Below are 72,089 nucleotides of genomic sequence, written 5' to 3'. Positions count from 1 at the left end.
AGAGCACAGAGAGCATAGGGATCAGGCAGAGCGCAGGACCGGAGCGTAGTGGGTGAGGGTGGCTGGAGGCTGCAAAAGGAGACACAAAAAGTGGAAGGATGTGAGGAGCAGGGCCGAGTAGGAGCAACTGAGGAACACAGTACAGCACGGGAGCAGAGGAGGGGCAGACAGAGGCAGAGAAGGTAGAGGCAAGAGTAAGGGTGCAAGGAGCAAGAGCACAAACAGAGGCAGGATAATAGGGCCTGGGACACGGAGCGTGCTGCAAAGACAGCAAAACCGTGTTAGAAGAACAAGCGTCTTACCTGTCCAGACGCCGGACATAAGTAGCGCTGGGCGCCGCCATGTTGGAGTCACCACCATCTTTCAGAAGGGCATGCAAGTGATTGGCTTGCTTTGGTGGGCGTCACAGGGGGTATAAAAGGGCGTGCACGCCGACCGCCATCTTACTTCTGCCGATCTTAGTATAGGGAGAGGTTGCTGCTGATTCTGTAGGGAGAGCGTTAGGCAGGGAAGAAGACAAAAAAACTGCTTCTGCTGCTAGCGATTTGGCCTGCACAACACACAAGTCACTGTGTGTGCAGTGCAAGGGGAGGCTATATAGTGGTGTATCAGTGGTGTTGGTTGTTGGGCTGCCTTTTAAGGCTTCCTGACACGCTGGCATTGCTGTTTACCCACTGCTCCGCAAACTGCTTTTTTAAAAGCAATCCAATCTCCCTTATCCTCTAGTCACTTTTGTCACAGCTGTGCCATCGAGCGTGTCACATAGCGCTCAGATATCAGTGGGCCTCACACAATCCACAAGTGTCCAGTTTCCAAAAGTGTGCGCAGAGATTCAAAATCTCCATTATCCTCTCGTCACTTTGGTCACAGGCAGCTGTGCCATCGAGCGTGTCACATAGCGCTCAGATATCAGTGGGCCTCACACAATCCACAAGTGTCCAGTGTCCAAAAGTGTGCGCAGAGATTCAAAATCTCCATTATCCTCTCGTCACTTTGGTCACAGGCAGCTGTGCCATCAAGCGTGTCACATAGCGCTCAGATATCAGTGGGCCTCACACAATCCACAAGTGTCCAGTGTCCAAAAGTGTGCGCAGAGATTCAAAATCTCCATTATCCTCTCGTCACTTTGGTCACAGGCAGCTGTGCCATCGAGCCTGTCACATAGCGCTCAGATATCAGTGGGCCTCACACAATCCACAAGTGTCCAGTGTCCAAAAGTGTTCGCAGAGATTCAAAATCTCCATTATCCTCTCGTCACTTTGGTCACAGGCAGCTGTGCCATCGAGCGTGTCACATAGCACTCAGATATCAGTGGGCCTCACACAATCCACAAGTGTCCAGTGTCCAAAAGTGTGCGCAGAGATTCAAAATCTCCATTATCCTCTCGTCACTTTGGTCACAGGCAGCTGTGCCATCGAGTGTGTCACATAGCGCTCAGATATCAGTGGGCCTCACACAATCCACAAGTGTCCAGTGTCCAAAAGTGTGCGCAGAGATTCAAAATCTCCATTATCCTCTCGTCACTTTGGTCACAGGCAGCTGTGCCATCGAGCGTGTCACATAGCGCTCAGATATCAGTGGGCCTCACACAATCCACAAGTGTCCAGTGTCCAAAAGTTTGCGCAGAGATTCAAAATCTCCATTATCCTCTCGTCACTTTGGTCACAGGCAGCTGTGCCATCGAGCGTGTCACATAGCGCTCAGATATCAGTGGGCAACACACAATCCACAAGTGTCCAGTGTCCAAAAGTGTGCGCAGAGATTCAAAATCTCCATTATCCTCTCGTCACTTTGGTCACAGGCAGCTGTGCCATCGAGCGTGTCACATAGCGCTCAGATATCAGTGGGCCTCACACAATCCACAAGTGTCCAGTGTCCAAAAGTGCGCGCAGAGATTCAAAATATCCATTATCCTCTCGTCACTTTGGTCACAGGCAGCTGTGCCATCGAGCGTGTCACATAGCGCTCAGATATCAGTGGGCCTCACACAATCCACAAGTGACCAGTGTCCAAAAGTGTGCGCAGAGATTCAAAATCTCCATTATCCTCTCGTCACTTTGGTCACAGGCAGCTGTGCCATCGAGCGTGTCACATAGCGCTCAGATATCAGTGGGCCTCACACAATCCACAAGTGTCCAGTGTCCAAAAGTGTGCGCAGAGATTCAAAATCTCCATTATCCTCTCGTCACTTTGGTCACAGGCAGCTGTGCCATCGAGCCTGTCACATAGCGCTCAGATATCAGTGGGCCTCACACAATCCACAAGTGTCCAGTGTCCAAAAGTGTGCGCAGAGATTCAAAATCTCCATTATCCTCTCGTCACTTTGGTCAGAGGCAGCTGTGCCATCGAGCGTGTCACATAGCGCTCAGATATCAGTGGGCCTCACACAATCCACAAGTGTCCAGTGTCCAAAAGTGTGCGCAGAGATTCAAAATCTCCATTATCCTCTCGTCACTTTGGTCACAGGCAGCTGTGCCATCGAGCCTGTCACATAGCGCTCAGATATCAGTGGGCCTCACACAATCCACAAGTGTCCAGTGTCCAAAAGTGTGCACAGAGATTCAAAATCTCCATTATCCTCTCGTCACTTTGGTCACAGGCAGCTGTGCCATCGAGCGTGTCACATAGCGCTCAGATATCAGTGGGCCTCACACAATCCACAAGTGTCCAGTGTCCAAAAGTGTGCGCAGAGATTCAAAATCTCCATTATCCTCTCGTCACTTTGGTCACAGGCAGCTGTGCCATCGAGCCTGTCACATAGCGCTCAGATATCAGTGGGCCTCACACAATCCACAAGTGTCCAGTGTCCAAAAGTGTGCGCAGAGATTCAAAATCTCCATTATCCTCTCGTCACTTTGGTCACAGGCAGCTGTGCCATCGAGCGTGTCACATAGCGCTCAGATATCAGTGGGCCTCACACAATCCAAAAGTGTCCACTGTCCACAAGTGTGTGCAGAAATTCTAAATCTCCCCTGTCCTATAGACACCTTGTACCTTGTTTTACATTACTATATAGTTTGTTGGATTTTGTCTACATTTCTACCAAAAATGAGGAAGGCTGGTGGAAGAGGCCGTGGAATTGGGCGGGGGTTGGCAGCTGGTAATGATGGTGTTGGTGGTGGATCTGATGGTAGTGGCAAGAGCAAAATAGGACCGAATGCAGGAGGTGCTGACCCAGCGTCATCGTCTGTCTACATAAGGCCTCGAACGCTTAGCTTTCTAGGAGTTGGCAAACCGCTTTTAAAGGCAGAGCATCAGGAAAAAGTTTTGTCTTACATTGCTGACTCAGCCTCCAGCTCTATCGCCTCCTCTTCTTCAGTTGTAAAAAGTAAAAGCACTGAGTCCTCATTGGAGGCTCATGTTCATGAACCACACCTTTCCTTGTGTCCTTCACCCCAACCAAGATTGAAGGATGATGCAGGCCATACTACTGATTACTCCATGGAGCTGTTTTCACATACCATGCCTGGATTATCAAGTCAAATGGTGAATTACCCAGGCCAAGATGAATCTGACATGGAGTGCACTGATGCACAGCCGCTGATGGATGATTCTGCTGGTACATTCACTCAGAGCACTACATTGTCCTCGCAGTGTACAGAGCCAGATTTTGACCCTGATGAGACTCAGGTGCCCCTTCCCGCACACTATACCACCATACACGGTGACACAGAGAAAGGTGCACATGACATAGAAGAGGAGGTGATGGATGACCCAGTTGTTGACCCAGATTGGCATCCATTGGGGGAAGATGGTGCTGCTTCCAATAGCTCAGATGAGGAGCATCCACAGCAGACATCGACATCGCAACAGCTGTTATCTGGCAGGCCCGGAGCACTCCAAAGACAGGTTCCAAACATCAAAAGAGTTGCTGGACAGCTTGTCCAGAGGGTCAAAAGATCACAGCGTGCTAGGCCGCAAAATGTCTGCCAAAGTAGGAAGAGTGCAGTGTGGCACTTTTTTGAACAAAATCCTCATGATCAGGCCAAGGTTATCTGTAAGAAGTGCGCAAAGACCTTTAGCCGAGGGAAAAATCTGAAAAATTTGAATACCAGTTGCATGCTTAGACATTTAACCAGCATGCACTTGCAAGCGTGGACACAACACCAAACCTCAAGTGCCACATGTGCAACTGATCACAACGAAGGTAGTCAGCAACGCTATATTGTTTCCCCCACTGTAAGCCCACCGGTTAGCACAGCAGCAAATGTTGAGGTGTCGTTGCAAGGCCACAGCAGTCAGGGAATCCCACTGTTATATCAACGAAAGACTGATTCTAGGCCATCAGAAAGAACACCAACTCCATCACCATCATCAACCCTCTCTCAGTCCGCCCTGTCCACCGCTACTTCCACCATATGCAGCTCTCAAGTCCAGCTCACCCTCCCAGACACTATGAGTAGGTCAAGAAAGTACTCAGTCTCTCATCCGCGTACACTGGGTTTGAATGCCCACATTGCCAAACTAATCTCGTTTGAGATGATGCCCTTTCGGTTGGTGGAAAGCACAGCTTTCCGCGAACTCATGGCCTATGCAGTACCACGCTATGACCTACCCAGTCGCCACTTCTTCTCTCGCAAAGCCATCCCAGCCCTCCACCATCATGTGAAAGACCGCATTGTCCATGCACTCAAGCAGTCAGTGAGCGGAAAGGTGCACCTCACAACTGATGCATGGTCCAGTCGGCATGGCCAGGGCCGTTACGTGTCCATCACTGCGCACTGGGTTAATGTGGTGGATGCAGGGTCCACAGGGGACAGCGGTGGTGGGACAGTGCTGCCTAGCCCACGGTATAGGAAACAGTTGGCTGTAGGCGTTCGACCCTCCTCCTCCTCCTCCTCCTCCAGAAGCGAAAGCTCGTCCACAGAGCGCAGTCGTACGAGCACTCCATCTGCACCTGCCACTGTTGCACACAATGTGTCCCCCTATCGAGCAGCTAGTGGAAAGCGTCAGCAGGCTGTGTTGCAGATGATGTGTTTGGGCGACAGACACACCGCCGAGGTGCTGGCCGAGTACTTGAAGCGACAAACTGAGTCATGGCTGGGCAGTGTACATCTTGAGGCAGGCAAGGTAGTTAGTGATAACGGGCGTAATTTTGTGGCAGCCATAGCCCTTTCAAAACTCAGCCACATACCTTGCTTGGCTCACACCTTGAACCTGGTGGTGCACTGCTTCCTCAAAAATTCTCCGGAGTTAACAGCCCTGCTCCAGAAGGTGCGAAGAATGTGCGCGCACATCCGCCGGTCGCCTGTACACTCCGTTCGTATGCAGAAGCTGCAGCGATTGCTCCACCTTCCCAACCACCGCCTCATTATCGACATTGCAACAAGGTGGAACTCCACCCTGCACATGGTGGAGTGGCTGTGCGAGCAGAGGCAGGCCATAATGCATTTGTGGGAGGATACACGGCCAGGCACTTTGAGAGCAGACATGGAGTTGACAGGCGTGCAGTGGTCGAAGCTGAAAGACCTTTGTAAAGTCCTTCAGTGTTTTGAGGAATGCACACGGCTGGTAAGCGCAGACGACGCCATCCTAAGCATGAGCATCCCACTTATGCGTCTGCTCATGCAAACTTTGACGCACCTTAAGGAGCAGGCGTCTGCAGCCAATGTTGATGAGGAGGAAGAGGAGGAGGGAATCCTTGATGACATTCAGCCATTGTCTGCTCAGGGACCTCTCCTGGACGAGGTGGAGGAAGAAGAGGAGGAGGAGGAGGATGATGGGGATGATTACTTAGGGGAGGAGGATGCATCTCGTGGGGCAAGTGAAAATGTTGGCGTGGCAAGGTCTGGTACAGGGTTTGTGCGTGACTGGAGGGATGTGGATTTGCCAGAAAGTGCTCCTCCACCCAGCACTCGCAGGGCATCATTGACACCGGGAACATTGGCCCACATGTCAGATTATGCCTTGCGGATCCTAAAAAGGGACCCCCGCATTGCCAAAATGATGAACGATGACGACTACTGGTTGGCCAGCATCCTGGATCCACGCTATAAAGGCAAATTACAAAACATCATGCCACAGGAGAACCTTGACCTAATATTGGCTAATAAACAAGCAACTCTGGTAAATCGGTTGCTTGAGGCATTCCCAGCACACAGCAGCGGTGATGGTTCTCACACGAGCCGTACGGGCCGGGGGCAGCTTGGCAGAGGTGTTCGTGGTGCACACAGCAGAAGTGGCGTTGGAGACAGGGCTTTCATGACAATGTTGTGGACTGATTTTTCAAATACCGCTCACACAACTGGTAATACTGCATCGATGGAAAGTGACAGGAGACAGCAGTTGTCAACTATGGTTACAAACTACTTTTCCTCCCATATCGATGTTCTCCCACACAGGTCATTCCCCTTTGACTATTGGGCCGCTAAACTGGACACCTGGCCTGAATTGGCCCAATATGCCTTACAGGAGCTCGCTTGCCCAGCTGCAAGTGTGCTATCGGAAAGAGTCTTCAGTGCAGCTGGATCAATCCTGACAGAAAAAAGGACCCGTCTGTCAACCCAAAATGTGGATGATCTAACCTTCATTAAAATGAACCACGCATGGGTTTCCAAGGATTTTGTCCCACCTTCCCCTGATGACACATAGGGTGACAGAAAAATGGCTTGCTTTGGTCCACCTCTTCCTGGTACTTCACCTATTTCGCCTTTTGCATCAGCTGAATGTCCAACATCAACATATGCCACTTTCTAAAACTCCCTAACTGTGCTGCCTCCCCCCCCATGGCCGGGGTCACCACCTAGCGCACGACACCGTGCGAGTGCCGTTGCCCTGGACAGGTGGGTAGGCCGACTCTTGGGCGCGGGCACTGGCACAGGGTCCCTCATAGTGCAATCAAGTGTCTCTGACGGTGGTGGTGCACACCCGCCGTCAGACACACCGCTGTACTATGAGGGGCCCAGTGCCAGTACCGACGCCCACGAGTGGGCCCCCCTTGCTTGGGCAGGGCCCCAGCATTTGCAATCTTTACCTCTCCCTGCTCCTCCGCTGTGTAATCTGGGCCGTCAAATCCATACTGTGCCTGACACCGTCTGAACCTGCCTCCTGAGACATATATTTTGAATGTGTACGCTATCCATACATGTTATCCGGGGATACGGTACCCTTTCTAACCTTTGTGCAATCACGTGCAATCCATACTGGGCCTAACACCGTCTGAGCCTGCCTCCTGAGACATATATTTTGAATGTGTACGGTATCCATACATGTTATCTGGGGATACGGTACCCTTTCTAACCTTTGTGCAATCACGTGCAATCCATACTGTGCCTGACACCGTCTGAGCCTGCCTCCTGATACATATATTTTAAATGTGTACGCTATCCATATATGTTATCCGGGGATACGGTACCCTTTCTAACCTTTGTGCAATCACGTGCAATCCATACTGGGCCTAACACCGTCTGAGCCTGCCTCCTGAGACATATATTTTGAATGTGTACGCTATCCATACATGTTATCCGGTGATACAGTACCCTTTCTAACCTTTGTGCAATCACTTGCAATCCATACTGGGCCTAACACCGTCTGAGCCTGCCTCCTGAGACATATATTTTGAATGTGTACGCTATCCATACATGTTATCCGGGGATACGGTACCCTTTCTAACCTTTGTGCAATCACGTGCAATCCATACTGGGCCTAACACCGTCTGAGCCTGCCTCCTGAGACATATATTTTGAATGTGTACGCTATTCATACATGTTATCCGGGGATACGGTACCCTTTCTAACCTTTGTGCAATCACGTGCAATCCATACTGGGCCTAACACCGTCTGAGCCTGCCTCCTGAGACATATATTTTGAATGTGTATGCTATCCATACATGTTATCCGGGGATACGGTACCCTTTCTAACCTTTGTGCAATCACGTGCAATCCATACTGTGCCTGACACCGTCTGAGCCTGCCTCCTGAGACATATATTTTGAATGTGTACGCTATCCATACATGTTATCCGGGGATACGGTACCCTTTCTAACCTTTGTGCAATCACGTGCAATCCATACTGGGCCTAACACCATCTGAGCCTGCCTCTTGAGACATATATTTTGAATGTGTACGCTATCCATACATGTTATCCGGGGATACGGTACCCTTTCTAACCTTTGTGCAATCACGTACAATCCATACTGGGTCTAACACCGTCTGAACCTGCCTCCTGAGACATATATTTTGAATGTGTACGCTATCCATACATGTTATCCGGGGATACGGTACCCTTTCTAACCTTTGTGCAATCACGTGCAATCCATACTGTGCCTGACACCATCTGAGCCTGCCTCCTGAGACATATATTTTGAATGTGTACGCTATCCATACATGTTATCCGGGGATACGGTACCCTTTCTAACCTTTGTGCAATCACGTGCAATCCATACTGGGCCTATCACCGTCTGAGCCTGCCTCCTGAGACATATATTTTGAATGTGTACGCTATCCATACATGTTATCCGGAGATACGGTACCCTTTCTAACCTTTGTGCAATCACGTGCAATCCATACTGGGCCTAACACCGTCTGAGCCTGCCTCCTGAGACATATATTTTGAATGTGTACGCTATCCATACATGTTATCCGGGGATATGGTACCCTCTCTAACCTTTGTGCAATCACGTGCAATCCATACTGGGCCTAACACCGTCTGAGCCTGCCTCCTGAGACATATATTTTGAATGTGTACGCTATCCATACATGTTATCCGGGGATACGGTACCCTTTCTAACCTTTGTGCAATCACGTGCAATCCATAATGGGCCTAACACCGTCTGAGCCTGCCTCCTGAGACATATATTTTGAATGTGTACGCTATCCATACATGTTATCCGGGGATACGGTACCCTTTCTAACCTTTGTGCAATCACGTGCAATCCATACTGGGCCTGACACCGTCTGAGCCTGCCTCCTGAGACATATATTTTGAATGTGTACGCTATCCATACATGTTATCCGGGGATACGGTACCCTTTCTAACCTTTGTGCAATCACGTGCAATCCATACTGGGCCTGACACCGTCTGAGCCTGCCTCCTGAGACATATATTTTGAATGTGTACGCTATCCATACATGTTATCCGGGGATACGGTACCCTTTCTAACATTTGTGCAATCACGTGCAATCCATACTGTGCCTGACACCGTCTGAGCCTGCCTCCTGAGACATATATTTTGAATGTGTACGCTATCCATACATGTTATCTGGGGATACGGTACCCTTTCTAACCTTTGTGCAATCACGTGCAATCCATACTGGGCCTAACACCGTCTGAGCCTGCCTCCTGAGACATATATTTTGAATGTGTACGCTATCCATACATGTTATCCGGGGATACGGTACCCTTTCTAACCTTTGTGCAATCACGTGCAATCCATACTGTGCCTGACACCATCTGAGCCTGCCTCCTGAGACATATATTTTGAATGTGTACGCTATCCATACATGTTATCCGGGGATACGGTACCCTTTCTAACCTTTGTGCAATCACGTGCAATCCATACTGGGCCTAACACCGTCTGAGCCTGCCTCCTGAGACATATATTTTGAATGTGTACGCTATCCATACATGTTATCCGGGGATACGGTACCCTTTCTAACCTTTGTGCAATCACGTGCAATCCATACTGGGCCTAACACCGTCTGAGCCTGCCTCCTGAGACATATATTTTGAATGTGTACGCTATCCATACATGTTATCCGGGGATATGGTACCCTCTCTAACCTTTGTGCAATCACGTGCAATCCATACTGGGCCTAACACCGTCTGAGCCTGCCTCCTGAGACATATATTTTGAATGTGTACGCTATCCATACATGTTATCCGGGGATACGGTACCCTTTCTAACCTTTGTGCAATCACGTGCAATCCATACTGGGCCTAACACCGTCTGAGCCTGCCTCCTGAGACATATATTTTGAATGTGTACGCTATCCATACATGTTATCCGGGGATACGGTACCCTTTCTAACCTTTGTGCAATCACGTGCAATCCATACTGTGCCCGACACCGTCTGAGCCTGCCTCCTGAGACATATATTTTGAATGTGTACGCTATCCATACATGTTATCCGGGGATACGGTACCCTTTCTAACCTTTGTGCAATCACGTGCAATCCATACTGGGCCTAACACCGTCTGAGCCTGCCTCCTGAGACATATATTTTGAATGTGTACGCTATCCATACATGTTATCCGGGGATACGGTACCCTTTCTAACCTTTGTGCAATCACGTGCAATCCATACTGGGCCTAACACCGTCTGAGCCTGCCTCCTGAGACATATATTTTGAATGTGTACGCTATCCATACATGTTATCCGGGGATACGGTACCCTTTCTAACCTTTGTGCAATCACGTGCAATCCATACTGTGCCTGACACCGTCTGAGCCTGCCTCCTGAGACATATATTTTGAATGTGTACGCTATCCATACATGTTATCCGGGGATACGGTACCCTTTCTAACCTTTGTGCAATCACGTGCAATCCATACTGGGCCTAACACCATCTGAGCCTGCCTCTTGAGACATATATTTTGAATGTGTACGCTATCCATACATGTTATCCGGGGATACGGTACCCTTTCTAACCTTTGTGCAATCACGTACAATCCATACTGGGCCTAACACCGTCTGAACCTGCCTCCTGAGACATATATTTTGAATGTGTACGCTATCCATACATGTTATCTGGGGATACGGTACCCTTTCTAACTTTTGTGCAATCACGTGCAATCCATACTGTGCCTGACACCATCTGAGCCTGCCTCCTGAGACATATATTTTGAATGTGTACGCTATCCATACATGTTATCCGGGGATACGGTACCCTTTCTAACCTTTGTGCAATCACGTGCAATCCATACTGGGCCTAACACCGTCTGAGCCTGCCTCCTGAGACATATATTTTGAATGTGTACGCTATCCATACATGTTATCCGGGGATACGGTACCCTTTCTAACCTTTGTGCAATCACGTGCAATCCATACTGGGCCTAACACCGTCTGAGCCTGCCTCCTGAGACATATATTTTGAATGTGTACGCTATCCATACATGTTATCCGGGGATATGGTACCCTCTCTAACCTTTGTGCAATCACGTGCAATCCATACTGGGCCTAACACCGTCTGAGCCTGCCTCCTGAGACATATATTTTGAATGTGTACGCTATCCATACATGTTATCCGGGGATACGGTACCCTTTCTAACCTTTGTGCAATCACGTGCAATCCATAATGGGCCTAACACCGTCTGAGCCTGCCTCCTGAGACATATATTTTGAATGTGTACGATATCCATACATGTTATCCGGGGATACGGTACCCTTTCTAACCTTTGTGCAATCACGTGCAATCCATACTGGGCCTAACACCGTCTGAGCCTGCCTCCTGAGACATATATTTTGAATGTGTACGCTATCCATACATGTTATCCGGGGATATGGTACCCTCTCTAACCTTTGTGCAATCACGTGCAATCCATACTGGGCCTAACACCGTCTGAGCCTGCCTCCTGAGACATATATTTTGAATGTGTACGCTATCCATACATGTTATCCGGGGATACGGTACCCTTTCTAACCTTTGTGCAATCACGTGCAATCCATAATGGGCCTAACACCGTCTGAGCCTGCCTCCTGAGACATATATTTTGAATGTGTACGATATCCATACATGTTATCCGGGGATACGGTACCCTTTCTAACCTTTGTGCAATCACGTGCAATCCATACTGTGCCTGACACCGTCTGAGCCTGCCTCCTGAGACATATATTTTGAATGTGTACGCTATCCATACATGTTATCCGGGGATACGGTACCCTTTCTAACCTTTGTGCAATCACGTGCAATCCATACTGGGCCTAACACCGTCTGAGCCTGCCTCCTGAGACATATATTTTGAATGTGTACGCTATCCATACATGTTATCCGGGGATACGGTACCCTTTCTAACCTTTGTGCAATCACGTGCAATCCATACTGTGCCTGACACCATCTGAGCCTGCCTCCTGAGACATATATTTTGAATGTGTACGCTATCCATACATGTTATCCGGGGATACGGTACCCTTTCTAACCTTTGTGCAATCACGTGCAATCCATACTGGGCCTAACACCGTCTGAGCCTGCCTCCTGAGACATATATTTTGAATGTGTACGCTATCCATACATGTTATCCGGGGATACGGTACCCTTTCTAACATTTGTGCAATCACGTGCAATCCATACTGGGCCTAACACCGTCTGAGCCTGCCTCCTGAGACATATATTTTGAATGTGTACGCTATCCATACATGTTATCCGGGGATATGGTACCCTCTCTAACCTTTGTGCAATCACGTGTAATCCATACTGGGCCTAACACCGTCTGAGCCTGCCTCCTGAGACATATATTTTGAATGTGTACGCTATCCATACATGTTATCCGGGGATACGGTACCCTTTCTAACCTTTGTGCAATCACGTGCAATCCATACTGGGCCTAACACCGTCTGAGCCTGCCTCCTGAGACATATATTTTGAATGTGTACGCTATCCATACATGTTATCTGGGGATACGGTACCCTTTCTAACCTTTGTGCAATCACGTGCAATCCATACTGTGCCTGACACCGTCTGAGCCTGCCTCCTGATACATATATTTTAAATGTGTACGCTATCCATATATGTTATCCGGGGATACGGTACCCTTTCTAACCTTTGTGCAATCACGTGCAATCCATACTGGGCCTAACACCGTCTGAGCCTGCCTCCTGAGACATATATTTTGAATGTGTACGCTATCCATACATGTTATCCGGTGATACAGTACCCTTTCTAACCTTTGTGCAATCACTTGCAATCCATACTGGGCCTAACACCGTCTGAGCCTGCCTCCTGAGACATATATTTTGAATGTGTACGCTATCCATACATGTTATCCGGGGATACGGTACCCTTTCTAACCTTTGTGCAATCACGTGCAATCCATACTGGGCCTAACACCGTCTGAGCCTGCCTCCTGAGACATATATTTTGAATGTGTACGCTATCCATACATGTTATCCGGGGATACGGTACCCTTTCTAACCTTTGTGCAATCACGTGCAATCCATACTGGGCCTAACACCGTCTGAGCCTGCCTCCTGAGACATATATTTTGAATGTGTACGCTATCCATACATGTTATCCGGGGATACGGTACCCTTTCTAACCTTTGTGCAATCACGTGCAATCCATACTGTGCCTGACACCGTCTGAGCCTGCCTCCTGAGACATATATTTTGAATGTGTACGCTATCCATACATGTTATCCGGGGATACGGTACCCTTTCTAACCTTTGTGCAATCACGTGCAATCCATACTGGGCCTAACACCATCTGAGCCTGCCTCTTGAGACATATATTTTGAATGTGTACGCTATCCATACATGTTATCCGGGGATACGGTACCCTTTCTAACCTTTGTGCAATCACGTACAATCCATACTGGGCCTAACACCGTCTGAACCTGCCTCCTGAGACATATATTTTGAATGTGTACGCTATCCATACATGTTATCCGGGGATACGGTACCCTTTCTAACCTTTGTGCAATCACGTGCAATCCATACTGTGCCTGACACCATCTGAGCCTGCCTCCTGAGACATATATTTTGAATGTGTACGCTATCCATACATGTTATCCGGGGATACAGTACCCTTTCTAACCTTTGTGCAATCACGTGCAATCCATACTGGGCCTAACACCGTCTGAGCCTGCCTCCTGAGACATATATTTTGAATGTGTACGCTATCCATACATGTTATCCGGGGTACGGTACCCTTTCTAACCTTTGTGCAATCACGTGCAATCCATACTGGGCCTAACACCGTCTGAGCCTGCCTCCTGAGACATATATTTTGAATGTGTACGCTATCCATACATGTTATCCGGGGATATGGTACCCTCTCTAACCTTTGTGCAATCACGTGCAATCCATACTGGGCCTAACACCGTCTGAGCCTGCCTCCTGAGACATATATTTTGAATGTGTACGCTATCCATACATGTTATCCGGGGATACGGTACCCTTTCTAACCTTTGTGCAATCACGTGCAATCCATAATGGGCCTAACACCGTCTGAGCCTGCCTCCTGAGACATATATTTTGAATGTGTACGCTATCCATACATGTTATCCGGGGATACGGTACCCTTTCTAACCTTTGTGCAATCACGTGCAATCCATACTGTGCCTGACACCGTCTGAGCCTGCCTCCTGAGACATATATTTTGAATGTGTACGCTATCCATACATGTTATCCGGGGATACGGTACCCTTTCTAACCTTTGTGCAATCACGTGCAATCCATACTGGGCCTGACACCGTCTGAGCCTGCCTCCTGAGACATATATTTTGAATGTGTACGCTATCCATACATGTTATCCGGGGATACGGTACCCTTTCTAACCTTTGTGCAATCACGTGCAATCCATACTGTGCCTGACACCGTCTGAGCCTGCCTCCTGAGACATATATTTTGAATGTGTACGCTATCCATACATGTTATCTGGGGATACGGTACCCTTTCTAACCTTTGTGCAATCACGTGCAATCCATACTGGGCCTAACACCGTCTGAGCCTGCCTCCTGAGACATATATTTTGAATGTGTACGCTATCCATACATGTTATCCGGGGATACGGTACCCTTTCTAACCTTTGTGCAATCACGTGCAATCCATACTGTGCCTTACACCATCTGAGCCTGCCTCCTGAGACATATATTTTGAATGTGTACGCTATCCATACATGTTATCCGGGGATACGGTACCCTTTCTAACCTTTGTGCAATCACGTGCAATCCATACTGGGCCTAACACCGTCTGAGCCTGCCTCCTGAGACATATATTTTGAATGTGTACGCTATCCATACATGTTATCCGGGGATACGGTACCCTTTCTAACCTTTGTGCAATCACGTGCAATCCATACTGGGCCTAACACCGTCTGAGCCTGCCTCCTGAGACATATATTTTGAATGTGTACGCTATCCATACATGTTATCCGGGGATATGGTACCCTCTCTAACCTTTGTGCAATCACGTGCAATCCATACTGGGCCTAACACCGTCTGAGCCTGCCTCCTGAGACATATATTTTGAATGTGTACGCTATCCATACATGTTATCCGGGGATACGGTACCCTTTCTAACCTTTGTGCAATCACGTGCAATCCATACTGGGCCTAACACCGTCTGAGCCTGCCTCCTGAGACATATATTTTGAATGTGTACGCTATCCATACATGTTATCCGGGGATACGGTACCCTTTCTAACCTTTGTGCAATCACGTGCAATCCATACTGTGCCCGACACCGTCTGAGCCTGCCTCCTGAGACATATATTTTGAATGTGTACGCTATCCATACATGTTATCCGGGGATACGGTACCCTTTCTAACCTTTGTGCAATCACGTGCAATCCATACTGGGCCTAACACCGTCTGAGCCTGCCTCCTGAGACATATATTTTGAATGTGTACGCTATCCATACATGTTATCCGGGGATACGGTACCCTTTCTAACCTTTGTGCAATCACGTGCAATCCATACTGGGCCTAACACCGTCTGAGCCTGCCTCCTGAGACATATATTTTGAATGTGTACGCTATCCATACATGTTATCCGGGGATACGGTACCCTTTCTAACCTTTGTGCAATCACGTGCAATCCATACTGTGCCTGACACCGTCTGAGCCTGCCTCCTGAGACATATATTTTGAATGTGTACGCTATCCATACATGTTATCCGGATATACGGTACCCTTTCTAACCTTTGTGCAATCACGTGCAATCCATACTGGGCCTAACACCATCTGAGCCTGCCTCTTGAGACATATATTTTGAATGTGTACGCTATCCATACATGTTATCCGGGGATACGGTACCCTTTCTAACCTTTGTGCAATCACGTACAATCCATACTGGGCCTAACACCGTCTGAACCTGCCTCCTGAGACATATATTTTGAATGTGTACGCTATCCATACATGTTATCCGGGGATACGGTACCCTTTCTAACCTTTGTGCAATCACGTGCAATCCATACTGTGCCTGACACCATCTGAGCCTGCCTCCTGAGACATATATTTTGAATGTGTACGCTATCCATACATGTTATCCGGGGATACGGTACCCTTTCTAACCTTTGTGCAATCACGTGCAATCCATACTGGGCCTAACACCGTCTGAGCCTGCCTCCTGAGACATATATTTTGAATGTGTACGCTATCCATACATGTTATCCGGGGATACGGTACCCTTTCTAACCTTTGTGCAATCACGTGCAATCCATACTGGGCCTAACACCGTCTGAGCCTGCCTCCTGAGACATATATTTTGAATGTGTACGCTATCCATACATGTTATCCGGGGATACGGTACCCTTTCTAACCTTTGTGCAATCACGTGCAATCCATACTGGGCCTAACACCGTCTGAGCCTGCCTCCTGAGACATATATTTTGAATGTGTACGCTATCCATACATGTTATCCGGGGATACGGTACCCTTTCTAACCTTTGTGCAATCACGTGCAATCCATACTGGGCCTAACACCGTCTGAGCCTGCCTCCTGAGACATATATTTTGAATGTGTACGCTATCCATACATGTTATCCGGGGATACGGTACCCTTTCTAACCTTTGTGCAATCACGTGCAATCCATACTGGGCCTAACACCGTCTGAGCCTGCCTCCTGAGACATATATTTTGAATGTGTACGCTATCCATACATGTTATCCGGGGATACGGTACCCTTTCTAACCTTTGTGCAATCACGTGCAATCCATACTGTGCCTGACACCGTCTGAGCCTGCCTCCTGAGACATATATTTTGAATGTGTACGCTATCCATACATGTTATCCGGGGATACGGTACCCTTTCTAACCTTTGTGCAATCACGTGCAATCCATACTGGGCCTAACACCATCTGAGCCTGCCTCTTGAGACATATATTTTGAATGTGTACGCTATCCATACATGTTATCCGGGGATACGGTACCCTTTCTAACCTTTGTGCAATCACGTACAATCCATACTGGGCCTAACACCGTCTGAACCTGCCTCCTGAGACATATATTTTGAATGTGTACGCTATCCATACATGTTATCCGGGGATACGGTACCCTTTCTAACCTTTGTGCAATCACGTGCAATCCATACTGTGCCTGACACCATCTGAGCCTGCCTCCTGAGACATATATTTTGAATGTGTACGCTATCCATACATGTTATCCGGGGATACGGTACCCTTTCTAACCTTTGTGCAATCACGTGCAATCCATACTGGGCCTAACACCGTCTGAGCCTGCCTCCTGAGACATATATTTTGAATGTGTACGCTATCCATACATGTTATCCGGGGATACGGTACCCTTTCTAACCTTTGTGCAATCACGTGCAATCCATACTGGGCCTAACACCGTCTGAGCCTGCCTCCTGAGACATATATTTTGAATGTGTACGCTATCCATACATGTTATCCGGGGATATGGTACCCTCTCTTACCTTTGTGCAATCACGTGCAATCCATACTGGGCCTAACACCGTCTGAGCCTGCCTCCTGAGACATATATTTTGAATGTGTACGCTATCCATACATGTTATCCGGGGATACGGTACCCTTTCTAACCTTTGTGCAATCACGTGCAATCCATAATGGGCCTAACACCGTCTGAGCCTGCCTCCTGAGACATATATTTTGAATGTGTACGCTATCCATACATGTTATCCGGGGATACGGTACCCTTTCTAACCTTTGTGCAATCACGTGCAATCCATACTGTGCCTGACACCGTCTGAGCCTGCCTCCTGAGACATATATTTTGAATGTGTACGCTATCCATACATGTTATCCGGGGATACGGTACCCTTTCTAACCTTTGTGCAATCACGTGCAATCCATACTGGGCCTAACACCGTCTGAGCCTGCCTCCTGAGACATATATTTTGAATGTGTACGCTATCCATACATGTTATCCGGGGATACGGTACCCTTTCTAACCTTTGTGCAATCACGTGCAATCCATACTGTGCCTGACACCGTCTGAGCCTGCCTCCTGAGACATATATTTTGAATGTGTACGCTATCCATACATGTTATCCGGGGATACGGTACCCTTTCTAACCTTTGTGCAATCACGTGCAATCCATACTGGGCCTAACACCGTCTGAGCCTGCCTCCTGAGACATATAGTTTGAATGTGTACGCTATCCATACATGTTATCCGGGGATACGGTACCCTTTCTAACCTTTGTGCAATCACGTGCAATCCATACTGTGCCTGACACCATCTGAGCCTGCCTCCTGAGACATATATTTTGAATGTGTACGCTATCCATACATGTTATCCGGGGATACGGTACCCTTTCTAACCTTTGTGCAATCACGTGCAATCCATACTGGGCCTAACACCGTCTGAGCCTGCCTCCTGAGACATATATTTTGAATGTGTACGCTATCCATACATGTTATCCGGGGATACGGTACCCTTTCTAACATTTGTGCAATCACGTGCAATCCATACTGGGCCTAACACCGTCTGAGCCTGCCTCCTGAGACATATATTTTGAATGTGTACGCTATCCATACATGTTATCCGGGGATATGGTACCCTCTCTAACCTTTGTGCAATCACGTGCAATCCATACTGGGCCTAACACCGTCTGAGCCTGCCTCCTGAGACATATATTTTGAATGTGTACGCTATCCATACATGTTATCCGGGGATACGGTACCCTTTCTAACCTTTGTGCAATCACGTGCAATCCATACTGGGCCTAACACCGTCTGAGCCTGCCTCCTGAGACATATATTTTGAATGTGTACGCTATCCATACATGTTATCCGGGGATACGGTACCCTTTCTAACCTTTGTGCAATCACGTGCAATCCATACTGTGCCCGACACCGTCTGAGCCTGCCTCCTGAGACATATATTTTGAATGTGTACGCTATCCATACATGTTATCCGGGGATACGGTACCCTTTCTAACCTTTGTGCAATCACGTGCAATCCATACTGGGCCTAACACCGTCTGAGCCTGCCTCCTGAGACATATATTTTGAATGTGTACGCTATCCATACATGTTATCCGGGGATACGGTACCCTTTCTAACCTTTGTGCAATCACGTGCAATCCATACTGGGCCTAACACCGTCTGAGCCTGCCTCCTGAGACATATATTTTGAATGTGTACGCTATCCATACATGTTATCCGGGGATACGGTACCCTTTCTAACCTTTGTGCAATCACGTGCAATCCATACTGTGCCTGACACCGTCTGAGCCTGCCTCCTGAGACATATATTTTGAATGTGTACGCTATCCATACATGTTATCCGGGGATACGGTACCCTTTCTAACCTTTGTGCAATCACGTGCAATCCATACTGGGCCTAACACCATCTGAGCCTGCCTCTTGAGACATATATTTTGAATGTGTACGCTATCCATACATGTTATCCGGGGATACGGTACCCTTTCTAACCTTTGTGCAATCACGTACAATCCATACTGGGCCTAACACCGTCTGAACCTGCCTCCTGAGACATATATTTTGAATGTGTACGCTATCCATACATGTTATCCGGGGATACGGTACCCTTTCTAACCTTTGTGCAATCACGTGCAATCCATACTGTGCCTGACACCATCTGAGCCTGCCTCCTGAGACATATATTTTGAATGTGTACGCTATCCATACATGTTATCCGGGGATACGGTACCCTTTCTAACCTTTGTGCAATCACGTGCAATCCATACTGGGCCTAACACCGTCTGAGCCTGCCTCCTGAGACATATATTTTGAATGTGTACGCTATCCATACATGTTATCCGGGGATACGGTACCCTTTCTAACCTTTGTGCAATCACGTGCAATCCATACTGGGCCTAACACCGTCTGAGCCTGCCTCCTGAGACATATATTTTGAATGTGTACGCTATCCATACATGTTATCCGGGGATATGGTACCCTCTCTTACCTTTGTGCAATCACGTGCAATCCATACTGGGCCTAACACCGTCTGAGCCTGCCTCCTGAGACATATATTTTGAATGTGTACGCTATCCATACATGTTATCCGGGGATACGGTACCCTTTCTAACCTTTGTGCAATCACGTGCAATCCATAATGGGCCTAACACCGTCTGAGCCTGCCTCCTGAGACATATATTTTGAATGTGTACGCTATCCATACATGTTATCCGGGGATACGGTACCCTTTCTAACCTTTGTGCAATCACGTGCAATCCATACTGTGCCTGACACCGTCTGAGCCTGCCTCCTGAGACATATATTTTGAATGTGTACGCTATCCATACATGTTTTCCGGGGATACGGTACCCTTTCTAACCTTTGTGCAATCACGTGCAATCCATACTGGGCCTATCACCGTCTGAGCCTGCCTCCTGAGACATATATTTTGAATGTGTACGCTATCCATACATGTTATCCGGGGATACGGTACCCTTTCTAACCTTTGTGCAATCACGTGCAATCCATACTGTGCCTGACACCGTCTGAGCCTGCCTCCTGAGACATATATTTTGAATGTGTACGCTATCCATACATGTTATCCGGGGATACGGTACCCTTTCTAACCTTTGTGCAATCACGTGCAATCCATACTGGGCCTAACACCGTCTGAGCCTGCCTCCTGAGACATATATTTTGAATGTGTACGCTATCCATACATGTTATCCGGGGATACGGTACCCTTTCTAACCTTTGTGCAATCACGTGCAATCCATACTGTGCCTGACACCATCTGAGCCTGCCTCCTGAGACATATATTTTGAATGTGTACGCTATCCATACATGTTATCCGGGGATACGGTACCCTTTCTAACCTTTGTGCAATCACGTGCAATCCATACTGGGCCTAACACCGTCTGAGCCTGCCTCCTGAGACATATATTTTGAATGTGTACGCTATCCATACATGTTATCCGGGGATACGGTACCCTTTCTAACATTTGTGCAATCACGTGCAATCCATACTGGGCCTAACACCGTCTGAGCCTGCCTCCTGAGACATATATTTTGAATGTGTACGCTATCCATACATGTTATCCGGGGATATGGTACCCTCTCTAACCTTTGTGCAATCACGTGCAATCCATACTGGGCCTAACACCGTCTGAGCCTGCCTCCTGAGACATATATTTTGAATGTGTACGCTATCCATACATGTTATCCGGGGATACGGTACCCTTTCTAACCTTTGTGCAATCACGTGCAATCCATACTGGGCCTAACACCGTCTGAGCCTGCCTCCTGAGACATATATTTTGAATGTGTACGCTATCCATACATGTTATCCGGGGATACGGTACCCTTTCTAACCTTTGTGCAATCACGTGCAATCCATACTGTGCCCGACACCGTCTGAGCCTGCCTCCTGAGACTTATATTTTGAATGTGTACGCTATCCATACATGTTATCCGGGGATACGGTACCCTTTCTAACCTTTGTGCAATCACGTGCAATCCATACTGGGCCTAACACCGTCTGAGCCTGCCTCCTGAGACATATATTTTGAATGTGTATGCTATCCATACATGTTATCCGGGGATACGGTACCCTTTCTAACCTTTGTGCAATCACGTGCAATCCATACTGGGCCTAACACCGTCTGAGCCTGCCTCCTGAGACATATATTTTGAATGTGTACGCTATCCATACTTGTTATCCGGAGATACGGTACCCTTTCTAACCTTTGTGCAATCACGTGCAATCCATACTGTGCCTGACACCGTCTGAGCCTGCCTCCTGAGACATATATTTTGAATGTGTGCGCTATCCATACATGTTATCCAGGGATACGGTACCCTTTCTAACCTTTGTGCAATCACGTGCAATCCATACTGGGCCTGACACCGTCTGAGCCTGCCTCCTGAGACATATATTTTGAATGTGTACGCTATCCATTCATGTTATCCAGGGATACGGTACCCTTTCTAACCTTTGTGCAATCACGTGCAATCCATACTGGGCGTGAGAACGGCTGGAGAGCTGTTAAGCAAGCTACAGCACCTGTCCAGACAAGTACAGGGATTTCCTAGCGAGGAGACTTATTTGATTGTTTTCAATGTTGGGACAGCAATTTTTGGGGAGCACTATACTCTGGAGAATGATAGATGGGGCCCACCATACACTGGAACATTCCAAAGGTGGACATCAGACACTGGAGCAGCATTTACAGGGCCCATTATACACTAGAGCATTAGAAATGGGGCCCATTATGTTTGGAGCATTATTTGGGCCCATAAGACAGTGGAGCTTCATCCATGGGGACCAACATATACTGTAGCATTATGTGGAGCTCATTATATACTGTTTCAAACATTATATGGGACCAATGATTCTGTATGGAGAAATAGATGGGCCTCGTCATGAGATGTAAAAAGTGAGGTATTTTTCATTGTACTATACCGCTATTTATCTGCCGTATCGGAGCATGATGAGTTGTGGTATGTGTTAAAGGGGCGCTCTTTCGCCCTGGGCACATGAAAACCTGCAGCCAGCCCTCCCCCCCCACAACTTTAGCCAAATAACCCCCATTTTTCAGTGCGTAACTTATATTATGAAGTTAATTAAGGTTGACAAGCTTAAGTAAGAAGAATTGATGCTTTTGGCATTCAAATGGGCACTGTAGGTGTGTTTCCTGTCCTCCTCTCACTGCCGACTTTTATTCCCCATTGACTTACATTGGGTTTCGTGTTTCGGGACGACCCCGACTTTTCCCTATAATCGGACGATCTTGCTCGACCCGACTTTTGGAAAAGTCGGGTTTCACGAAACGAAACGCGACCCTAAAAAACCAAAAGTCGCTCAACTCTACCCCTAAGCCTTCGATTCTCCAAACTAAATAACCCCAAGTGTAATAACCTGTCTTGGTATTGCAGACCCCCTAGTTCCCTAATAACCTTGGTCGCTCTTCTCTGCACCCGCTCCAGTTCAGCTATGTCTTTCTTATACACCGGAGACCAGAACTGTACACAATATTCTAAGTGTGGTCGCACTAGTGACTTATAGAGGTAAAATTATGTTCTCCTCATGAGCATCTATGCCTCTTTTAATGCATCCCATTATTTTATTTGCCTTTGCAGCAGCTGCCTGACACTGGCCGCTAAATGTGAGTTTGTCGTCCACCCATACACCCAGGTCTTTTTCAGTGACTGTTTTGCCCAGTGTTTTACAATTAAGCACATAATTATACATCTTGTTCGTTCTACCCAAGTGCATGACCTTACATTTATCCCCATTAAAGCTCATTTGCCATTTATCAGCCCAAGCTTCTAGTTTACATAAATCCTCCTGTAATATAAAATTGTCCTCCTCTGTATTGATTACCCTGCAGAGTTTAGTGTCATCTGCAAATATTGAAATTCTACTCTCTATGCCCCCTACAAGGTCATTAATAAATGTTAAAAAGAAGCGGGCCCAAAACTGACCCCTGTGGTACCCCACTGCTAACTGTGACCCAGTCCGAGTGTGCTCCATTAATAACCACCCTTTGTTTCCTATCCCTGAGCCAGCTCTTAACCCACCTACACATATTTTCCCCTATCCCCATTGTTCTCATTTTATGTATCAACCTTTTGTGTGGAACCGTATCAAAAGCTTTTGAAAAGTCCATGTACACCACGTCCACTGCATTCCCTTGGTCCAGTCCGGAACTTACCCCTTCATAAAAGCTTATCAGATTAGTCTGACAGGAACGGTCCCTTGTAAACCCATGTTGATATTGGGTAAATAAGGTTATTCTTCTCCAGATACTCCAGTATAGTATCTCTTAGAAAACCCTCCAGGATTTTACCCACAGTTGAGGTTAAACTTACTGGCCTATAATTTCCAAGTTCAGTTTTTGTCCCCTTTTTAAATATTGGCACCACATTTGCTATACGCCAGTCCTGTGATACAGACCCTGTTATTATGGAATCTTTAAAGATTAAAAATAATGGTCTATCTATGACTGTGCTTAATTCCTGCAGTACTCGGGGGTGTATCCCATCCGGGCCCGGGGATTTGTCAATTTTAGTGATTTTTAGACGCCGCCGTACTTCCTGCTAGGTTAAGCAGGTGACATTTAACGGAGAATTTTTATCCCTGATCACGTTATCCATCATGGGATTTTCTTGTGTAAATACTGTTGAAAAAAAGTCATTTAGCATATACCTGCAACTCTATCTCATGAGTGACATGAGTAACTGTCTCTAGCAGGGGTCGACCATCTCCAGAAGCAAGGCTTAGGGGGTTCACTAAGGGTTTCACAGGAACCGAAAATTTGTTGACCTCCTCAAGCCTAATAAAATTTCCGGCGGCACCCGAGTCCACATAGGCCACCAGAGAAGCCCGCTTCCCTTCAACATGCAGAAGGACAGACAAAGTGAGGGGTTGAGAGGTATCAAAAATGTCCAGGAAAGCCTCTCTTTCCTGGCCTAGGCGGAGAAGTTTTCCGGACGGTCAGGACAGGTTCAGAGCAAATGGGAGCTGCTGCCGCAGTAGAAACAAAGGCCTTGCAGGGTTCTCTCCCTGCGACGCTGGTCAGAGAGCTTCAGGCGGTCCACCTGCATAGGTTCAGGGGCGGAGGCTGAGGAGAGAATCCTGGGTCTGGGACTGGGTGGTCTGCGAAGAGAAGATAAAGGACGAGAGGCCCTCCTCTCCCTGGCCCCTTCCTGAAACTGGAGATCCATCCGTGTGGCCAGGGAAATCAAGTCTTCCAGAGCTGTAGGGGTATCTCGACCAGCGAGCTCATCTTTAATACGACTCGAGAGACCTCGCCAGAAAGCGCCCACCAACGCCTCGTTATTCCAACCTAAGTCAGTGGACAGGGTCCTGAACTGTATGGCGTACTGGCCCATGGTTAATGAACCTTGGCAGAGGCTAAATAGAGCCTCGGTGGTGGAAGCTAACCGACCTGGTTCGTCAAAAACCCGACGAAAAGTGTCCATAAAAATGGATAACTGGGTAACCACCGGGTCATCACGCTCCCAGAGGGGATTAACCCAAGCCAGAGCATCTCCCTCAAGGTGCGAGATGTTGAAGGCCACTTTGGCTCGGTCAGTGGGGTACTGCTGGGGCATTAATTCAAAATGGAGGCGGCACTGATTTAAAAAACCCCAACACAATTTGGCATCACCGCTATACCGGGGTGGTTTGGCCAGCCATGGAGGAGGATGGGAACCCGCAGCGGGAGAGGCAAAGGCGGCCGAGTGCAAAGCGAGCAACCGACCGTCCACCGAAGCCATATAGCTGAGCATATGGGACTGGGTATCACGCTGCTGCGCCAATTCTTGTTGTAAACCAGCCAACTGAGCAGCGTTACCAGGGTCAGAGGATTGGAGAGCGGAAAGACGTGAGTCCAAGGTTTTCATAAAGGACATCATGCGCGTCTGGTTCTCCCCAAGGAAAACCAACTCCTTTTGGGCAGCCGTGGCTCCAATGGGGTCCATGACCTGTTCTTACTGTTACGGTTGCTGTAACGGGAAGGTATGGAGATGCAACCCGGAAGTGGACCCTCTGGGTCACGGCTCCAGAGCCCCCGAGTGCGAGCGCCCAGGTGAGGACCACCCCCTATACAGGGAGTGTTAGGGGCACACCCCAGGGGATTGAACCGTGACAGCCGGAACCAAAAGGGCGACTAGGGCTAGACAGGAGTGGAGGCACAGGTGTATCCGTACAGAGAGCACAGGAGAGCACAGAGAGCGTAGGGATCAGGCAGAGCGCAGGACAGGAGCGTAGCGGGTGCGGGTGGCTGGAGGCTGCAAAAGAAGACACAAAAAGCGGAAGGATGTGAGGAGCAGGGCCGAGTAGGAGCAACTGAGGAACACAGTACAGCAGGGGAGCAGAGGAGGGACAGACGGAGGCAGAGAAGGTAGAGGCAAGAGTAAGGGTGCAAGGAGCAAGAGCACATACAGAGGCAGGATAATAGGGCCTGGGACACTGAGCGTGCTGCAAAGACAGCGAAACCGTGTTAGAAGAACAGTCGTCTTACCTGTCCAGACGCCGGACATAAGTAGCGCTGGGCGCCACCATGTTGGAGGCGGGGCCAGCGCGTCATGTTACCCAGGGGGCTGCGCACCTGGAGGTAGGCAGTGCGCAGACTCCTGCCACTGGGGGAGCCGGAGGCAGGGCACGGGGACACGCTGGAGAGCAGGGGCGCGCAGGGAAGAGCGCGTCACCAGGTAAGTGAAGCCTGGGGGCGTAACAGTAGCAGAGTCATGTGCCAGGCGCAGGAGAAAGATGACAGACACAGTCGTGCAGTTCCTTTACCTGTACTTGGTAAGTGCCATCCAGAACCTAGAGTACAGATGGAGAAGGAGTTGGTGAGCCTGGAAGCAAATTAGGAATTCTCTCTCTGCAGATAGGTAGTGTGGCCTCCGTTCTAGCGCTTCTCTGAGGTACTCGCAGTACTGAGTTCACTGAAGTTCCCCCTATTGACTCTCTTTTGGAACTTACTCGTATGGCAGGCAGTCATAGCCTTTTCCTTTTGGCTCACACACATCGCTGCTGGGGCCTCCGAGCCTTAGTTGGGAACAGAGCATTTACAGCTGCTACTTCCTCCGGTTTCTGCTGCAGGACCATCAGTGTCCCTGCAAACTCAGAGACTGGAATTCGGACCATGCGCTCCAGCTAGGAGTGAGCCTTAACTCTGCTCATCCTCCAGCTCCCCTTCTCATGTCCACACACTTCCCCTTCCCTTCACAGACTGCCCTAACTTCCCTCTTCCTGACCACAGAGAGCAGTTCCTCAGCAGTCAGGTTCAGAGCTCTCCCTGCTGGCCTGGAGTGGGAACTGTGTTGTGTGTTGGTTTAATTGCTAGAGAGATCCTGTGTTGCTCCCAAGCCTGACAGCACACTCCTTAGGAGGAAGGTAATGCCAATGTGGCGACCGTACTCCTGGGGGTGCCACAAGTGCACTGATGCCCAGCCACTGCTAGATGATTCTACTGGCACATTGACCCAGACCACTACATTCCCCTCGCACTCAACACTGCCAGAATCTGACCCAGAGGAAACTCAGGTTCCCCTTCCCGCATACTATACCACCTTACACGGTGACAAAGAGGAAGGTGCAGATGAAAGTGCAGGTTCCTTGAGCAGGTGGGGGGAATACTCATGGGCGACGGCACTGGCACAGGGCCCCTCATAGTACACAAAAGTGTTTCTGCCGGTGGGAGGGCCCATCCCCACCCACCCCCACCCACCCCCACCCGCCATCAGACACACCGCCGTACTATGAGGGGCCCCGTGCCAGTGCCATCGCCAACGAGTGGGCCCCCCTGCTTGCTCAGGATCACAGCACTTGAAAAGTTGAAATACTTAAATACTTACCTCTCCCTGCTCCATCGCCGTGACATCTTCCGCGTTTCCTGACAGTGACATTCTGGTCAGAGAGCGCGATGACATCATGTCTGTGCGCCCTCTGCCTAAACAGTTCAAGTGCAGAGAGATGGAAGATGGGGACGACGAGGAGTCCAGAGTACAGGGATTCCCTAGCGAGGAGACTTATTTAATTGTTTTAAAGGTTGGGAGTAATTTTTGGGGAGCACTATACTCTGGAGAATGATACATGAGGCCCACCATACACTGGAGCATTCCAAAGGTGGACATCAGACACTGGAGCAGCATTTACAGGGACCATTATACACTGGAGCATTAGAAATGGGGCCCATTGTATATGGAGCATTATTTGGGCCCATAACACAGTGGAGCTTCATCCATGGGGACCAACATATACTGTAGCATTATGTGGAGCTCATCATATACTGTATCGAACATTATATGGGACCAATGACTCTGTATGGAGAAATATATGGGTCTCATTACTCTGTATAGCGCATTATGCGGTGGCCATAATACTGTAAGGAGGAATATACTGTCCGTTCTTGGAGCTATTGGAGAATTTAAAATGGATATCAGTCATAAGATGTAAGAAGTGAAGTATTTTTCATTGTACTATACCGCTATTTCTCTGCCGTATCAGAGGATCATGAATTGTGGCATGTGTTAAAAGAGCCCATTGACGCTCTTTTAACTCTGCTCTTTCGTTGGCCCAGGGCCCACGAAAATCTGGAGCCAGCCATACCCCCCCACAACTTTAGCCAAATAACACCCAGTTTTCTATGCCTAACTATTATTATAAAGTAAATTAAGGTTGACAAGCTTAAGTAATAAGAATTGCTGATTTTGTAAGTTTGCCCACTGACAAAGACATGAACAGTCTATAATTTCAAGGGTAGGTAAATTTTAACATTGAGTGATAGAATAACAAAAATAAAATCCAGAAAATCAAAAAGTATATATTATATACATGCAAAAGTTATTGAGGGTGGGAGGCAGTTTACATCAAAACAGCAGCTTTGGGAGGCTGTTGTGACATCCTGCAAAGAAATGTAACCAGAAACTATCCAAAAACACTCAAGTTCAAAAGAAACAAAAATTTTGAAGGTGGTATCAAAGAAGGGGTCTTATGTTAATATGTACCTTCGCTTGTTATGGTAGTTTTGATTGAAACTGCTTTTTATTTCAGTAAATATCTATTAATACTACAAATTCAACAAATGATCATTTTCAGTTCTTTACAACTTATAAAATGTTTGGAAGCTCTGTTGTGCATAATAATTTTAGTACAGTGCATTTTGAGTTTTCTTAGTTTTGAAAAATACTGTTATCATTGGGAGTTTTGTCCAATATCATTTGACTTATTCTCTATCAGTTGATGATTTGAACAACGTAATGATTCATTTGGCCATTTATTAAAATCAGAGAAAAAAAAGCATTTGCATAATTTGACATGCAATGTATACAAGTGTCCCTGTTTTATTAAGGCTATGCCTTCATTTATGACAATTCCTTTTTATATGTTTGATGCAGCAGACTGGCATTGATTTTTTATTTTTAGTTAATCATCAATATTAATTACCAAATCTCTCTCCATTGCAGATATTTTAATATTTCAGTCTTAATATACGTAGATTGCATTCTACATCCTAAATTGTATAATCTTACACATGTTAACCAAAAAGAGTCATTTTCAGCTTTATCTGATAGAATGTCTATGTGCAACATAAAGGCAAGCCCATACAGTTATCATAGGGCTCTTGAAGAGGGGTAACTCCATATCTAGCCATTTTTCTTTCCATGTCAATATAAAGGAGCCAGGAGCCAGGGTAAAGATATGGGAAGGTGATAGGATAGTAAAAGTTGAGAGCTTCTTTTCCTCAGATGACGCCAACATCGGGATCAGGATGTGCCTTGAACTTGTGGGCTCAATTGTGGCTAGGGTCCATTGCTGCATTAGACTAGATTTGTCCTATGGGTCAATCCTCTTACGATTGTAGATTGTAGGACGCTGAGAACTTAGTACCCAGAGTTCTGCTATGTAACTTACAGTCTTTTTTTTGCTTTATTTTGCAGACTGACACCACCTGCTTCTTTTCCATGCCATTACCTTTTGCTCGCATTAGCTAGACTTTCGCAGACCAGGATATGATCAACTATAATAAATCACCCTTGTAATACCAGTTCAGACAAGACTATATACGGTATCTTTTACATTTGCTATGAGATATAAGTAAGTTTCCATTAAAGACTCATATAACAAATTGTAGAGTTATGACAAGCGATCAGGAGTCTGACTGCTAGACAAATGGCAGAAGCATATCTGACATCTGTAAGAATGAAGTGTCACATTAGTTTATGCAGCTGTCCTTCCTACGAATGCCATGTAGCACAGCAACCATTTACAGGTAATACTGCGTAATGCGACAAGTGAGCGAACAATATAAAGGCGAGTTACCGACACACATCACATTTAAAACCCACATTAATCCTTTATGTTCTAAAGGACTGGATAAACCAGCAATGCTTACTCATATAAATATATTGTCTCTTTTTTTATCATTGAAGTGCAGCTATACTAAAAAAAGGGCAGATCTCTTTGTGAACTTGTGTTCAACATTCTTCAACCTCTTCTAGGAGCAGATTGTAATGATGGCAATTTTGCACCACTGCTGGGGGCCTGGGGCTCATGGGGGAGGTGGAGAAGGTCCCATGGCACTATTATAGGTTTTTTTTGCCACCATTAGTGGTATGTATTGCCAGGTAAGGAGCACTACTGAAACTCATCTGCCTGCAGCACAAAACAGCAGCATATCTACAGGAAGTCATTGTTGACTTCTTTCACCGCACTTTTTGTATGTCAGAGCTAAAAAGAGGATGTCATCATTCAGAAGGTACCTGGCCAAAAAGGCTATTATCGCTGAGGAAAGCAGCTCTGCATTGCATCATTTGTACAGGTAAATGATTTATTTAACACAGCAGACATGGAATTGGGGGATCAAGAGAACATAGATTTTAGGGGGAGTAATGGAGAGGACAAAGTACATAAAATTGAAAAAAGTTTAAAATATTTGGGTGGAAAGGACACAGGACATAAAATTGTAATAAACTGAGGGAGATCAATGGGCATAAAATTGTGATGGATGTGGGGCGACAGCACATAAAACTGTAATGAATTGGGCAAAAAAGAGAATACAGGACATAAAACAAGAACTGATGGGGAGGGAGGACATAGGGCATACATTTTAATGAATTGAAATTAGAAAGACACAGAATATATAATTGTTATGAATAAGGGGGAGAGGACACAGGACATATAATTGTTATTAATTAAGGGGAGAATGCACAGTATATAAAATTGTAATCAATTGAATGATAGTTGCCAAAGGTTGAAGTTAATTAGTGGGATAAGGAATTGTAATGAATTTGAGGACACAGGACATAAAATACAAAATGCGTAAGGCATGAGGTAAGGGATGGGGAAGTGCTGATATTGCACACAGACACCGAAAACGTGGGTCAGGTGCGACTACACAAAGTTCACTGTCCCACTTTGAAGGGAGGCACAGTAAACCAATTCTGAAGCCAGAGCATTGCGAACAGGTGGTTGGTTGGATTGCAGATAATGCATTCAGCATGTTTGGCAGCACCACCCAGTCTTCTACATGTTCCAGTCTCACCAGTCAACAGTTTCGATCACTTCAACCTCACCTTGATACTCCTTCATTCCACCATGCTGAGTCCCAGGAGACTAGTAGTCCTACACTAGATGCACAGAGGGGCTCTTCACAACATCACTTCTTGATTGTGGCCTCTCACCTTACATGTTCCAAGAAGGACAGGAGGACATTCTGTTTATTGATGCACAAACTTATAAGATCCTTTGCTGATTATGTAAGTTTGGTTACGTCTGGTCACTGAGGCTCTGGTCCCAGCCGGGCTGAACTGCGGTGACCTCGGTGACATCCCCGCTAGCATGGTGAGAAAAACTCTTGATAATTAGCCTTGCTGAAGCTGACGGCTGAGGGTTGCAGCCCCCAGCTGTGAGTTTTGTCTGGCTGGTTAGCAAAAATATAGAGGAACTCATGATGTTTTTTTTTTAATTATTTATTTACAGCACTGGAGCGGCTGATGAATACTCCCATCCACCGCCCCTGCTCTTACTGTAATTAGTGGTAGCAGGTGTCGGATGATGGGATCAGTAGTCCCATCAGCTGACACCAGTGACCGGAGGTAAGCTTTTTAACCTCGATCACAGCTGAGTGCTCTCACTGTCTTTTGACAGCACGGGAACCGCAACTCTCTGACCGGCGGGAATGATTTCCCCTCAGAGCAGAAGCGGTGTTTGCCGTGCTACCATGCACATGACAGCACAACAAACACCCGATGTTCGGGCAGCTGAACCTGAACAGTAACACAGACTTCCTGGTGAAGTCCGTGTTCGGTGTCTGTGCCCTAAGAATAGGTGTTCGATACGGATGTCGAACCTTATTGTTCGGGTTCGCCCATCTCTAATTACTAACCATATTACACTGTATGCATGACTAAATGAATGCAGAAAAAAATTTTAGTTTTTTTTTTTCAGTTTTATATAAGACCGTAATGTAATACTAACGACCTTAAAATCTATAGATGACTAATAGCGATGAGCGATCACTAAAATGCTCAGGTACTCGTTACTTGTTTCGAGTAAATCGTAATGCTCAGGTGCTTGACTCGAGTAACGAGTATAATGGAAGTCAATAGGAAACTCAAGGATTTTTCTGGGGGCCCCACTGGAGATATGGAGTGGGTCTGAAAATTGCTGAAAATGATGAAAACAGTGCTGAAATGGCATGGGAACTACATGGTGAAGACCTGTGGAAGCATCTCTGATTCCCAGGTCACTGCTGCTAGCAATGTTATCAGAGCATTATGCCACTTTTACGGAACGAGAGTAAAGCTGGAGTCACACATAGCGACTCACCAGCGATCCCGACAACGATATCAACATGTCAGGATCGCTGGTGAGTCGCTATGTGATCGCTGGTGAGCTGTCAAACAGACAGCTTAACCAGCGATCAGCACAGCGACACCGAGCGCGCGGCGTCGCTGTATTCGTTAGTTACCAGTGCGCTGATGCAGGGAGCTGGTAACTAACGTACACATCGGGTATCCAAGGGACGTGCGTCCCTTAGATACCCGATGTGTATGTTAGTTACCAGCTCCCTGCATCAGCGCGCTGGTAACTAACGTACACATCGGGTATCTAAGGGATGCCCGTCCCTTGGAAACCCGATGTGTACATTAGTTACCAGCAGATCGCTGGTCTCCCACCTGTCACACGCAGCGATGCGTGCTGGCCAGCGGGAGACCAGCGACCAAAGAAGAGTCCAGAGGTTTCCCAGAGCGATCAGCGATACCGGCAGGGGGGACGATCGCAGATCGCTGTCACACACAGCGATCTCGCTGGTGAGATCTCTGTTGTGTCACAAATCTTGCGACTCAGCAGCGATCTCGCTAGTGAGATCGCTATGTGTGACGGGGCCTTAAAATATACCAAACCTCACTTAAAATGGATTTGACTGGAAAACCTGTTAAGAAACATTCTATCCAGGGTAATGATATAAGGCAAAATAAATAACCTGTGGACTAAGTTCACACACAGTGTTTTTTTCTGTGTTTTTAGACATTTGCAATGCTTTCAATGGTGAAAAAAACATTCCACAGGAAATGTAATTTTATCATTTTAATACCTTATCTGGCTATGTAGTGTGTGAGACATGATCAGACATGTTGAAAGTCATTTTTTTGCAGTGCCATTAGTATTTGTAGAAGGCCATCAGGCAGCCCGTTCCATTGTTAGAGAGCCAGCATGTGTCTTGTAGACAAATGAGACTAAGACAGAGTTTTTTGGTAAAGCACATAATTCTACTGTTTAGTATAAATGGAATGAGGTCTATAAATAAAAGAACACAGCAGTTACAATCAAATATGTTTGAGGTTCAAAGATATTTTAGGGTTGCTTTGCTGCCTCTCACCCTGGTGCCTTGAAATCTGATGATTCCTAAATGATTTTGGGCCACAATGTAGTGCCCGTGGTTAGAAAGCCGGGTTTGCATTGTAGTAGGTCATGAGTCTTCAAACATGACAATGACCCAAAACATACTTCAAGAACCACCCAGAAATAGATGCATGAAAAAAAAAACAGCAGTAAGGCTTACAATTTATAAGGCAATAATCCCTGACTAGATACCTTTAATTCACTATTCCTACAGCTTTGAAGAATTTCTGTGTACGGATAAATGTAAAAAATATGAATCAGTCAGTGTATGCAAGGAAAAAAACAGCAGCAAGGCTTACAATTTATAAGGCAATACTCCATGACTAGATGTCTGTCATACGCTATACCTACTGGCACACCTCACTCTACACGAATTGCAGATAAGAGCAATATTATTGTGACAGAAAAGAATCTATTTGAATTAACTCTGAAAAAAGTAATTAGTTTAATGTATCAGCATCAAGGACTGTTATTTCATCAACCCTGCTGGGTAATATAGTGGAGCATTTCGCATCTACTCAGCCTGTTACGGAGGACACAAGGATCTTCTGTAGTTTACACACTCCTGTCCCGGATGTAAAATCCCATATGCAGTGTAAAAACTCCCTATGTGACGACCACCTAACAGCCCACAAAAAGGCAATGGATCATTAAATGATAGATTCCCCCGTCTCTGACAAACCCATTGGATTGTTTGGTTTCAAAACTTCTTCCCTCAACTAAAAGATGGATCCACAGGAAAGCATTTTTTTCAAATAACTAAGGAATGGATCTCCTACACTGATAAAGCTTATGCACTAAGTGCAAGGGTTGCCAAAAATTAGAAGGAGGCCCTCCAATAACACTTCCTCTTTAAAGAAACATAATGGAGTCCCTCAGAAAACATTTTTTCCCATTATTAAGGAGTGGGTATCCTAGACTGGTTATACCCATGTGCTAAGGGCATGGGGTGAAAGACATTTTCCCCGAGGGTGTATATATATATACACTAGCTGAAGAGCCCGGCACTGCCCTGGCATAGTAACTAACTGTGGTTAGTTATAGCAAATTATAATTATCCTCCATCCCATAGTCCCATGCCCATATACCCATCATACATATCCACGATCCCATAGGCCCGTGCCCATATACCCATCATACATATCCTCCATCCCATAGTCTAGTGCCCATATACCCATCATACATCCTTCATCTCATAGTCCCATGCCCATATACCCATCATACATATCCTCCATCCCATAGTCCCGTGCCTATATACCCATTATACATATCCTCCATCCAATAGTCCCATGCCCATATACCCATCATACATATCCGCCATACCATAGTCCCGTGCCCATATACCCGTCATGCATAGCCTCCATCCCATAGTCGAGTGTCCATATACCCATCATACATCCTTCATCTCATAGTCCCATGCCCATATACCCATCATACATATCCTCCATCCCATAGTCCCAAGCCCGTATACCCATCACACATATCCTCCATCCCATGGTCCCGTGCCCATATACTCATCATACATATCCGCCATCCCATAGTCCCGTGCCCATATACCCATCATACATATCCTCCATCCCATAGTCCAGTGCCCATATACCCATCACACATCCTCCATCCCATAGTCCCGTGCCCATATGCCCGTCATACATATCCTCCATCCAATAGTCCAGTGCCCATATACCTATCACACATCCTCCATCCCATAGTCAACCATTTTGACATCATAATGAGCGGCGGCAGGGCTTGCAACCTATGACATCAGCGTCGCCATGGCAACCATTGTGACATCATAATGAGGGGCGGGGCTTAAAACGCACACACTGTTTCCCCAGTATGCAAATAGGGGCATTATGACATCATAATGAGGGGCGAGGCTTGACGCACACACACTGTTTCCCCAGTATGTAGATAGGGGCAAAATTGTTTGGTGAATTGGAACGCGCGGAGTTAAAATTTCGCCTCACAACATAGCTTAGGACGCTCTCGGGGTCCAGACGTGTGACTGTGCCAAATTTTGTGGCTGTAGCTGCGACGGTGCGGATGCCTATCCCGGACAAACACACACACATACATACACACACACATACATACAGTGGGGAAAAAAAGTATTTAGTCAGTCAGCAATAGTGCAAGTTCCACCACTTAAAAAGATGAGAGGCGTCTGTAATTTACATCATAGGTAGACCTCAACTATGGGAGACAAACTGAGAAAAAAAAATCCAGAAAATCACATTGTCTGTTTTTTTTTCATTTTATTTGCATATTATGGTGGAAAATAAGTATTTGGTCAGAAACAAAATTTCATCTCAATACTTTGTGATATATCCTTTGTTGGCAATGACAGAGGTCAGACGTTTTCTGTAAGTCTTCACAAGGTTGCCACACACTGTTGTTGGTATGTTGGCCCATTCCTCCATGCAGATCTCCTCTAGAGCAGTGATGTTTTTGGCTTTTCGCTTGACAACACGGACTTTCAACTCCCTCCAAAGGTTTTCTATAGGGTTGAGATCTGGACACTGGCTAGGCCACTCCAGGACCTTGAAATGCTTCTTACGAAGCCACTCCTTCGTTGCCCTGGCGGTGTGCTTTGGATCATTGTCATGTTGAAAGACCCAGCCACGTTTCATCTTCAATGCCCTTGCTGATGGAAGGAGGTTTGCACTCAAAATCTCACGATACATGGCCCCATTCATTCTTTCATGTACCCGGATCAGTCGTCCTGGCCCCTTTGCAGAGAAACAGCCCCAAAGCATGATGTTTCCACCACCATGCTTTACAGTAGGTATGGTGTTTGATGGATGCAACTCAGTATTCTTTTTCCTCCAAACACGACAAGTTGTGTTTCTACCAAACAGTTCCAGTTTGGTTTCATCAGACTATAGGACATTCTCCCAAAACTCCTCTGGATCATCCAAATGCTCTCTAGCAAACTTCAGACGGGCCCGGACATGTACAGGCTTAAGCAGTGGGACACGTCTGGCACTGCAGGATCTGAGTCCATGGTGGCGTAGTGTGTTACTTATGGTAGGCCTTGTTACATTGGTCCCAGCTCTCTGCAGTTCATTCACTAGGTCCCCCCGCGTGGTTCTGGGATTTTTGCTCACCGTTCTTGTGATCATTCTGACCCCACGGGGTGGGATTTTGCGTGGAGCACCAGATCGAGGGAGATTATCAGTGGTCTTGTATGTCTTCCATTTTCTAATTATTGCTCCCACAGTTGATTTCTTCACTCCAAGCTGGTTGGCTATTGCAGATTCAGTCTTCCCAGCCTGGTGCAGGGCTACAATTTTGTTTCTGGTGTCCTTTGACAGCTCTTTGGTCTTCACCATAGTGGAGTTTGGAGTCAGACTGTTTGAGGGTGTGCACAGGTGTCTTTTTATACTGATAACAAGTTTAAACAGGTGCCATTACTACAGGTAATGAGTGGAGGAAAGAGGAGACTCTTAAAGAAGAAGTTACAGGTCTGTGAGAGCCAGAAATCTTGATTGCTTGTTTCTGACCAAATACTTATTTTCCACCATAATATGCAAATAAAATGAAAAAAAAACAGACAATGTGATTTTCTGGATTTTTTTTTCTCAGTTTGTCTCCCATAGTTGAGGTCTACCTATGATGTAAATTACAGACGCCTCTCATCTTTTTAAGTGGTGGAACTTGCACTATTGCTGACTGACTAAATACTTTTTTTCCCCACTGTACATACATACACACTTTGAGCTTTATATAATATTTATATATATATATATATATATATATATATATATACACACACATACACACACACACACACACAGTGGGTACGGAAAGTATTCAGACCCCTTAATATTTTTCACTCCTTGTTTCACTGCAGTCATTTGGTAAATTCAAAAAAGTTCATTTTTCTTTCTCATTAACCCCTTACCTACATTGGACGTACTATTCCGTCCATGTGACCTGGGACCTAAGTCCCAAGGATGGAATAGTACGTCTAGAGAGATCAGCGGCGCTCACGTGGACCTTCGGGGGGCCTGTAGGGAGCTGATTTCCTCAGTGCCTGCAAAGCGCAGGCATGAGGAAGTCTGCAGCACTGCCTGTGACAGATTGCTGATCTGTCACAGTGATCTGTGATGTGACAGATCAGCGATCTGCCACAGGGCAGTGATGTCCCCCATGGGACAACCTAAAAAAGTTAAAAAAAAAAAAAAAAAAGTGTATAATTAATTTTTAAAAAATCGCTAAATAAATTAGAAAAAAAAATATTCCCAAATAAATTCATTTTTTGGAAAAAAAGAAAACAATAAAAGTACACATATTTGGTATCGCCGCATCCGTAACGACCTGCCCTGTAAAACTGTCCCATTAGTTAACCCCTTTAGTGAACCCCTTAAAAATTAAAAATAAAAAACGAAGCAAAAAATAATGATTTATTATCATACCGCCGAACAAAAAGTGCAATAACGCGCGATCAAAAAGACGCATATAAATATGCATGGTACCGCTGAAAACGTCATCTTTTCCCGCAAAAAAAGAGACACCAAACAGCATCATCAGCGAAAAAATAAAAAAGTTATAGCTTGCAGAATAAAGTGATGCAAAAATAATTACTTTTTTATATAAAATAGTTTTCATTGCATAAAACCGCCAAAACATAAAAAAAGACATAAATGAGGTATCGCTGTAACCATACCGACTCGAAGAATAAAACCGCTTTATCAATTTTACAGCACGCGGAACGGTGAAAACGCACTACCCAAAAGAATTTCATGAAACACTGGTTTTCGTTCATTCTGCGTCCCAAAAATCGGAATAAAAGGTGATCAAAAAAGTCACATGCCCAAAAATGATACCAATAAAAACGTCAACTCATCCAGCAAAAAATAAGGTCTCACATGACTCAGTGGGTCAAAATACGGAAAAATTATAGCTCTCAATATGTGGTGATGCAAAAACTATTTTTACAATAAAAAGCGTCTTTTAGCCTATGACAGCTGCTAAATATAAAAACCGCCATAAATAGTAAATCAAACCCCCCGTTATCACCAACTTAGTTAGTGAAAAATAATAAAATTAAAAGAAAATGTATTTATTTCCATTTTCCCATTAGGGTTAGGGCTAGGGCTAGGGTTAGGGCTAGGGTTAAGGGTTGGGGCTAGGGTTGGGGCTAGGGTTGGGGCTAGGGTTAGGGCTAGGGTTAGGGCTGAGATTAGGGTTAGGGGTGTGTTGGGGTTAGGGTTGGAGTTAGAATTGGGGGTTTCCACTGTTTGGGCACATCAGGTGCTCTCCAAATGCAACATGGCGTCGGATCTCAATTCCGGCCAATTCTGCGTTGAAAAAGTCAAATGGTGCTCCTTCCCTTCCAAGCTCTGCCATGCGCCCAAACAGTGTTTTACCCCCACATACAGTATAGGGTATCAGCCTACTCAGGACAAATTGCAAAACAACTTTTGGGGTCCAATTTCTCCTGTTACCCTTAGGAAAATAAAAAATTGGGGGCAAAAATATCATTTTTGTGGAAAAAAATGATTTTTTTATGTTCACGCCCGGGCGTTATAAACTTCTGTGAATGACTTGGGGGTTCAAAGTGCTCACCACACATCTAGGTAAGTTCCGTGGGGGGGTCTAGTTTCCAAAATTGGGTCACTTGTGGGGAGTTTCAATAGTTTAGGTACATCAGGGGCTCTCCAAACGCACATGACACCCGCAGACCATTCCATCAAAGTCTGCATTCCAAAACGTCACTACTTCCCTACCGAGCCCCGACGTGTGCCCATACAGTAGTTTTCTCCCACATATGAGGTATCAGCATACTCAGGACAAATTGGACAACAACTTTTGGGGTCCAATTTCTCCTGGTACCCTTGGGAAAATAAAAAAATTGTTGATTAATTGATCATGTTTGAGGAAAAAATACGATTTTTTTATTTTCATTCCCTGGCATTATAAACTTCTGTGAAGCCCTTGGGGGCTCAAAGTGCTCACCACACATCTAGATAAGTTCCTTAGGGGGTCTAGTTTCCAAAATGGGGTCATTTGTGGGGGGTTTCCACTGTTTAGGTACATCAGGGGCTCTCCAAAAGCAACATGACACCCGCAGACCATTCCATCAAAGTCTGCATTCCAAAACGTCACTACTTCCCTTCCGAGCCCCGACGTGTGCCCATACAGTAGTTTTCTCCCACATATGTGGTATCAGCGTACTCAGGACAAATTGGACAACAACTTTTGGGGTCCAATTTCTCCTGGTACCATTGGAAAAATAAAAAAATTGGTGACTAAAAGATCATGTTTGTGGAAAAAATACGATTTTTTTATTTTCATGCCCAGGCATTATAAACTTCTGTGAAGCACTGGGGGGTTCAAAGTTCTCACCACACATCTAGATAAGTTCCTTGGGGTGTCTAGTTTCCAAAATGGTGTCATTTGTGGGGGGTTTCCACTGTTTTGGTACATCAGGGGCTTTCCAAACGCGACATGGTGTCCGATCTCAATTCCAGCCAAAAACGTCAAATGGCGCTGCTTCCCTTCCGAGCTTTGCCATGCTCCCAAATAGTGGTTTATCCCCACAAGTGGGGTATCAGCGTACTCAGGACAAATTGCATAATAACTTTTACGGTCCTGTTACCCATGGGAAAATAAAAATTGGGGATGAAAAGATCATTTTTGTGGAAAAAATATTATTTTTTAATTGTACCGCTGTACATTATAAACTTCTGTGAAGCCCTTGTGGGTTCAAAGTTCTCACCACATATCTAGATAAGTTCCTTGGGGGGTCTAGTTTCCAAAATGGGGTCACTTTTGGGGGGTTTCCACAGTTTAGGTACATCAGGAGCTCTCCAAAAGCGACATGGCGTCCGATCTGAATTCCAGCCAATTTTGCATTGAAAGAGTCAAACGGGGCTCCTTCCCTTCTGAGCTCTGCCATGCGCCGAACCAGTGGTTCCCCCCACATATCAATTATCAGCGTACTCAGGACAAATTGCACAATAACTTTTTCTGTCCAATTTCTCCTGTTACCCTTGGTAAAATTAAAAAAATTGAACCTGAAGTATTTTTTTTGTGAAAAAAGTTAAATGTTCATTTTTTTTAAATATTCAAAAAATTCCTGTGACGCACCTAAAGGGTTAATAAACTTCTTGAATGTGGTTTTGAGCACCTTAAGGGGTGCAGTTTTTAGAATGGTGTCACTTTTGGGTATTTTCTATCATATAGACCCTGCAAAGTGTCTTCAAATGTGATGTGGTCAGTAAAAATAAAATGGTGTTGCAAAAATGAGAAATCGCTTGTCAATTTTTAACCCTTATAACTTCCTAACAAAAAAAATTTTGGTTCCAAAATTGTGCTGATGTAAAGTAAACATGTGGGAAATGTTACTTATCAAGTTTTTTGAGTGCTGTATCTCTGTGATTTAAGGGCATAAAAATTCAAATTTGGAAAATTGCGAAATTTTAAAAATTTTCGCCAAATTTCCATTTTTTTCACAAATGAACGCAAGTTATTTGATTGAAATTTTACCACTAACATGAAGTACAATATGTCACGAGAAAACATTGTCAGAATCATTGGGATCCATGGAAGCGTTTCAGAGTTATTACCTAATAAAGGGACAGTGGTCAGAATTGTACAAATTGGCCCGGGAGTTAAGGTGCAAACCACCCTTGGTAGTGAAGAGGTTAATGTACACTCTGCACCCCACGCTGAATGAAAAAAAACAGAAATGTAGAAATTTTTGCAAATCTATTAAAACTGCACATACACATGTAAATATACACACACCACACGGCACATACAAATTGCAATATCATCAAAAGGTTGATTTATTTCAGTTCTTCAATACAAGATTTGAAACGCATATATTATATAAAGTCATTACAAACAGAGTGATCCTACTTCAAGTGTTTATTTCTATTAATGTTGATGATTATGGCTTACAGCCAATGAAAACACAAGAGTTATTATCTCAGTAAATTAGAATAATTAACAAAAAAACCTGCAAAGTCTTCCGAAGCATTTAAAAAGGTCCCTTACTTTGTTTCAGTAGGCTCCACAATCATGGGAAAGACTGCTGACTTGACAGATGTTCATAAGGCAGTCATTGACAAACTCCACAAGGAGTATAAGCCACCAAAGGTCATTGCTAAAGAAGCTGGCTGTTCACAGAGTGCTGCATCCAAGCATATTAATGGAAAGTTGAGTGGAAGGAAAAAGTGTGGTAGAAAAAGGTGCACAAGCAACTGGGATAGCCGCAGCCTTGAAAGTATTGTTAAAGGGAACTTGTCACTCCCCCAGGGAGTTTTTCAGTTAAAGAGTCACCTTCAGCAGTACTAAGGCTGCATTCTGTGAAGGTAGCTCTTCTTTTTCTGACGCCTAGTAATGCTGAAATATCGACTTTTATAAATAGCTCCTCATACCTGTAATGTGTCCCATAGGAATGATGTGTCCCCCTTTATCAGCCAACTACCATCCGTCCATCCCGCCTGTCCGGTGTCTCGCACCGCCCACCATCTGTCCATCATGAGGCCACTGTGCGTCGCTGCCTGCTGCTGTTTTGAATGCCGATGCCTGCGCTGTGCCAAGAGTTCTCGGGCATGTGCAGTGAGCGCTGCCCGAGAACCGACATCAGGCAATTGCACCTGCGCGTTGCGGAGGCCCCAGCCCCCTGTGTGAATACATCATAACAGACTGCGGAGCGGGATCTGGGGCCTCCACAACACACAGGCGCAATAGCCTGATGTCGGTTCTCGGGCAGCGCGCACTGAGCATGCCTGAGAACTCTTATCACAGTGCAGGCTCCTGCATTCAAAACAGGAGGAGGCAGCGACGCACAGGGGCATCATGATGGACAGATGGTGGGCAGCTCCGAGACACCGGACAGGCATGATGGACGGATGGTAGGTGGCTGATACAGGGGGACACATCATACCTATGGGACACATTACATGTATGAGGAGCTATTTATAAAAGTTGATATTTCAGCGTTACTAGGGGTCAGAAAAAGAAGAGCCACCTTCTCAGAATGCAGCCTAAGTGTTGCTGAAGGTGGCTCTTTAAATGAAAAATGCCCTGGGGGGGTGGGTGACAGGTTGCCTTTAAGAAAAGGCCATTCAAAAATTTGGGGGAGATTCACAAGAAGTGGACTGCTGCTGGAGACATCACTTCAAGAGCCACCAAACGCACAGACGAATCCAGGACATTGGCCACAAGTGTCGCATAACTTATGTGAAGCCACTCATGACCAATAGATAACGCCAGAAGTGTCTTACCTGGGCCAAGGAGAAAAAGAACTGGACTCTGTTGCTTAGTTGTCCAAGGTGTTGTTTTCAGTTGAAAATAAATTTTGCATTTCATTTGGAAATCAAGGTCCCAGAGTCTGGAGGAAGAGTGGAGAGGCACACAATCCAAGCTCCTTGAGAGCTAGTGTGAAGTTTCCACAATAAGTGATCATTTGGGAAGCCATGTCATCTGCTGGTTTGGTCCACTGTGATTTATCAAGACCAAAGTCAGCACAGTCATCTACCAGGACATTTTAGAGCGCTTAACTAGAGATGAGCGACTTTGCCTTTTTTCAGGTTGAGTCGGGTGTTATGAAACCCGACTTTCTCAAAAGTCAGGTCGAGCGAAATCAGACGATTATCGTGAAAAGTCGAAGACCGACTGAAAAACGAAACCGAATGCAAGTCAATGGAGAACCAAGGTCAGCAGGGAGTGGAGTACAGGAAACACACCTACAGTGCCCATTTTAATGCCAAAAACATCAATTCTTATTACTTAAGCTTGTCAATAGTGTTGAGCATTCCGATACTGCAAATATCGGGTATCGGCCGATATTCGCTGTATCGGAATTCCGATAACGAGTACCGATATTTTTTCAATATCGGATATCGGAATTGGAAGTTCCCATAATGCAATGAGCCACTGTTGTGGCTCTCATTGGCTGCCGAAATGACGTCATCATGATGCGCGGTCTGTGCGCATCATGATGTGCCATCAGTTCGGGCCTTCCGGGGGTCTGTGCCGACTGCCCGGGGGTCTGTACTGGCCTGCCCGGGGGTCTGTACCGGCCTGCCGGGGGTCTGTGCCGACTGTCCGGGGGTCTGTGCAGGCTGCGGGGGTCTGTGCAGGCATCGTCCGATGGGACTACAAGTCCCATCGTGTGATGCCTGCTACCATGACGGTGATTGACACATTCGCCAATGATGGGACAGTAGTAGTCCCATCATCAGGCTAATGTGTTGAATGTAAAAAAAAAAAAATACATACTACATACATGCAACATACATACTACACACATGCTACATACATAGTACATATATACTACATGCATGCAACATACATACATACAACATATATACTACATGCATGCAACATGCATACTACATATATACTACATGCATGCAACATACAACATCTATACTACGTGCATGCAACATGCATACTACATATATACTACATGCATGCAACATACATGCTACATATATACTACATGCATGCAACATACATATATACTGCATGCAACATGCATACTACATATATACTACATGCATGCAATATACATACATACAACATATATACCACATGCATACTACATATATACCACATGCATGCAACATGCATACTACATATATACCACATATACAGTGGGGCAAAAAAGTATTTAGTCAGTCAGCAATAGTGCAAGTTCCACCACTTAAAAAGATGAGAGGCGTCTGTAATTTACATCATAGGTAGACCTCAACTATGGGAGACAAACTGAGAAAAAAAAATCCAGAAAATCACATTGTCTGTTTTTTTTTTCATTTTATTTGCATATTATGGTGGAAAATAAGTATTTGGTCAGAAACAAAATTTCATCTCAATACTTTGTGATATACAATATCCTTTGTTGGCAATGACAGAGGTCAAACGTTTTCTGTAAGTCTTCACAAGGTTGCCACACACTGTTGTTGGTATGTTGGCCCATTCCTCCATGCAGATCTCCTCTAGAGCAGTGATGTTTTTGGCTTTTCGCTTGGCAACACGGACTTTCAACTCCCTCCAAAGGTTTTCTATAGGGTTGAGATCTGGAGACTGGCTAGGCCACTCCAGGACCTTGAAATGCTTCTTACGAAGCCACTCCTTCGTTGCCCTGGCGGTGTGCTTTGGATCATTGTCATGTTGAAAGACCCAGCCACGTTTCATATTCAATGCCCTTGCTGATGGAAGGAGGTTTGCACTCAAAATCTCACGATACATGGCCCCATTCATTCTTTCATGTACCCGGATCAGTCGTCCTGGCCCCTTTGCAGAGAAACAGCCCCAAAGCATGATGTTTCCACCACCATGCTTTACAGTAGGTATGTGTTTGATGGATGCAACTCAGTATTCTTTTTCCTCCAAACACGACAAGTTGTGTTTCTACCAAACAGTTCCAGTTTGGTTTCATCAGACCATAGGACATTCTCCCAAAACTCCTCTGGATCATCCAAATGCTCTCTAGCAAACTTCAGACGGGCCCGGACATGTACAGGCTTAAGCAGTGGGACACGTCTGGCACTGCAGGATCTGAGTCCATGGTGGCGTAGTGTGTTACTTATGGTAGGCCTTGTTACATTGGTCCCAGCTCTCTGCAGTTCATTCACTAGGTCCCCCCGCGTGGTTCTGGGATTTTTGCTCACCGTTCTTGTGATCATTCTGACCCCACGGGGTGGGATTTTGCGTGGAGCACCAGATCGAGGGAGATTATCAGTGGTCTTGTATGTCTTCCATTTTCTAATTATTGCTCCCACAGTTGATTTCTTCACTCCAAGCTGGTTGGCTATTGCAGATTCAGTCTTCCCAGCCTGGTGCAGGGCTACAATTTTGTTTCTGGTGTCCTTTGACAGCTCTTTGGTCTTCACCATAGTGGAGTTTGGAGTCAGACTGTTTGAGGGTGTGCACAGGTGTCTTTTTATACTGATAACAAGTTTAAACAGGTGCCATTACTACAGGTAATGAGTGGAGGAAAGAGGAGACTCTTAAAGAAGAAGTTACAGGTCTGTGAGAGCCAGAAATCTTGATTGCTTGTTTCTGACCAAATACTTATTTTCCACCATAATATGCAAATAAAATGAAAAAAAAACAGACAATGTGATTTTCTGGATTTTTTTTTCTCAGTTTGTCTCCCATAGTTGAGGTCTACCTATGATGTAAATTACAGACGCCTCTCATCTTTTTAAGTGGTGGAACTTGCACTATTGCTGACAGACTAAATACTTTTTTGCCCCACTGTATATACTACATGCATGCAACATGCATACTACATATATACCACATATATACTACATGCATACTACATATATACCACATGCATGCAACATACATACATACTACATATATACCACATGCATGCAGCATGCATACTACATATATACCACATATATACTACATGCATACTACATATATACCATATGCATGCAACATACATATATACAACATATATACTACATGCATGCAACATACATATATACAACATATATACTACATGCAACATACATACTACATATTTACTACATATATACCACATGCATGCAACATACATATATACTACATGCAACATACATACTACATATATACTACATGCATGCAACATACCTTTATACTACATATATACTGCATGCAACATACATTCTACATTTACTACATGCATGCAACATACATACATACTACATACATACTACATATATGCTACAAGCATACTACATATATACCACATGCATGCAACATACATATATACAACATATATACTACATGCAAGCAACATGCATACTACATATATACCACATATATACTACATGCATGCAACATACATATATACTACATATATACTACATGCAACATACATACTACATATATACTACATGCTTGCAACATGCATACTACATATATACTACATGCATGCAACATGCATACTACATTTATACTACATGCATGCAACATACATACATACTACATATATGCCACATATATACTACATGCATACTACATATGTACCACATGCATGCAACATACATATATACAACATATATACTACATGCATGCAGCATACATATATACAACATATATACTACATGCATGCAACATGCATACTACATATATACAACATATATACTACATGCATGCAACATACATATATACTACATATATACTACATGCTACATACATACTACATGCATGCAACATGCATACTACATACAGTATATACTACATGCATGCAACATACATATATACTACATACAATCCATTCATACAATACATACATATAGACATACAGTACATATAACATAGAGTACATACTCACCATCACTTGTCACTTTGTTCCCCGAAGCCATTGCCATCTGTGGAATAAATATTAAAATAACAAACCACCAATATACTTACCCCTGATCCGCAGAAGTCCATGAGTGTCCCACGACGATCTTGCGTGGAGAACAGCAACATCAGCTGATGCTACCATTCTCTACGGGCTCCAGGAATCCAATGACAGGAGGTAGGTATCCTTCTGCACCGTATTCCTCCATCACTGTAAAAAAAGAAAAGTCCCTAGTCTCACTTTATGGCAAAAGCTGCATGGGAAATTTCTCACACAGCAATGCCATAAAGTGAGACTTTTTTTACAGTGGCAGAGGAATACAGTGCGGAAGGATACCTACCTCCCGTCATTGGATTTCTGGAGCCCGTAGAGAACGGTAGCATCAGCTTATGCTGCTGTTCTCCACGCAAGATCATCGTGGGACACTCGTGGACTTCTGCGGATTAGGGGTAAGTATATTGGTGGTTTGTTATTTTAATATTTATTCCACAGATGACAATGGCTTCAGGGAACAAAGTGACAAGTGATGGTGAGTATGTACTCTATGTTATATGTATTGTATGTCTATATGTATGTATTGTATGAATGGATTGTATGCAGTATATATGTATGTTGCATGCATGTAGTATATATGTAGTATGCATGTTGCATGCATGTGGTATATATGTAGTAGGTATGTATGTTGCATGCATGTAGTATATATGTAGTATGCATGTTGCATGTAGTATATATGTAGTATATATGTATGTTGCATGCATGTAGTATATATGTGATATATATGTAGTATGCATGTTGCATGCATGTGGTATATATGTAGTATGTATGCATGTTGCATGCATGTAGTATATATGTAGTATGTATGTAGCATGTATATAGTATGTATGTTGCATGTAGTATATATGTATGTTGCATGCATGTAGTATATATGTGGTATATATGTAGTATGCATGTTGCATGCATGTAGTATATATGTTGTATATATGTCTGTTGCATGCATGTAGTATATATGTAGTATGTATGCAGTATGTATGTTGCATGTAGTATATATGTTGTATATATGTATGTTGCATGCATGTGGTATATATGTAGTAAGCATGTTGCATGCATGTAGTATATATGTTGTATGTATGTATGTTGCATGCATGTGGTATATATGTAGTATGTATGCAGTATGTATGTTGCATGCATGTAGTATATATGTAGTAAGTATGTTGCATGTAGTATATATGTTGTATATATGTATGTTGCATGCATGTGGTATATATGTAGTATGTATGTTGCATGCATGTAGTATATACGTAGTATGCATGTTGCATGCATGTAGTATACAGTCATATGTAAAAGTTTGGGCACCCCTATTAATGTTAACCTTTTTTTCTTTATAACAATTTTGGTTTTTGCAACAGCTATTTCAGTTTCATATATCTAATAACTGATGGACTCAGTTATATTTCTGGATTCAAATGAGGTTTATTGTACTAACAGAAAATGTGCAATCTGCATTTAAACAAAATTTGACCGGTGCAAAAGTATGGGCACCCTTATCATTTTCTTGATTTGAACACTCCTAACTACTTTTTACTGACTTCCTGAAGCACTAAATTGGTTTTGTAACCTCATTGAGCTTTGAACTTCATAGCCAGGTGTATCAAATCATGAGAAAAGGTATTTAAGGTGGCAACTTGCAAGTAGTTCTCCTATTTGAGTCTCCTATGAAGAGTGGCATCATGGGCTCCTCAAAACAACTCTCAAATGATCTGAAAACAAAGATTATTCAACATAGCTTTTCAGGGGAAGGATACAAAAAGTTGTCTCAGAGATTTAACCTGTCAGTTTCCACTGTGAGGAATATAGTAAGGAAATGGAAGAACACAGGTACAGTTCTTGTTAAGCCCAGAAGTGGCAGGCCAAGAAAAATATCAGAAAGGCAGAGAAGAAGAATGGTGAGAACAGTCAAGGACAATCCACAGACCACCTCCAAAGACCTGCAGCATCATCTTGCTGCAGATGGTGTCACTGTGCATCGGTCAACAATACAGCGCACTTTGCACAAGGAGAAGCTATATGGGAGAGTGATGCGAAAGAAGCCGTTTCTGCAAGCACGCCACAAACAGAGTGGCCTGAGGTATGCAAAAGCACATTTGGAAAAGCCAGTTACATTTTGGAAGAAGGTCCTGTGGACTGATGAAACAAAGATTGAGTTGTTTGGTCATACAAAAAGGCATTATGCATGCGCTGTATTGTTGACCGATGCACAGTGACACCATCTGCAGCAAGATGATGCTGCAGGTCTTTGGAGGTGGTCTGTGGATTGTCCTTGACTGTTCTCACCATTCTTCTTCTCTGCCTTTCTGATATTTTTCTTGGCCTGCCACTTCTGGGCTTAACAAGAACTGTACCTGTGTTCTTCCATTTCCTTACTATGTTCCTCACAGTGGAAACTGACAGGTTAAATCTGAGACAACTTTTTGTACCCTTCCCCTGAAAAGCTATGTTGAATAATCTTTGTTTTCAGCTCATTTGAGAGTTGTTTTGAGGAGCCCATGATGCCACTCTTCATAGGAGAATCAAATAGGAGAACTACTTGCAAGTGGCCACTTTAAATACCTTTTCTCATGATTTGATACACCTGGCTATGAAGTTCAAAGCTCAATGAGGTTACAAAACCAATTTAGTGCTTCAGGAAGTCAGTAAAAAGTAGTTAGGAGTGTTCAAATCAAGAAAATGATAAGGGTGCCCATACTTTTGCACCGGTCAAATTTTGTTTAAATGCAGATTGCACATTTTCTGTTAGTACAATAAACCTCATTTGAATCCAGAAATATAACTGAGTCCATCAGTTATTAGATATATGAAACGGAAATAGCTGTTGCAAAAAACAAAATTGTTATAAAGAAAAAAGGTTAACATTAATAGGGGTGCCCAAACTTTTACATATGACTGTATATGTTGTATGTATGTAGCATGTAGCATGTATGTATGTTGCATGTATGTAGCATGTATGTAGTATGTATGCAGCATGTAACATGTATGTAGTATGTATTTCTTTTTTTTTACATTCAACACATTAGCCGGATGATGGGACTACTACTGTCCCATAATTGGCTAATGTGTCAATCACCGTCATGGTAGCAGGCATCGCACGATGGGACTTGTAGTCCCATCGGACGATGCCTGCACAGACCCCCGCAGCCTGCACAGACCCCCGGACAGTCGGCACAGACCCCCGGCAGGCCGGCACAGACCCCCGGAAGGTCCGTACCCACCCCCGAGAGGCTGTACAAGGACAGAAAAGGGTTTTTCTTATTCCGATACCGGAAGTCCCATAGACTTGAATGGGACTTTCGGTATCGGAATCGGCGATACCCGATACTTTTTTCGTATCGGGCCGATGCCATCCGATCCGATATTTTAGGGTATCGGATGGTATCGCTCAACACTACTTGTCAACCTTAATTTACTTTATAATAATAGTTAGGCATTGAAAGCTGGGGGTTATTTGGCTAATGTAAGCTGGCTTCAGCTTTTCGTGTGCCCTGGGCCAAAGAGCGTCAATGGGCTCTTTTAACACATGCCACAATTCATGATCCTCTGATACGGAGAGAAATAGTGGTATAGTACAATGAAAAATACTTCACTTCTTACATCTCATGACTGATATCCATTTTAAATTCTCCAATAGCTCCAAAAACGGACAGTATATTACTCCATAAAGTATTATGGCCACCGCATAGTGCGCTACACAGAGTAATGAGGCCCATATATTTCTCCATACAGAATCATTGGTCCCATATAATGTTTGAAACAGTATATGATGAGCTTCACATAATGCTACAGTATATGTTGGTCCCCATGGATGAAGCTCCACTGTGTTATGGGCCCAAATAATGCTCCATATATAATGGGCCCCATTTCTAATGCTCCAGTGCACAATGGGCTCTGTAAATGCTGCTCCAGTGTCTGATGTCCACCTTTGGAATGCTCCAGTGTATGGTGGGCCTCATGTATCATTCTCCAGAGTATAGTGCTCCCCAAAAAATTGCTGTCCCAACATTGAAAACAATTAAATAAGTCTCCTCGCTAGGGAATCCCTGTACTAGTCTGGACTCCTCGTCGTCCCCATCTTCCATCTCACTGCACTTGGACTGTTTAGGCAGAGGGCGTACAGACGTGATGTCATCATGCTCTCAAACCATAATGTCACTGTCAGGAAACGCGGAAGACGTCACGGCGGTGGAGCAGGGAGAGGTAAGTATTTCAACTTTGCAAGTGCTGTGATCCTGAGCAAGCAGGGGGGGCCCACTCGTGGGCGGTGGTACTGGCGCAGGGCCCCTCATAGTACGCCGGTGTGTCTGACGGCGGGTGTGCTCCCCCACCATCAGAGACACTTGATTCTACTATGAGGGACCTTGTGCCAGTGCCGTTGCCAAAGAGTGTGCCCACCCACCTGTCCAGGGCAACGGCACTCGCACGGGTGCGTGCGCCAAGTGGTGACCCCGGCCCTGTGGGGGGAAGCAGCCCAGTTAGGGAGGTGGAAAAAATGGCATATGTTGATGTTGGACATTCAGCATCTGCAAATGGAGTAACTGGAGAGATCCGCGGAAGAGGAGGACAAAAGCAAGCCATTTTTCTGGCAACCTACATGTCAGCAGGGGAGGGTGGGACAAAATCCTTTGAAACCCATGCATGGTTCATATTAATGAAGGTTAGATCATCAACATTTTGGGTCGACAGACGGATCCATTTTTCTGTCAGGATTGATCCAGCAGCACTGAAGACTCGTTCAGATAACACACTAGCAGCAGAGCAAGCGAGCTCCTGTAAGGCATAGTGTGTCAATTCAGGCAAGGTGTCATGTTTACTGGCCCAATAGTCAAAGGGGAATGACCGGTGAGGGAGAACATCGATATGGGAGGAGAAGTAGTTTGTTACCATAGTTGACAACTGCTATCTCCTGTCACTTTCGATCGATGCAGTATTACCTGTCGTGTCAGCGGTACTTGAAAAATCAGTCCACAACATGGTCATGAAACCCCTGTGTCCAACGCCACTTCGGCTGTGTGCACCACGAACACCTCTTCCATGTTGCCCCCTATGGCTCATTGGAAAAACATCACCGCCACTGTGTGCTGGGAATGCCTCAAACAAACGGTTTACCAGAGTTGCTTGTTTGTTAGCCAATATTAGCTCTAGGTTCTCCTGTGGCATGATGTTTTGGAATTTGCCTTTATAGCGTGGATCCGGGATGCTGGCCAACCAGTATTCATCATCGTTCATCATTTTGGCAATGCCGGGGTCCCTTTTTAGGATCTGCAAGGCATAATCAGACATGTGGGCCACTGTTCCAGGTGTCAATGATACACTGCGAGTGCTGGGTGGAGGAGCGCTTTCTGGCAAATCAACATCCCTCCAGTCACGCACAAACCCTGTACCTGACCTTGCCACGCCAACATTTTTTCTTGCCCCCTGAGAAGCATCCTCCTCCCCAAAATAATCATCCCCATCCTCCTCCTCCACCTCATCCACGAGACTTCCCTGAGCAGACAATGGCTGACTGTCATCAAGACTTCCCTCCTTCTCCTCCTCGGCTGCAGACGCCTGCTCCTTAATGTGCGTCAAAGTTTGCATGAGCAGGCGCATAAGTGGGATGCTCATGCTTATGATGGCGTCGTCTGCGCTTACCAGCCATGTGCATTCCTCAAAACACTAAAGGACTTTACAGAGGTCTTTCAGCTTTGACCACTGCACACCAGACAACTCCATGTCTGCCTGCAAACTGCCTGCCCGTGTATCCTCCGACAAATGAATTACAGTCCTCCTCTGTTCGTATAGCCTCTGTACCATGTGCAGGGTGGAGTTCCACCTTGTTGCAACGTCGATAATTAGGCGGTGCTTGGGAAGGTGGAGCAATCGCTGCAGCTTCTGCATACGACTGGAGTGTACGGGCGACCGGCGGATGTGCGAACACAGTCTTCGCACCTTATGGAGCAGGGGTGTTAACTCCGGATAATTATTGAGGAAGCACTGCACCACCAGGTTCAAGGTGTGAGCCAGGCAAGGTACGTGTCTGAGTTTATTGGCACTTATGATGGTCAGTCAGACAGGGTGTACCATGTTCTCAAAAAGCACTGGGGGATACTCTTAGCTGACCCGAATTTGAAGGGGCTGGTACCATCTAAACCCTCCATTACATATAGAAAAGGAAGATCTATAGGGGATCGGCTTGTGCACAGCCTCTATCAAAGACCCAAGGGAACGGGTACATGGTTAGATAGAAAACCTTTGGGCTTCTTCAAGTGTGGGGACTGTACCAAATGCAAATATATGCTTCAATGTAAAACCTTTATGAGTTCACACAATGGTAAGACCTTCTATCTGAGGGATTTTGGAAACTGTAAATCAACAGGTCTGGTCTATAAGGCCACGTGTACCTGCCCATTGGATTATGTGGGAAAAACCACTAGAGAATTAAGGGTGAGGGTGGGTGAACACCTGGGGGATATCAGAAATAAACGTGATACCCCTGTCGCCAGACACATCAATGGTATACATCAGGGTCGAATGGGTGACATCACTTTTAATATGATTGAACTAATTAAACCAAGGGCTAGGGGAGGTAATCTGGACAATCTAATTCTGAGACGGGAGTGTGAATGGATGTTCAGACTGCAATCGGTCTTCCCTAATGGGATGAATGAATGCATCTCATATGCCTGTTTTTTATGATCTTTTGATTCTCTGGTTGGTTGAACTTGCCCCTTTTTCTGTTATAGGGGGTTATGATAAGAGGCTCTATATGTCTGGCATATTGGATGATGCCTGTATGGCATGGACCACATTGTATGGTTGATTTGTTTTATCGCATAGCAATATGCATATTTTTATTTTTCTATATTTCTTGAATTTCTGATGTGCAGCATTATGCCGAATATGAGGACATTGGTATTAATAGATTTATTGGGGTTATCCTTACTGTGATAAATCTGACTCCTGGGACACTGTATTGCGGGCAGACTCTTTATTTTCTGGCGATTTCATGTGATGCGTTCTGTCTGTTTCTATGGTTACATCATGGAGCAGGGAGAAAACATGTGATCGGAAGGTCCGGCCCCATTTGTGATGCGCCCATTGCTGGTTACTATGGGCGTGTCCGGGAGAAAAGGGGAAACATGTGACCGGAAGCTCCGGCGCCATCTTTGATTCCCCTCCGCCCTGCCCGCACAGGATGGTTCCGGAGGATACAGCCCGCTGAGGGGGTTGCGCGACCGGAAGTATGGGCGCCATATTGGATACGCCCCACGGTGGAACGCACGCCAATGACCCTCCTTCCGCTTTGAATTTTGAATGCAGCGGCGGGCTCTCAGGTATATGACATTTTTTGCTGCACACCTGGCTCTCAGTTATTTGCATCTTCACACCGATTGGACTGCCGGATAGTGGGTGGTATGCAATACAATCACACCGGTTATTTAAATCCGGTTTCCTAGACTTCTGGTGCCATCATTATTGAAGGTATCAGGCATGAAGCAGCAACAATATTTCTGATAGGACTATTCCTCCTGATGAACCGCTACGGCGGGGAAACGCGTTGAGGGTCCCCCATGAGACATGATAAGTGACCTCTTTATTAATTGCTGATTGTATTTGAGGATGTTTATCTCTCCAAGTGAGAATAGCTGCTATCTTTGTGGGTCACATGATATCATGATGTGGTAAATGTTTTTATTGCTGTATTATCTGTTTGGTCTGCATAAGTCCTAGGGCATTCTGATTTTTTCATTACTGTTCTATCTTGGAAATTGTTTTCCCCTCTGTGATACTAGGGATCACTAGGGAAGTGAGGGATAGTCCTCGTTGAGTGGGGGCGCCAATATCGTACTATTAGGGTGCCAACCTCCACGGATAGGAAGGTATCAGTCAGGCCTTTATGTAGGGCTATGCAGCACCTTATACTAGGTCTAATTTTTGACATTTTTTCAACGTCACTGGGAAGGTGTGTTTTATGATCATTAATAAAATTGTGTTTTAAGGGGATTTTTATGTACACTACGTGTCTGAGTTTAGAAAGGGCTATGGCTGCCACAAAATTCTGGCCGTTATCACTAACTACCTTGCCTGCCTCAAGATGTAGACTGCCCAGCCATGACTCATTTGTTCGCTGCAAGTAGTCGGCCAGTACCTCAGCGGTGTTTCTGTTGTCGCCCAAACACATCATCTTCAACACAACCTGCTGATGCTTACCACTAGCTGTTTGATAGTGGGAGAACTCGTGTGCAACACTGGCAGCAGCGGATGGAGTGCGCTCTGTGGACGAGCTTTCGCTTCTGGAGGAGGAGGAGGGTTGAACGCCTACAGCCAACTGTTTCCTATACCGTGGGCTAGGCAGCACTGTCCCACCGCCGCTGTCCCCTGTGGACCCTGCATCCACCACATTAACCCAGTGTGCAGTGATGGACACGTAACGGCCCTGGCCATGCCTACTGGACCATACATCTGTTGTGAGGTGCACCTTTCCACTCACTGATTGCTTGAGTGCATGGACAATGCGGTCTTTCACATGCACGTGGAGGGCTGGGATGGCTTTTTGCTAAAAGAAGTGCCGACTGGGTAGGTCATAGCGTGGTACTGTGCAGGCCATGAGCTTGCGGAAAGCTTTGCTTTCAACCAACCGGTAGGGCATCATATATAACGAGATTAGTTTGGCAATGTGGGCGTTCAAAGCCAGTTTACGCGGATGAGAGGATGAGTACTTTCTTGTCCTACTCAGAGTCTCTGGTAGGGTGAGCTGGACTTGAGAGCTGCATATGGTGGAACTAGCGGTGGACATGGCGGACTGAGAGAGGGTTGGTGATGGTGATAGTGTTGGTGGTGTTGCTGATGGCCTAGATTCAGTCTTTCGCAGCAATAACATTGTGATTCCATGACTGTTTTGCCCTTGCGATGACACCTCGACATTTGATGCTGGTGGTATGCTAACCGGTGGGCTTACAGTGAGTGAAGCGATTTAGCGTTGCTGACTACCTTCATTCGGAGCAGGTGCACATGTGGTACGTGAGGTTTGGTAGTCCGTCCATGCTTACAAGTGCATGGTGGTTAAATGTCTAAGCATGGAACTGGTATTCAAATTTCTCAGATTTTTCCGTCGGCTAAAGGTCTTTGCGCACTTCATACAGATAGCCTTTGCCTGATCATTAGGATTTTGATCAAAAAAGTGCCACACTGCACTCTTCCTACTATAGAAGACATTTTGAAACCTTGCACGCTGTGCTAATTTGACCATCTGGCCAAGCTGTCCTGCAACTCTTTTGGTTTTTGTAACACGTTTTTGGACTGCTACAGTCATGCCAGATAACAGCTGTTGCGATGTTGTTGCCTGCTGAGGATCCTCCTCCTCTTCTGAGCTATTGGCAGCGGCACCCTCTTCCCCCAATGGATGCCAATCTGGGTCAACAACTGGGTCATCCATCACCTCCTCTTCAATTTCATGTGCACCTTCCTCTGTGTCACCGTGTAAGGTGGTATAGTATGCGGGAAGGTGCACCCGAGTTTCATCAGGGTCTGATTCTGCCTCAGTACACTGCGAGGACAATGTAGTGTTCTGAGTTAATGTACCAGCAGAAAAATCTAGCAGTGGCTGTGCATCAGTGCACTCCATGTCAGACTCATCTTGGACTAGGGAATTCAAGATTTGACTTGATAACCCAGGCATGGTATGTGAAAAGTGCTCCATGGAGTAATCTGTAGTGTGGCCTGCCGCATCCTTCACTTTTGGTAGTGGTGAAGGACACAAGGAAAGGTGTTGTTCCTGACCAGGAGCCTCCACTGACGACTCAGTGATTTTACTTTTTGAAACTTCAGAAGAGGAGGCGAGAGAGCTGGAGGCTGTGTCAGCAATGTAAGCCAAAACTTGTTCCTGAAGCTCCAGCTTTAAAAGCGGTTTACCTACTCCCAGAAAAGGGAGCCTTCGAGGCCTTGTGGAGCCAGATGATGACGCAGGCTCAACACCTCCTGCCTTAGGTGCTATTGTGCTTTTGCCACTACCAGTAGATGCACCAACAACACCACCACAATCAGGACCAGCTGGCAACCCCCGCCCACTTCCACGGCCTCTTCCACCATACTTCCTCATTTTTGTGAAAATGTACCCAAAATACCACCAACTATATGGTACTGTAAAACAAGTAGAAGGTGTATAAAGTATTGGTGAGAATTTGAATCTCACTAGAGATTTGAGGAGGCTGAACTATTGTCTCAGGCCCAGTAGAGATTACACCTCAATGTAACAGGCTGAAATTGGATGGTGTATGACAAGATGGAGGGTGTATGTAGTATTGGTGAGAATTTGAATCTCACTAGAGATTTGAGGACACTGAACTATTGTCTCAGGCCCAGTATAGATTACACCTCAATGTAACAGGCTGAAATTGGATGGTGTATGGCAAGGTGAAGGGTGTATGTAGTATTGGTGAGAATTTGAATTTCACTAGAGATTTGAGGACGCTGAACTATTGTCTCAGGCCCAGTATAGATTGATTACACCTCAATGTAACAGGCTGAAATTGGATGGTGTATGACAAGGTGGATGGTGTATATAGTATTGGTGAGAATTTGAATCTCACTATAGATTTGAGGACGCTGAACTATTGTCTCAGGCCCAGTATGGATTACACCTCAATGCAACAGGCTGAAATTGGATGGTGTTTGACAAGGTGGAGGGTGTATGTAGTATTGGTGAGAATTTGAATCTCACTAAAGATTTGAGGACGCTGAACTATTGTCTCAGGCCCAGTAGAGATTACACCTCAATGTAACAGGCTGAAATTGGATGGTGTATGACATGGTGGGTGTATGTATTAATGGTGAGAATTTGAATCTCACTAGAGATTTGAGGACGCTGAACTATTGTCTCAGGCCCAGTAGAGATTACACCTCAATGTAACAGGCTGAAATTGGATGGTGTATGACAAGGTGGAGGGTGTATATAGTATTGGTGAGAATTTGGATCTCACTAGAGGTTTTAGGAGGCTGACAATGATGCTCTCAGTTCAAGTATGGACGCAGGCAGGCTAATAAGCAGGACTGATGCACACAACAGGATGGAAAAATGAATGCTTGGTAACTGTGCAGTAAAGAGGAAGAAAAGTAATTTTGCTTTTAAAAAAGCAGTTTGCACAGCAGTGTGCAAACAGCAATGCAGCTATCAGGGAGCCTTATAAGGCAGCCTAATAACCAACAGAGCTGATGCACAAAAATATAGCCTCCCCTGTCACTGCACACAAACTGTTGTGTTGTACAGTGGAAATCGCTAACAGCAGAAGCAGTTTTTTTGTTCTTCTTCCCTGCCTAACGCTCTCCCTACAGAATCAGCAGCAGCAGCAGCTCTCCCTATGCTAAAATCAGCATAAGTAAGAAGGCGGTCGACATTCACGCCCTTTTATAGCCCCTGTGACGCCACACAAAGCCAGCCAATCACTTGCATGCCCTTCTCAAAGATGGTGGTGACCGATGCCTATGTCATCGCGTTGCCCACAGTGTGCGTCCTCCATCATTGGCTGAAAAATGGCGCTGGAAGCATAATTTGAAACGCGACTTTGGCGCTCGGGTCGCCGACCTCGTGGCCGACCTCACACTATGGTCGGGTTTCGTTTCATGAAACCCGACTTCAGCGAAAGTCTCTGACTTTTGAATTTGACCAACTCTATGCTTAACCCCTTAACGACCGCCGATACGCCTTTTAACGGCGGTAGTTAAGGGTACTTAAACCACAGCTCCATTAATTAACGACGCTGTGGAAAAAGTAAATAGCGCCCCCAGCGTCTCATTTTCTCTGGGGTCTTGGCTGCTGGGGGTAGCCGAGACCCCAGAGAACATGATTCGGGTCGGTTTTTACCGACCCCGCTTTTGCGATCGCCGTTGTTAACGCTATAACGGCGATCACAAAAAAAGCAGCGATTTTGCATTTAATTTCTCTCTCCTCTGATGTGATCGCACATTAGAGGAGAGAAAAATAGGGTCCCGATCCCCCCCGGTACTTCCCGGTGGTCCTGGGTCCCTCCTGCCTCCTACGGTGGGCGCTGCCTTCTTGGTCCCAGAAGAAAATGGCGGGCGCATGCACAGTGCGCCCGCCAAATCTTCCAAGTGGTAGATTCCATTCATTCATTTTGATCACTGTGATAAACTATCACAGTGATCAAAATTAAAAAAAACAGTCAATAACCACCCGACTATCATCATCCCCTTAATCAGATAAATATAATGAAATAAAGAAAATAAATTTATTTTCATTTTTGCATTAGGGTTAGGGTTATGGTTAGAATCAGGGTTAGGGTTAGAATTAGGGTTAGGGTTAGAATTAGGGTTAGGGTTGGAATTATGGTTAGGGGTGGAATTAGGGTTGGGGTTTCTAATTTCTCCTGTTACCCTTGGGAAAATAAAAAATAGCGGGCTAAAAAATCATTTTTGAGGGGAAAAAAATTCTTTTTTTATCTTCACTGCTTTGCGTTATAAACTTCTGTGAAGCACTTGGGGGTTCAAAGTTCTCACCACACATCTAGATAAGTTCCTTAAGAGGTCTAGTTTCCAAAATGGCATCACTTGTGGGGGGGTTCACTGTTTAGGCACATCAGGGGTTCTCCAAACTCCACATGGCATCCAATCTCAATTCCAGCCAATTCTGCATTGAAAAAGTCAAACGGTGCTCCTTCCTTTCTGAGCTCTGCCGTGCACCCAAATAGTGATTTACGACTTTACGTTATAAACTTCTGTGAAGCACTTCGGGGTTCAAAGTGCTCACCACACATCTAGATAAGTTCCTTAAGGGTTCTAGTTTCCAAAATGGGGTCACTTGTTGGGGGTTTACACTGCTTAGGCACATCAGGGCCTCTTCGAATAGAACATGGGGTCCGATCTCAATTCCAGCCAATTCTGCGTTGAAAAAGTCAAACGACGCTCCTTCCCTTTCAAGCTCTGCCGTGCGCCTAAAAAGTGGTTTACCCCCACATATGGGGTATCAGCATATTCAGGAGAAATTACACAATAAATTTTGTGGTTCATTTTCTCTTTTAACACTTGTGAAAATAAAAAAAATTGGTTCTGAAGTAAATTGTTTGCAAAAAAAAGTTAAATGTTAATTTTTTCCTTCCACATTGCTTCAGTTCCAGTGAAGCACGTAAAGGGTTAATAAACTTCTTGAATGTGGTTTTGAGCACCTTGAGGGGTCTAGTTTTTAGAATGATGTCACTTTTGGGTATTTTCTGTCATGTATACCCCTCAAAATGACTTTAAATGTGAGGTGGTTCCTAAAAAAAAATTTTGTTGGAAAAATTAGAAATCGCTGGTCAACTATTAGCCATTATAACGTCCTAACGAAAAAAATGATGTTTCCAAAATTGCACTGGTGTAAAGTAGACATATGGGAAATGTTATTCATGAACTATTTTGTGCAATATGACTCTCTGATTTAAGGGCACAAAAATAAAATTTTGAAAATTGCAACATTTTCAAAAATTTTGCCAAATTTCTGTTTTTTTCTTAAATAAATGCAACCCTTATAACTTCCTAACAAAAAAAATTGTTTCCAAAATTGTGCTGATGTAAAGTAGACATGTGGAAAATGTTATTTATTAAGAAATTTGTGTGACATATCTCTCTGATCTAAGGGCATAAAAATTTAAAGTTTGAAAATTGCAAAATTTTAAAATTTTTTGCCATATTTCTGTTTTTTCATAAATAAACACGTCATATTGAAGAAATTTTACCACTAACATGAAGCACAATATGTCACGAAAAAACAAACCAATCTCAGAATCAGAGGGATCCGTTAAAGCGTTCCAGAGTTATAACCTCAAAAAGTGACAGTGGTCAGAATTGTAAAAATTGGCCTGGTCATTAAGCTGCAAAATGTCTCTGTCACTAAGGGGTTAATGCATCCCTCTGCAGACAAGCTTTTTGGAGATGGAAATGTCATTCTCCAGCAGGACTTGGCACCTGTCCACACTGCCAAAAGTACCAATACCTGGTTTAAAAACAACAGTATCACTGTGCTTGATTGGCCAGCAAACTCGATTGACCTTAACCCCATAGAGAATATATGAGGTATTGTCAAGAAGAAGATGAGAGACACCAGACCCAACAATGCAGACGAGCTGAAGGCTGCTATCAAAGCAACCTGGGCTTCCATAACACCTCAGCAGTGCGACAGGCTGATCGCCTCCATGCCACGCCGCATTGATGCAGTAATTGATGCAAAAGGAGCCCCGACCAAGTATTGAGTGCATTTACTGAACATACATTTAACTAGGCCAACGTTTTGGATTTTAAAATAATTTTTCAAGCTGGTGTTATAAAGTATTCAAATTTACTGAGATAATTACTTTTGGGTTATCATTGGCTGTAAGCCATAATCATCAACATGAACAGAAATAAACACTTGAAATAGATCACTGTTTGTAATAACTTTATATAATATATGAGTTTCACTTTTTGCATTGAAGAACTGAAATAAATTAATGATAAATCAAGCAAAGACATCAAAGCATGAACCTTCTCACAAGCACAGCAACACTGACCTTAACCACCCACCAGAGCTGAAATAGTCAGCAACAAAAGAAGAAAATGGCAGCTTTAAATTTGCCTCCCAGCAGTTACCTGACCACTCTGGGGAAACCCCCAAACTACACTCCCAGACCACAGAGACACCAGAGGAGGAGAGAGAAGACTGGAGAGACTCTCCAATAATCTGACTGCCCCAGCAAACATGGTTTCCGACACCCACTGGCAGCAGCTAACACCAGTGGACCCGGCGTCTTGGGGTCCCGGCACAGCATATACACTGGGAGACTGACTGAGCACCCCCCTAAGCTCCGCCCCTAGAGGTAACACCTCACCCTACAGGGCTAGTGAAGGGCGATGGGTGACCCACTGGAGAGCCAGAGCCTGCCCAGATGCGCTAGGGTCCCACTCAGGTACAAATCTACCATTCCTGAGTCTTATTCTCTGTGCAATAACAGTCTTAATTTTGGCTGCATCCGAATTATCTGAGTCTATCAGCTAATATTTAACGCCTTCCCACACATCTGGACGTTAAACTTTGCTTGGTGGTATTTTTATGCTCTGGATGGTGCATGGGATTACACTATTATCTATTCACTGTATTGAAGAATTACCCAAATACAAAATTTTATTATCATTCTGTATTTGTTATGGCATTAGCTAAGTATATATTGATTTAATTACAGAAGACATTGAAGTTTTTAAGCCTCACTGCAGCTTTTTTTATTGCACCACTGGAGTGGTGCTTTAAATGTAAGTCATCTGCCTTCTGTCTGATTATCACCTGCCACCTCCTTCATCCGTATACAGCATTGCTTCAGTCGGTCTCCAGTGAAAAGCAACTCTCATAGACTTGTATTGATAGCTTGTCACGTAGCTTCTGACTTCCAACCATTCAGAAGCTACTGTCAAAAGATGACTTAGGGGCACTGAAAAACCTGTGGAGACGCTCAAAGGTGAGTATATGATCGGGGGCAGGGGGCTTAGATTTAAAGCGCCATTGTAACAGTGAAAAAAAAATGCTGGAGTGGTGCTTTAAAGCATGGTGCTTCTGATCCATCACCCCTAAATTATGTGAAATGCTTCTGAGAGAACGAAAACAATCATTTTTTTATTTTTTTGCACTTAAATCTAAAAGCATTTTGATAATAAACCCTAATTAAACGTCAAATATAAATTTACAAAGATAAAAAACAATAATGAAACGTGAGTTCAAAGCCTGCTAGGTATGGTCTGATATTGATTAACCATGTGCAGGGATTTTTGTCCTATTAAATAAATTTAGGACAAAATCACCAATTGTGTATAATTTCTAAAAGTAATAAAAATATGTGAGTCCTAGCTCAGTACTGGCTAATAGGGTAAAAAAAAATATATTTTTTGCATAATTTGTAGAAAGTGTAAATTACGCTAATGCTGGATAACATATTTGAGTCATCATTGGACACTTTTGGTTGTCCTATTTTGCATCAATAATTTGTAGAAAAATTTTTGTGCAATTTTTCAAAGAAAATAAAGTAAGACTACAATACAAAAATGTTAGATGGTATATGTTTATACACACATAAATAAAGTTACCTTAATAAGCTATTTTTCTGTGAAATATTGCTTGTCACTCTTTCTTTTTAACATACTCACACACAATTACTTTCTCCACCCATGAATGTTGACTGCAGAACTTTCCATCTTAAGCTATTGCTAATGGATTCACCGTCAATATTGCAATGAAAAATTCATGAGGTTCAGACATTTAAATTATCCATCCTAAGTTTAATGCACAAACATCATTAGAGGGCAGGGAACAAGACCTCATTCATGTTCACGGCAAACCGTAAGGATGGCTCAAATGATCAGAGCTCAACAGCTATTCTTAACCTTCAGATATTACATTTAGAATCACTACTGACTAGAGTTGAGCGATACCGTCCGATACTTCAAAGTATCGTATCGGATGGTATCGGCCGATCTTTAAAAAAAGTATCGGTATCGCCGATTCCGATACCGGAAGTCCCATTCAAGTCTATGGGACTTCCGGTATCGGAATAAGAAAAACCCTTTCCTGCCCTTGTACAGCCTCTCTGGGGTCTGTACGGGCCTTTCGGGGGGCTGTGCCGGCCTGCCAGGGGGTCTGTGCAGGCTCCGGTGGTCTGTGCCGGCCTGCCGGTGGTCTGTGCAGGCTCCGGGGGGCTGTGCCGGCCTGCCGGGGGGCTGTGCCGGCCTGCCGGGGGGCTGTGCAGGCTCCGGGGGGCTGTGCCGGCCTGCCGGGGGGCTGTGCCGGCCTGCCGGGGGTCTGTGCAGGCTCCGGGGGTCTGTGCAGGCATCGTCCGATGGGACTACAAGTCCCATCGGGCGATGCCTGCTACCATGACAGTGATTGACACATTAGCCAATGATGGGACAGTAGTAGTCCCATCATCCGGCTAATGTGTTAAATGTAAAAAAAAAAAAAAAAAAAATTACATGCTACATACATACAACATGCATACTACATACATGCTACATTCATACTACATACTACATACATGCTACATTCATACTACATAAATACTACATGCAACATACATACTACATATATACTACATGCATGCTACATACATACTGCATGCTACATACATACCACATATATACTACATACATACTACATGCATGCTACATGCATGCTACATGCTACATACATAACACATATATACTACATGCATGCTACATACATACTACATGCTACATACTACATATATACTACATGCATGCTACATACTACATGCTACATACATACTACATATATACTACATGCATGCTACATACATACTGCATGCTACATGCATGCTACATACATACTACATACATACTACATGCTACATACATACTACATATATACTACATACATACTACATACATACTACATGCATGCTACATGCATGCTACATACATACCACATACATAACACATATATACTACATGCATGCTACATACATACTACATGCTACATACATACCATATACATACTACATGCATGCTACATACATACTACATGCATGCTACATACATACTACATGCATGCTACATACATACTACATATATACTACATGCATGCTACATACATACTACATGCTACATACATACTACATATATACTACATGCATGCTACATACTACATGCTACATACTACATATATACTACATGCATGCTACATACATACTACATGCTACATACATACCACATACATACTACATATATACTACATGCATGCTACATACATACTGCATGCTACATGCATGCTACATACATACTACATACATACTACATGCTACATACATACCACATATATACTACATACATACAATACATTCATACAATACATACATAGACATACAGTACATATAACATAGAGTAACATACTTACCAATACTTGTCACATTGTTCCCCGAAGCCATTGTCTTTTCCGGAATAAATATTAACATAACAAACCACAAAAATACTCACCCACGATCCGAAGCAGTCCACGAGTGTGTCCCACGACGATCTTGGGTAGAGAACTGCAGCATCAGCTGTTGCTGCCGTTCTCTACGGGCTGCAGGAATCCAATGACGGAAGGTAGGTATCCTTCCGCACTGTATTCCTCCGCCACTTAAAAAAAAAAAAAGTCCCTAGTCTCACTTTATGCCATTGCTGTGTGGGAAATTCCCACATTTAACACATTAGCCGGATGATGGGACTACTACTGTCCCATCATTGGCTAATGTGTCAATCACTGTCATGGTAGCAGGCATCGCCCGATGGGACTTGTAGTCCCATCGGACGATGCTTGCACAGACCCCCGGACATCAGCACAGCCCCCCGGCAGGCCGGCACAGCCCCCCGGCAGGCCGGTACACACCCCCACAGGGTGCACAGACCACCGGCAGGCCGGCACAGCCCCCCGGCAGGCCGGTACAGACCCCGGGCAGTCCACACAGCCCCCCGGCAGGCCGGCAGAGACCCCCGGAAGGCCCGAAATGACGGCGCATCATGATGCGCACACACCGCGCATCATGATGACGTCAGGCCATCAATCAACTGAACTTCCGATTCCGATGCCGAATTCCGATATTGAAAAAATATCGGAAGTCGGTATCGGAATTCCGATACAGCAAGTATCGGCCGATACCCTATACCTGCGGTATCGGAATGCTCAACACTACTACTGACAAATTAAATAATAATTTCCATGTTTAGATTAAAATATTCACAAGCTATAAAGCAAAGGTTCTACATTTTACTACAAATGTCTTTAAACTCCATTTTTTTTATTTTCCACTGTTTCTTAACCTTGATTTTTGAAACAGTGCTATAAGGCTAAATTTTGGACTGTGCCTGCTCAAATTTTTGCCCATTTATCCTAAAGAGAATTTGTGAGATCATACACTGAGGTTGGATGAAAGCGCCTGACACACAATGCCCATGCTAGTTCAACTCAAGGATATTTAATGGGTTTAAGGTCAGGGCTTTGTGCTACATTTTTTGACACAAAATTTTCACAAACAAGTCTTTATGGACCTTAATTTGCAAACCACGACAGTCTTGCTGGAACAGAAGAGGGCCTTGCTCACACTATTCCTATAAAGTTGGAAACATGCAATTGTCCAAATTCTCTTGGGATGAGAAAGAATTAAGCTTTTTACTTTGCTTGGACCAAATTTTACAGTAAGCACTAAGCAGATTGCATAGACAGGTAACATTCTCCTGGCATTCCCCAAACTAAGGCTAATCCATCATACAGTCAGAGACATTAGATTTTTTTTACTCCACAGAACACATTCCTATTGCTCTAGAATCCAATAATAGCAAACTTTATATCACTTAATCCAATGCTTTTAATTGATCTTGGTGATGCAAGACCTGAATGCAGCTGCATGGCCATGGAAACCCACACTATGAAGCTCTCAGTGCACAATGTTTGTGCTAATGTTAATGCTAGGGGAAGTTTTAGAACTCTGTACTTATTGAATGAGCTGAGTATTGATGAGATTTATGAATTATGCACCTCAGTACTCAGTGACCCCACTCTGTAATTTTACCTGGTAGGCAACTTTTTGACTGAGTTATTGTGATTCGTCAATGGTTTTACTTTTCAGTAATATATACTTATTGGATCATCCCACAATGATTCTGATGGTTTGGTGAGCAGTCATATCAGTGATGCAACCGCTCACCAGGCCAGTCGTAACATACTGAGCTGAGCGTGAGAACACGACTGCGTGTGACTGGCATTGATGACATTAAGGTTACAGCTGATCACAAGCAGCGGTTCTCATGCTTGGCTGAGTGTCTCCATTTGGTGTGGTGAGAGTTTGCATTACTGATGTGACCTCTCACCAACCATCTGGCTCGTCGTGACCCATCAGCCTTAATGGATTATGGGTGGAAAGTTGAGATAGAGTTTGATTTTTTATTTTTTTATGGCTAATAAATGGGAAAAAAGGGGGTTATTGTTGTAGAGGGTACTTACTTTTGAATACGGTAAGTAATGAGGGTGTCTGATAGGCGCCTATCCATTACTAACCCCTGGGCTTGGTGTCAGTGGACCAAAAACAGCTGACATCAACCCCAACAATATTACCTTACTTGCAATTATCACCTTAATGACCTCACCAACTGTCACAAGCATGAGGTCAGCCGTGAGGTCGCCAACTTGAATGCCAAAGTCGCGTTTCAAATAATGCTTCCAGCGCCTTTTCTCTGCCAATCATCAAGGATGCACACTGTGGGCAACACGATTACGTCGGCAGCGGCCCCCACCATGTTAGAGAAGGGCATGCACGTGATTGGCTGGCTTTGTGTGGTGTCACAGTGCCTATAAAAGGCCGTGGCCGCCGACCGCCATCTTACTTCTGCTGATCTTAGAATAGGGAGGGGTGCTGCTGCTGATTCTGAATAGGGAGAGCGTTAGGCAGTGAAAAAGAAAAAAAAACTGCTTCTGCTGATAGCGCTTTTCACTGTACAGTTAGTGTGCAGTGAAAGGGGAAGATTTTTTTGTTGTGTGCAGCAGCGCTGGTGGTGATTAGGCTGCCTTTTAAGGCTACCTGATAGCTGCATTGCTGTGTGCACACTACTGTTCAAACTGCTTTTATCAAAGCACTCCAACTTTTATTATTTTGTTCTGCTCAGATACCGAGCGTTCTTTTTTTACACACCGTATAGCGGTGTACGCTCATCACACACTACCGTGTAACGACTGGTATCACGGACAAATGCAAGCTATCTGTGCGTGACTCTGGAAAAAACAAACAGAGGAGATTTTCCATTTTTCCAGACCTACACTGCATAGAGCTGTCTGCTTTTCAAACAGTGAAGCTATCTGTGTGTGTGACTCTGGAAAAACAAAGAGGAGATTTTCCATTTTTCCAGACCTACACCATATAGAGCTGTCCGCTTTTCAAACAGTGAAGCTATCTGTGTGTGACTCTGGAAAAACAAACAGAGGAGATTTTCCATTTTTCCAGACCTACACTGTATAGAGCTGTCTGCTTTCCAAACAGTGAAGCTATCTGTGTGTGACTCTGGAAAAACAAAAAGAGGAGATTTTCCATTTTTCCAGACCTACATCATATAGAGCTGTGCGCTTTTCAAACAGTATGTTATATCTGCTGTTTGATAACGGTCAAATCTATACAGAGACAGCAATTGTCACTCCGTATAAAAATAGACGGAGATTTACAATTTTCCATACAGACACTGTATAGAGCTGTCCGATTCTCAAACAGTATTGTATATCTGCCGTTCGCATTAAGGTCATATCTATACAGAGTCAGCGTGTGTGTGTGACACTCCATAAATACATATACGGAGATTGTTAGCTTCACTAAAAACGTATACAGCTGTACACTTCAGATACATTACCGTATATCTGCTTGTTGCATTACGGTCAAATACATACTGGTAGAGGGTCTTTGACTAACAAAATATATACGTAGATTAAATTTTTTTAATACACCTTACACAGCTGTACGCTCCTCATACAGTACCATCTCTCTTCTGGTATTTTTGGTACATTTTCTCAAACATGAGGAAGTATGGTGGAAGAGGCCGCGGACGTGGGCAGGGGGGCGCAGCTGGTACTAATGGTGGTGGTGCATTGGCTGGTTCTGGCAAAAGAACAATAGCAGCTAAGGCAGGAGGTGTTGAGCCTGTGTCATCGTCGGGCACAAGAAGGCCTTTAAGGTTCCCTTTACTGGGAGTAGGTAAACCGCTTTTAAAGACGAAGCATCAGGAACAGGTTTTGGCTTACATTGCCGAAACAGCCTCCAGCTCTATTGCCTCCTCTTCTGAAGTTACAAAAACTGCAAGCACAGAGTCGTCAGTGTAGGTTTCTGGTCAAGAACCACCCCTTTCCTTGTCTCCTTCACCCCCACTAAAAGTGAAGGATGTGGCAGCACACACTTCAGATTACTCCATGGAGCTCTTTCCACATACCATTCCTGGGTTATCAAGTTAAATCCTGAATTCCCCAGTCCAAGATGAATCTGACATGGAGTGCACTAATGCACAGCTACTGCTAGATGAATCTGCTGGTACATTCACCCACAGCACTACATTCCTCTCGCACTCTATAGAGCCAGAATGTGACACTGATGAAACTCAGGTGCCCCTTCCCGCATACTATACCACCTTACACAGTGACACAGAGGAAGGTGCAGATGAAAGTGCTGGTTCCCTGAGCAGGTGGGGGGGTCCTACTCGTGGGCGACGGCAGTGGCACAGGGCCCCTCATAGTACGCAAAAGTGTCTCTGCTGGTGGGAGGGCCCACTCGCCGTCAGACATACTGTCGTACTATGAGGGGCCCTGTGCCAGTGCCGTCGCCCATGAGTGGGCCCCCCCTGCTTGCTCAGGGCCATAGCACTTGCAATACTTACCTCTCCCTGCTCCACCACCGTGACATCTTCTGCCTTTCCTGACAGTGACATTCAGGTTACAGAGCACAATGACATCACGTCTGTATGCCCTCTACTGAAACAGTACAAGTGCAGAGAGCTTTAAAATGGCAATGCTGAGGAGTCCAGAGTAGAGCAGTGCCCAGCGAGGAGAGGTATTTAACTTTTTTAAAATGTTGGGAGCATTTTTTGAGGAGCAATATACACTGGAGAATGATATATGGGGCCCATCATACACTGGAGCATCATCCATTTGGCCCATCATATACTGGAGCATTCCAAATGGGGAACATCAGACACTGGAGCAGCATTTACGGGGCCCATTATACACTGGAGCATTAGAAAAGGGGCACATTATATATGGAGCTTTATTTGGGCTCATAAGACAGTGGTGCATCATCCATGGGGACCATCATATACTGTAGCATTATGTGGAGCTCATCATATACTGTATGGAACATTATATGGGACCAATTATTCTGTATGGAGAAATATATGGGGCTCATTATTCTGTATGGCGCACTAGGTGGTGGCCATAATACTGCATGGAGTAATATACTGTCCATTTTTTGAGCTATTGTAGAATTTAAAATAGATAATATCAGTCAAGTCATGTAAGCAGTGAAGTATATTTCATTGTACTATACCTATATTTCTGTTCCGTATCGGAGCATTATGAATTGTGGTAGGTGTTAAAAGGGCGCACTGACACTCTTTGGCCCAGGGCACACGAAAACCTGGCGCCAGCCCTACCGCCCCACAACTTTAGCCAAATAACCCCAAGTTTTCAATGCGTAAACTATTATTATAAAGTAAATTAAGGTTGCCAAGCTTAAGTAATAAGAATTGATGTAGTTGGCATTGAAATGGGCACTGTAGGTGTGTTTACTGTCCTCCTCTCCCTGCCGACTTAGCTTCCCCATTGACTTGCATTGGGTTTCGTGTTTCAGTCAGACCCCGACTTTTCCCTATAGTCGGCCGATTTCGTTCGACCCGACTTTTTAGAAGGTCGGGTTTCATGAAACATGACTCGACCGGAAAAAAGGCAAAGTCGCTCATCTCTACTAATTAAAGGTATTTAGGAATTTATTTATAACATCATTTTTTATTTATTTTTTATTCCTGGAGAAGCCTTTTAATGCACAGCCATTCAGCCTCCTTTGATGATGCATATGCTCAGTTCTACTTCACATACACAGAATCCAGTTAGGTCCATATATATTTGGACAGGGACAACATTTTTCTAATTTTGGTTCTAGACATTACCACAAAGAATTTTAAACAAAACAATTCAGATGCAGTTGAAGTTCAGACTTTCAGCTTTCATTTGAGGGTATCCATATTAAAATTGGATGAAGGGTTTAGGAGTTTCAGCTCCTTAACATGTGCCACCCTGTTTTTAAAGGGACCAAAGGTAATTTGACAGATTAAATAATTGTAAATAAAATGTTCATTTCTAGTACTTGATTGAAAACCTTTTGTTGGCAATGACTGCCTGAAGTCTTGAACTCATGGACATCACCAGACGCTGTGTTTCCTCCTTTTTGATGCTCTGCCAGGCCTTCACTGCGGTGGTTTTCAGTTGCTGTTAGTTTGTGGGCCTTTCTGTCTGAAGTTTAGTCTTTAACAAGTGAAATGCATGCTCAATTGGGTTGAGATCAGGTTACTGACTTGGCCATTCAAGAATATTCCACTTCTTTGCTTTAATAAAGTCCTGGGTTGCTTTGGCTTTATGTTTTGGGTCATTGTCCATCTGTAGTATGAAATGATGACCAATCAGTTTGGCTGCATTTGTCTGGATCTGAGCACACAGTATGGCTCTGAATACCTCAGAATTCATTTGGCTGCTTCTGTCTTGTGTCACATCATCAATAAACACTAGTGACCCAATGCCACTGGCAGCCATGGATGCCCAAGCCATCACACTGCCTCCGCCGTGTTTTACAGATAATATGGTATGCTTTGGATCATGAGCTGTACCACACCTTCGCCATACTTTTCTCTTTCCATCATTCTGGTAGAGGTTGATCTTGGTTTCATCTATCCAAAGAATGTTCTTCCAGAACTGTGCTGGCTTTTTTAGATGTTTTTTAGCAAAGTCCAGTCTAGCCTTTTTATTCTTGATGCTTATGAGTGGCTTGCACCGTGCAATGAACCCTCTGTATGTACTTTAATGCAGTCTTCTCTTTATGGTAGATTTGGAGATTGATATGCCTACCTCCTGGAGAGTGTTGTTCACTTGGTTGGCTGTTGTGAAGGGGTTTCTCTTCACCATGGAGATTATTCTGCGATCTTCCACCACTGTTGTCTTCCGCGGGCACCCAGGTCTTTTTGCATTGAAGAGTTCACCAGTGCTTTCTTTCTTTCTTTCTTTCTCAGGATGTGCCAAACTGTAGATTTTGCCACTCCTAATGTTGTAGCAATTTCTCGGATGGGTTTCTCTGTTTTTGCAGCTTAGGGATGGCTTGTTTCACCTGCATGGAGAGCTCCTTTGACCGCTTGTTTCCTTCACAGCAAAACCTTCCAAATGCAAGCACCACACCTCAAATCAACTCCAGGCCTTTTATCTGCTTAATTGAGAATGACATAATGAAGGGATTACCCACACCTGTCCATGAAATAGCATTGGAGTCAATTGTCCAATTACTTTTGGTCCCTTTAAAAACAGGGTGGCACATGTTAAGGAGCTGAAACTCCTAAACCCTTCATCCAATTTTAATGTGGATACCCTCAAATGAAAGCTGAAAGTCTGAACTTCAACTGCATCTGAAATGTTTTGTTTAAAATTCATTGTGGTAATGTCTAGAACCAAAATTAGAAAAATGTTGTCTCTGTCCAAATATATATGGACCTAACTGTATATCCAAACATCCACCATCTGATGAAGCTGTCATATTTATAAGA

The sequence above is a fragment of the Dendrobates tinctorius genome, unplaced genomic scaffold, assembly GCF_039654945.1.
Source record: "Dendrobates tinctorius isolate UK_male_01 unplaced genomic scaffold, ASM3965494v1 ptg000022l, whole genome shotgun sequence".
NCBI lineage: Eukaryota > Metazoa > Chordata > Amphibia > Anura > Dendrobatidae > Dendrobates > Dendrobates tinctorius.
The sequence above is the reverse complement of the archived record's forward strand: the minus strand, read 5'-3'. Positions refer to the sequence as shown.